General features: G+C 50.0%; 2 protein-coding genes and 1 pseudogene across 2 annotated transcripts; 2 read left to right on the forward strand and 1 right to left on the reverse strand.

The window, feature by feature from the left end:
- The first annotated feature begins 11,109 nt into the window (after positions 1 to 11,109).
- Positions 11,110 to 11,877, forward strand: LOC134154879 (olfactory receptor 14A16-like). The gene has a single exon (XM_062601510.1). It carries the CDS (start codon positions 11,110 to 11,112, stop codon positions 11,875 to 11,877), a length of 768 nt encoding a protein of 255 aa, XP_062457494.1.
- Positions 11,878 to 15,730: 3,853 nt separating this feature from the next.
- Positions 15,731 to 16,658, reverse strand: LOC134154880 (olfactory receptor 14A16-like; annotated as a pseudogene).
- A 10,296-nt stretch (positions 16,659 to 26,954) lies between these two features.
- LOC134154900 (olfactory receptor 10A2-like) lies at positions 26,955 to 27,761 on the forward strand. Its single transcript, XM_062601532.1, has one exon. The coding sequence runs from the start codon at positions 26,955 to 26,957 to the stop codon at positions 27,759 to 27,761; it is 807 nt and encodes a 268-aa protein (XP_062457516.1).
- The last annotated feature ends 43,009 nt before the right edge of the window (positions 27,762 to 70,770 follow it).

Consider the following 70,770-nt stretch of genomic DNA (forward strand, 5'->3'; position numbering starts at 1 on the left):
TTGTTCATTGCCAGCTGAGTGTTAGCATGCTGGAAGTTCTTTGAAGGAATGAACATTTTGTACATAAGTGGTCTTTGTACTGTGGTAGGTATGTTTTAGGCAGATGAATTGAAAGGGGCTGATGTCTTCCTGTGCCAAATCTCCTTAGCCAAGGAGTCCTTTTGAGTAGGCAAGCCTAGGGAAGAATGCCCTGCAAGGCCTGCACACCCCTGGTCTCTCTCCCTCCCAGTTGCAATCTCTGCAAGTTCATTGACTGTCCTGATGTAGTGTGACCTGTCTGTGCTGCAGCAGGAACATGAGAGAGCAGTCCACATTAAGGTATGAGTGTGCTAAGAGTGGTATTGTGAAGTGCTGCCACTGCCACTGCTGACAGGGACAAGGTGCTGGTTTTCCTCTGAGCCTTGGGTGGATGTGAGGAGCCCCACTTAGCTTTAGATGCATTGCTGTGAGTAGCTGGAGCCAAAGCAGTGGTGCTGAGCACAGCTGTCCTTTTGGGCAGGCATTGTGGATACTGTGTGCCTGAAGCATTTGACCCTTGAGGAGTCCAGTTTCTCCTCCATTTTGGAGAGGAGAATCCTACTACTTTTGAATTGTAGCACCTTTTCTTTTTCTTTTCTTTTCTTTTTTCTTTTTTTTTTTTTTTCCTGGACTCATTCATGCTGAGCCTCTGATAGGATATTCAGCATGCAGTTCCAGGAAGTCAAGGTGCCAATGAAAGGAGCCCTAGGGGTCAGTTGCTTGCTAAGAGAAGAAAGAGAAGCGGTCCTTCCTCCAGTGTCTTCCATGGTGCTGGTTTACAGGAGAGATCCTTGCACCACAAATGAGGACTAACAAGCTTTGAACTGCCATAGCTAAAGCTCCTTCTGTGGGTTACTTTGTTGGTGTTCTCAGACTCCCCCTGTACCCAGCCATGTAAGACCTTGGAAGCAGGACCTGAATTGGCTTCAGGCACCTGACAGTTCAGGTATCCAACTCAGCTGAGCATGTTTTGCAATATGTGACTGAGCTGGTTGAGGCCTGAGTCACTTGTGGGCTCTTCTTTGCAAGTGAACTCCCTGTGAGATGAAATCCCAAGTGTGGATATGAGGCTAACTTGGACAAAGGTACCCTCTTGGCAGTGCAGGATGGATAAAAGCAAGTGGGGGTCAGGTTCTTCCAGAGAGGTCCAGGACTGTCCCAGCAGACCTTGCACAGTTCAGCTCACCCATCCTTCATCCCACTGTACATTGGAGCCTGCAGAATGACTCCTTCTTGGTATCACACTATAAAACCCCTTTTATTTCTAATAATACATCCTGGAGTACTCTGGGAAGGTTGAGTTGCCAGAGGAAGCCTCCAGATAATGTCCATGGTGCCTCTGGGCCATAGAAGCAGCACAGTGGACTTGGAGGAGACCTAGGTGGGGAGCTGTGCATTGCTTGGTGGCAGGTGCTCTCCAGAGGGCTAGTCCTGAGCAGGGTGGCCATGAGCTGTGCCTACCTGCCTGACAGCCTCAGGGTGCTGGAGAGGCTGCAGCAGAGGTGCCCTCGCAGTCAGCACCCAGGTGGGTCCCTGTCTCCTGCATCATCCCCTCCTCTCCCCAAGGTAGTCACTGCTGCTGAGTGGCCTCTGTGAGGTGCTGGGTGACATCACAAAGCCTGCTGGCCAGTACCTCTGCTGAGGGCCAATCAGGCAGCTGCAGGGGAGGTGACCGCACAGTCAGCCTTGCAGCCAGGTCCCCTTTACCTGCCTCTCCCCATCCTCCCACCCATGTGTCATCTCTAGTGGGATGAACGGTGCTGTGATTCTCTTCTCGTCCTCAGAATGGCTCCTACCCGAACCCAGCCCATGAGGTTCCTGTACCAGAGGTGACCTCACCATCAACACTGCAGAGGTGTCATTCATTAGAACTGATAAAGCATGTTTGAAGTACTGAAAACAAAGAATTTTCTTCCATTCTTCCATAGAGCTATTCTTTGAATAGATTTCAAGCTATGACGAGAACTTTACATTCGGGCCTTTATAGACACATAGAGATGCCATCGCTGCCTGAGGTGTCCTGTGTAGCTGTCTTCCCATGTGGTGCTGAGAAATGTGAGACAGGAACTATGGGAACCTTCTGGAACATCAGCTGGTCACCAGGAGAAGCATCTCAAGACCTCTCTGTGGGACAACATTTCTCTTTCCACTGAGTAGAAGGGGAAGTCCAGACAGCTGGGTTAGTCAGAGACATCGGCACTGAAGGGGTCTGGCATTAAGTCAGATAATTTCCATCCCTGTCATCACCTCAAATGGAGCTGCACTTCACGACCATGCAAGGAATGGAAAGGGAGAGTGGCTAGATGTTTAGACATCACTATAACTGAGGAACATTGAGATTGGTGCAAATTAGGCCATTTATAAATACAGTATTTCAGTGAAGCTGATCAGCTTGCATCAGACTCTCTGGGCATACGCACTTCCCATAGTTTCCCAGTTTTACTCTTCTGGTTGCTCTTTATCCATTCTGATGCCTCCCAACTCTCCAGTTGCTGCTCTGAGCTTCTGGGAGTCTGTAGATTGTGTCATTTTTCAGGAGTCTCATTGTCTTTTTAGCCAGCTCCTGTGGTGTGTTTCAGTCCATCCTTTCCTACCCATCAGTTGAAAACATTTCAAGGATCGTTATGTCTTGTGGGCAGTGGACCTCACTGGAGGCAGCTTGGGCTTGCCATACAATTGAGGAGTGCCTTTCAGCTTTTATTAATCTGTTTCAAATTACAATTTTGTTTGGTTGGTTTTAAGAAAATCCCTTCTGTGTCTGCTTGAAACTAATTCTCTAAAGAAAGTGGTTGGGAACTGGTGCACATGAGCTGTAACATTCAGCTACAGAGTTATGTGGAGAAAGGTTAGGTTTTAACAAGAGTGATGAAAGTCCCCAGTGGCTGATGAGAGAAATGGCAGGTCTGGGGAGGTGGGGAGGAAGGTTGTCCATACCTGCCTCTTATCAAAAATACTGCTTTTTCTACATATCCGGACTTCATTAGGAGGCATTGTGGATCATTATGAATTGGAGAAGGTGGGTATCCCTTAATCTGAAAACTGGAGAAAGCTTAAGAATCAGACATCTTTCTTTTTTCAGATGCTCATGAAACCTCTCCAATTAGCCGCACAAGAATTGAGAAGTTGACAAAAATTATGGAAAGAGGCATGGCTCCTTAGGGGATTTTGCATTTTAATGACCTCCTCAGGTCATTAGCCCATGAACCTCAGGTGCTGATAGGAGGCTGAAGAAACCTCTCAAGAAGTAAAAGTCAGAAGCAAATCCCAAGTTTCTTGGAGCATTAGCAGGTCCCACTGAGGGTCGTTACCAACCAAGCCTCCCCAGGGGCTGATTAGAGCAGGGAGTTGGAGGCACTGATTGCAGGTAGGCAAAGGCAATGTGCAGGTGCCTCTGATGCCTAGTCAACCTTGATGTGTGCTGTCAAGCAGAGTGACCAGGCACTGACACCACTCCCCTGGGAAGGCTGATCCTTCCATCATGCTTTGCTTAGGGCTTTTCCTGTGGCGAGTTTCTGGGTGGGGATGCACAGTGCTGAGTGCAGGACCATGATACAGCAGCTCCTGGGCTTGCAGGGGATGAGGAGGTACCAAGGCCACAGTGCTTAATGGAAACAGTGTCTTCTGATGGGCCTTGGTGACAGAGACAACAGCCACATCCAAGGGGACAGAGACCTGAGTTCTGTTGGAGGCTTTCAGCCATGGCAGTGCCCTCAGCCACCTCCACCACAGGCTGTCCTATGCTTTCCCATGCCTGCACCTCTTTCCCTGCAGCCTGTACACACCCAGCCTGCTTCCCTTGCTCTCACCCTGGGATCTCCCTGCCTCTCCCAATGTCTTCCTCTCCTCACTTGTTTTTCCTTGAAACACAAAGCCATGCACTCACCTCAGACTCCCTCTGGTTGACCTGTAGCACCACAACACTAGCCTTCAAGAGATTTTTTTTCCAAAAGTGACATCTAAACCTCACAAGCTGCTGTTTGTGTCTTTTTCTGCTTCTCATGATGTTTCCCACTACCAAGAAAAGCTCCCTCATCTCTGAAACCACCCTTCAAGCAGTCACAGGCTACTATTCTACTGCCCTATGCCTCCACTTCACCAGGCTAAAGATGCCCAGGTCCCTCAGTCTCTCCTCATGGATGGAATTATTCCCACCTAGGCACAGGACCTGACACTTCATGAGGTATCTGTTCGAATCACCTGAGTTTCTCAAGTTCCTTTAGGACTGAAGCACTTCCATGTCAAAACATAAGACAACAAAACCACAACACCACCACCACCAACAACAAAACCATAGCCAATAGATGGAGGGTAAGCAGGGGTGGACTGTATGGGAAGGGACCAGAGTGGTAGAGGAGACAAACGTAAAAGAAGGGAAAGAAAAAAAGATGAGGAAATTAAAAGTGAAGCAAAGGATTGATCAGGGCTTTTGGGGGATTCCTGCCACGAAGCCCTGCATTTGAATAATTCTGACTGGAGGAGGACAGGAAGGTTGGCCTTCTTCCACTGTCACAGGGTACCTAGCTACTTTCCCTGGTATCAATAAGGGAAGATCGAGAGTGGGATGATTCATGGACTCCTTCAGGCTAGAAGGGACCTCAGCAGGTCCCTAGTCCAATCATTTTGCTCACAGCAGGATCAGTTCTGAGGTTAGACCATATTGCTCTGGTCTTCATCCAGTCTGGTCTTGGAAACCTCCAAGGGAGGAGACTGCACAGCCTCTTTGGGCAATCAGTTCCAATATTTCTTCACAGAGCAAGTGCCCCAGCTGCCAGACTATTTTGAAGGCCCTCAGCCAAATTTGCTCCCAGTTACCAGTCTTTTTCCTGGGAAACCAAACCTGGATGCAGTGTTCTAAATGTGGCCAAATGAATCCTAACTAGAAGGCAATCATCATTCCCCTCGACCTTCTGGCTGTGCTCTTGGTCGTACAGCCCACGATGCTTCTGGCCTTCTTTGCTGTCAAGGAAAACTACTAGCTCATGTTTTGCCTCTGTTCACTAGACCTTTCAGGTCCTTTCCCACAGAACTGCTCTCCAGGCACTTTGGCCCCAGTCTGTAACACTGCTGGATGTTGGTTTATCACCAGTGCAAGACCTGGCATTTGGCCTCGTTGAATTCCCTGAGGTGCCTGACAGTCCATTCCTCCTGCCTGTCCAGGTCCCTCTGAATGACAGCCCTCAAACATATGGTTGCCCCCAGCACCACATCCCAAGTCTGGGATCACCTACAAGTGTGATGAGTGTTGCCTGCCTTGTGTTATTAATCAACAGGACAAGTTCCTGGAGAGACCCTGTGGTGCTCCTCTTCTCCATGGCCTCCAGGAAGACTACTACCCATTCACCACTGTCATCTGAGCCTGACCATCCAAGCAGCTTCTTACCCATCTGGTTATCTGCTCTTCTAGACTGAAACATTCTGATCTGCATGCAAGAATACTGTGGGAGACAATGTCAAACACCTTGCTGAAGTTTTGGGAAAAGACATTTACTCTTCTCCATCCACAAATACAGCTCTTTATTCACAGCAGATAGTCAGACTGGTGAGGTAAAACTTCCTGTGGGTAAATGCATGCTAACTGTTCCCAGGCATCTTCTCCATCATATTCCAAAAAATGTGATCTGAGAGAATTCATTCCATGACTCGCTCCTCACCAAAGTGAGAATGAACTGCCTGCAGCTCCACAGGTTGTTCCTGAGGCCTTTATCAAAGATGGATGTAACGTTTCCCTTTCTCCAGACATTGGGACTTCTCCCCATCTCCACAATCTTCCAAAGATGATAGCCAGTGGCCTTGCAGTGACAGCAGTCAGCTCTCACAACACCCTTGTATGCAGCCCATCCAATCCCATTGACTTGTATAGTCTGAGTTCTCCCAAGTAAATCCCTCACAACCTCATCCACTGTTGCCTGTTTTTCTCCTCTGCAGTCTTGACTCAAGGCACAACAGCCCAGGAGACTTTGCTTGTGGAAATGGGAGCTAACAAGGGGCTGAGTTCTCAGATCTGTCTGCATCTGCTGCTACAAGATTCCCTGTCCCATTTAGCAGTGAGGCCACACTTTTCCTTTTTATTCTTTATTCTCACTGAAGCAGTAGTAGCTCATCCTTATGCCCTTGGTATCCCCTGCAAGTGTCAGTCCCACAGGGGTTTTTCTTCCCTAACCTCATTCCTATTGGGCAATATTTCTAAATTCCTTTGTTACAGCTTCTCCCTCCTTTTGCTAATGCTATGCTACCTTATTGCCCTGGGGAGCTGAAGAGCTGCATCCTGTGGTATCAGTCCTGCATCAGTCCCAGGTACTGGCCAGTGTCTGCTCCCCTGATGTCCAGGGTCTGTACTCTGCTACCAGCCTTCCTCACCTCCCTGAAGATCTAGGAATGCACATTTTCATGGTCACAGTAGACAAGGATGACACTTACTATCCCATTTCTGATCTGTTCTTCGCTGTTTCGAATTTCCAGGTATAAGAAAGCATCACCCTTATTGGCCCATCTGGCAGTTGTGTGAAAGAGTTGTCCTTGACGCCCTCCAGAAGCCTCCTGGACTGCTTGCACCCTGCTCTTTGTCCTTCCATTGAATGTCAGAAGGCTTAAAGTCCCCCCAGGAAGAACCAGGGTCTCTGATGGACAGACTTTATCACTTGGCTAACAGGAGATGTCATCCACCTCCTCACCCTGATTGGGTAATCTGCAGAACCCATCACGATGTCACCCTTATTGTTACACTCATCCACAGGCTCTCACCCAAACCCTTCTCCATCCCATGCAAAAACTCCACACATCTGAGATTCCCCTTCACGTAAAGGGAATCCCCCCTTCTCATCTTCCTTGACAGTCTCTCCTGAAGTGCTTGAACTCTGCAAGCATAGCCCTCCACTCCCGTGAGTGATCTCACCACATCTCAGTCATTCCAATGATGTTTCAGGCCTGTGACAGCTTGTGCATCTCCATATGCTCCTAACTGTGTGCAAATATGCATGCATTTGTGCATATTTGGGTTGTAGAGCCTCAGATGTGGCACTGAGAACAGATCAGTCATGGGAAAAACCTGTTTCCAAGAGCCAAGAGCACTGTGTGTGCAACAGTCCCACTTCAGAGCAGAGCCATGCTGGCATAGATAGCAGGTAGCAATGGAATGATTAAAGAAGGTTCCCACTAAAAGAAAAAAAAAACTGCAGTGCCCAAGGGCAGGAAGAAACAGAGCTGAGCTGTGTCTAAATGGCAGGAGAGGGGTTTGCTGCCTGAGCTGACTCTGCAGCAATATGAGGCCTGTGACAGGATGGAATCCATCTCCAGGCAGGACAAGGTGCCACTGAAGAAGTCCCTGGGCCTGGACAGCCTCTGATCCAGCCACCCTGAGGTCATCATTAGCCCAATCCTGGTTCAATCCTCCAGGGTGAGATGATGTTGAGGGGGAGGAGGGCAAGCAGGGTTTGAGAGTGCAGAGACTAGAGTAGAGCCCTTGTTGTGATGTGCCTCCCATTTATGCAGCACGCTTGGAGGCAGACGGGATGGACTTTCCCTAAAGGCAGTGGTGGGATTCATTGGTCTGGGCACAGGTAGAAAAACCTCAGATAACCGGGAGTGTTTGCCCAGAAACCACTCCAAAAGTGATAGCTGTCCCGTAGGTCTGAGATGGTTGTGCTACAAATCCCAGGCACCCGACATGGACCTGTCTGACTGTTTTATCCTATTAAATCAAGGGTCTGCACTGAATTACATTAGCAGTTTGCACTGTGGGCATCTCCATGTGTCTCAACATCCTGGTGAGTGGTGCTCTAACAGTAGTGGGAACTAGAATCATTTCAGATGTCCAAGGACATTCCCCACCTGGCCCCCATCTCATGCTCTAAAAGGATGCGATTCTTCACCTTGCTCCATCAGAGCAAGCAGACACTGGCACATGCCTTGGACCACCTTTGTCTCTGTAACTGTCACCAGGTGTTACCAGGTAACTGACTCCCACTCTCCATCTCCACTGATTGCAACAACAGCTTAGGCAAGGAGTTTGCACGCAGACACCTATGTTGTGCACACTTCAGCTTCAGCAAGCAGAATCCAACCTCCTGTGTGTTGTAGAGTTCATGGGAGGGAGCTGAATCCCATTCCAGCCTGGGGGCTTCTACACTGACATAAGATGCCTCAGTTGGCTCTTCTGAATCAACACCTGTACCATGGGTAAATGAACTCTCTTCCTGACCCCATCAAGGAGTCGTGCCTAGTTGAGAGAAAGGAATAGGTGCTTCCAGAGTGGGACATTTCCACCTCTTGCAGATTACCATCCTCTGATGAGACAATTTGCAGTGCCAGAATCAGTTTTCCCTCAGTGCTTAGAGAGGAACTACTGGTGATTATTTTGTCTCTTTCAGAGAACATTTCCCAGGAGGAGGGAGCCCAAGGGACAGAGAAATTCATGCCTACAGCTAGGCCCCTGCTCCTTAGCAGGGCCAGGCTCCTGAGATGGAGGGAGTTCATGGCAACCTGACAGCACTGCCCAGAGATAGCTCTGTCCAGGAGCAGCTGCTCTGCTGGGAGCAGCAAGGCTCTGGGCACTGCTTGCTGCTGCTGCTGCTACGAGATGAGACAAGGCAGAGAGAAGTGAAAGGCAGCGTGGAGTGGGAGGACAGAGGAGAGCTCCTTGTGGGAGAAATCTTCCCAGCCCTTGACACGGTAAGTATCTGGCTACAGGGCAATGCTACCGAGGTTCCTGGAGGGGTCTCCTGAACCCAGACCAAGTGGGTCTATCTTGGCTGACAGACTTTTTAAGGATCACCCTTGTGGTTCCTTCAGGGCATAAGAATTTGCATAAGATTCTTCAGAGCATGGATTCAGCTACACACAGTCAAAGGGACAGTGAATGCTGCTCCCTTCTGCCAAGGATGGATGCAGGGGTGTGAAGCTGGGGGTGTGCACACAGGTCTGCCCAGGTTTGTGATTCAGAGCAGTGTCCTTGAGCCCCAGGGTGCTGTGTGCCCAGGAATCTCCTGCCTGCAAGAGCTAGCACTCAGCCTGCCTGAAGAGCTCACTGTGCTACTTTGGGACAAAGCTCTGGATGAGAGGAGTGATCCACAGTGGGTCAGATTTGTTCTTCTGTTGAGAGGTGTTGCATGGGTCAAGGCTGCTCGCAGCTCTAGCTCAGGCACTGGACATGTCCAAGGGATCTTTTCAAGAGGCAGATCAGGAGAAGGTCTACTTGAAAGGGAAGGAGCTTTCCTTCTGGTCTCTGTGCTTCCAGTTTTCTCCCTAATTCTGTCAGGGAGAAAAAAAAAAAAGGAAAGAGTTTTCTGTTTTGGCAAGGAACTGGGAGTCCAAAGCCTTCACTCCGAGAGACTGATAGGTCTATGAGAAATCTCTCCAAGCTGCTTCATCCTCACCTTAGCCTCCAGACAGCATCAACATCACATTTTTGACCTCCCCGGGGTTTATGTGACCTGTTCCTTTCCTTAGGACATACACAGAGATGCCCCTGGGAAGTGTCCTGATCTGGCAGGTTTCTGTAGGGCAGAGCTGAGCACCCAGAGGGTGGGTTGAGGTCTGTCAGAATTGACTGGGAAAAGACCATAAGACAGAGAGGGAGCTCCCAGGCAGCACTTTCCTCTGAGCACCTTCCTCCCCTGTGTCTCCTCTCTCACCCTGAAAAGCCTCTGTCCTGACAGCCATGCGGTCCAGGCCATGAGCCTCCTCCCCTGCAGCCAGACCTCCAGCAGAGGAGAGGGACATCTCTCCTACCTCAGGCCCTTTCATGCTGCCCAACAAAGGGGCTGAGAAAAACTGCCCTGCAATGTCACTGTCTGCCGGGCTGCATGCCCAACTGGGTAAGGTTAAGGATTTCCCAAGCCTCGTCCCTCTATCTCTCTCTCCTTACCTCCCATAGCAGCAGGATCACACTGTTGCTCCTTGTTCCCCCTCCATGCTGCTCCTGTTCTTGTTCTGGGGCTTTCTGGGGTTGGATGTTTCCAGCTGCAGCTTACATTTTGATGCTGCAAATTCTGCAACAGAAAGGTCTGCATGGCAGTGAGGTTGTCCCAGCCCCCTTCTGACCTGCGGAGCTCCAGGAAATGCAGTCCGTGGGGTTGGGAAATGAACTGACTCTCCCTTAAGGAGAGTTTCCCTGTGGTGTCCTGCCAGGCTGTGAGCTGCCCTCTAGAAAGGCTCCGTTGTCTCAGAGCACCTCTGTGATATCTGAGAGACCCATGAAGAAGCTGCAGAGGTGCTTGGCTAGAAGGGGAGTGTGGAGACCTCCCTCTGGTGCCTGGACAAAGGGAGGGAAGTTTGGAGATCTGCACTTGGAAACTGGATTCGTCTGCTCTCAGCAGGGGCTGGTTTCTTTTTAGAGTAACATCATCCTCCAGCTCAAAGAGGTATTACCACAGGAGAGCTGGGAATGAGACTAACAGGCCGGTGAGATGTTCCCACTCCAAGTGACTGTGGATGTTTTCCACTCAGCACCCACAGTGGAAATGCTGAGGGTTTCTGATCCAATAGAGCAGGGGAACAGGGGCATCTCAATGAAAATAAACAATATGAAAAAGATCCCCAAAACACAATTCTGCAATTCTTATTGTTTAGAATTGGGAGTGAAGATGCTGCAAAACCCTGCCACAAGATGAATGGATTTCACCTAACAGAAATTGTTAATGTCAGAGTGAGTCACCAAAATTCTCACATACCCCCTGCAGGTACAGTAGGACAGATACTTGAGACCATGGTTAGAGGTCCTTGCTCTTTATGATAAACTCTTCCAGCACAAACTAGAGCTCAAGAAAGAGAATTGCACAAAGGGCCTCCCAATAAGGAGAGAAGCAATATGAGATTTTTAAGACTAAATGAAATATTTTATATATTTATTTATTGCTCTTTAAAAATCTCTCCTAACTTCTTAATATCTTTTCTTTTTTGGACAGCCCCCCTACCTAGTGAGAGCAAATGTCCAACCGCAGCTCCTTGAATGAGTTCCTCCTCCTGACTTTTGCAGACACACGGGAGCTGCAGCTCTTGCAATTCTCATTCTTCCTGGGCATCTACCTGGCTGCCATGCTGAGCAACCGCCTCATCATCATAGCTGTAGCCTGTGACCACCGCCTCAACACCCCCATGTACTTCTTCCTCCTCAACCTCACCTTCCTCGACCTTGGCAACATCTCTACCACTGTCCCTAAATCCATGGCCAATTCCCTGTGGAACACCAGGGCCATTTCCTACTCAGAATGTGCTGCACAAGTTTTCCTACTTGTCTTCTTGTTAGGAGGAGAGTTTTCTCTTCTCACTGTCATGGCCTATGACCGCTACATTGCCATCTGCAAACCCCTGTACTACGGAACCCTCATGGGCAGCAGAGCCTGTGTCAAAATGGCAGCAGCTGCTTTTGGCAGTTGTTTTCTCAATGCTCTCCTGCACACTGCTAACACATTTTCCATACCCCTCTGCCAAGGCAACACAGTGCAGCAGTTCTTCTGTGAGATTCCCCACATCCTCAAGCTCTCCTGCTCACACTCCTACCTCAGCGAAGTTGGGCTCATTGCGGTTAGTGGCTGTTTTTTCTTTGTTTGTTTCATTTTCATTGTGCTGTCCTACATGCAGATCTTCACTGCTGTGTTCAGGATCCCCTCTGTGCAGGGCCATCACAAAGCCTTTTCCATGTGCCTCCCGCACCTGGCTGTGGTCTCCCTATTTGTCAGCACAGCATTTTTTGCCTACATGAAGCCCCTCTCCCTTTCCTCCCCAGCTGTGGATCTTGTGCTGGCTGTTCTGTACTCAGTGATGCCTCCAGCAGTGAACCCGCTCATCTACAGCATGAGGAACAAGGAGCTCAAGGATGCCCTGAGGAAACTGGTTCAATGGCTCCAGTGGAAGCACCAATAACCATCCCATGTGCATCCACTCATCAGTCACTTGGCATTTGGCATCAAGGATCTGTGCGATTAATTTTTTTTCCTTACTTTTCTCTGATATTTTCCTATGAAAAGAAAGAAAAATATTTTGATTTATGCCACTTCTCGCTCATTGGAATATGAGTTACAGAGTACGTTGAAGTAGTGAGCTAGGCTTCCCCCTTCATCATCAGAGATGGGAGAACCTCAGAGCCTGCTAGTGCTCGGATGCCCCCCAGTGCAGTGAGGAGATTTTCCCTTTGCAGGGTCTCTTTCAGCACTGACACCAAGGGAGTTTGGGGGACAAAGTCAGGCTCAGGTGAATATAGAGAAGGTGAGATCCTGAGTCCCCTGCCCGTTTGGAGAGCTCAGCTCCCCTGGCCTCCGTCAGGGTGTGATCTCACACCCACCTCCTGTGAGGGAGGATCCAGCGGTCCCTTCCCTGTACAGAGCTCTAGCACTCACAGCAGAGCAGGAGTGGAGAGGAGGAGAGTTTAGATGCAGCCTGTGGGAACAGACCTTCTGCTCCTCAGGACGATCTCTACACTGCTGCCGCAGGCAGTTAGTTGCTGTGGTCTTCACTTGAGGCCTGCACATATCCTGGACCTGCATCCACCATCAGCAGCAGCACCTTCTCTTTTCAGGGCTGCTCTCCTCATTTCTAGACTGCCCTGCTATGCTCTCATGTATGTATATGGCCCAAGTGTTCTTTGTAACATGGTGCTTCCTTGTGCATTTCTGTGAGCTCAGGCGGGACCAGACATGTGACACCCTTATGCCAGACTTGGCCTCCACAATAACATTTCCATATTAAAACATTTCCATAATATAGGTGGATCTCCTCTGTGACACGCTTAAATTCTGCCTTTCGTCAGAAGTTACAGTCAAAAATAAGCCCAAGGGATTGCACAACAAAAGGGCCTACTCTTCTGCTTGTCAACTCTGTAGCCTCCAGGGGATGTGCTCAGATTCCCTGGCTGATCTGCTACAGATTGCAAGTCGGGTTCAGGGTTCACCTCTCAGTGACCATTGGAGATGGGGGATGATCTCCGAATTGCCTGCCCAGGGCTGTCTCACAGGTGGCAGTTCTGATGAGAGATGGTCATCCTTCTAGAGGGGAATCTGAGCCCCAGGAGAGCTCAGGGGATCTCCAGGGAGAGTGTCTGCTTGGGGGTGAACAGTGAGTGGAGCCTCACAAAACGAGGGATGGTCCATGGTGGAGTGACCAGAAAGTAAAGCACTAAATTCAGATATGCATGGGGTAATGAGGGCTCTGCAATCCCCGGAGAGGCAGTGGGGACCAAGGAGGCCCCGGGAACAGTCACTGGAGAGCAATTCCTGCACCCTCAGTGAAACACCACAGGCTGGAGCTAGTGCCCACCCAAACACAACTCCTGGCATTGCAAATGCCCTGGGGTCACTCTGAGCACCATCCATGAGCACAGACACACGCCAGTAATCGGCGGTGGTGATCCCTGTCTGGCCAAATCTGCTTCCTGACCTGACCAACATGACCAGAACTGAGGCAGGAGTCACTATGTGGCCCCAAGGCCCCACAGCCTGCTTGCACTGCAGAGCAGCACTGCCAGCTTGGGTCTTGTTGGGAGCACAGAGCAGGGGTGCGGGAATGGCAAGGCCAGCATAGATGCGCTGACCTGGGGAAAGACTCTCCGAGGAGCAGCGATGTCACAGGAGAAGATCAAGGTAACACTCAGAGATAAGAAGTGAGAACAAGAACCAGGTTTCTCTGTGCACCTGCTGTGTCCCCAGGGCAGCAGGAGCTGCCCGAGGGGCTGCAGGGCCAGGGCTCTCATGCTGTGCTTGGTGGCAAGGTGGAAGGGCTGCAGGCAGACAGGAAGGAGGATCTGCTGGGCACAAGAACAGGGGAGACAGAGAGAGGCCAGGCCTCACTGCAGGATCTCATCCTCCTTGGTGTGGAGCTACTGTGATATGCCTGAGATACGCTGTGGACATGGCTGTACATAGCTCTGCTCCTCTCATCTCTTGATCTGACACTGTCTTCCTCCTGCTGACTTAACTCCTCATCTGTACCTCGGAACTGTCCCCTGACTACAGTCAGGAAAGCCTTGGCCAGGAAAGCTGTGACCCAAGCTTTACCCAGCTCTGGCATGGCTGGCAGAGCAAGGAGAGCACCCAGGGCAGAGCAGAATGAGCTCGACTGGGAGAGTGTTGGGGGAAAATCCAAAGGTCCCTGGCTCAGCCCTGGGCTTTGGGAAACTCCCTCATGCACCCTGAGAGGCATCGGTTGCCTCTTTCACCCTCCCTGTGCTCCCCTCCCATCAGCCAAGGCTGAGTCCAGCATTTCTTGGGAACTCTCTTCCCTATGGGGAGGAGAAAGAGGGCCTTTGGCAGCCCCACGTTGCCCTTTCCACCCCTGGCCTTTGTATTTGCATGTGCCTGGGTCTGCCCACTTGCCTTCACCACAGTCACAGCTGCACTGTAGCCCAGGAAAATCCTGGCACTCCTGCCCTCCAGCTGGCACCCACCCCACACCTGGAGCCTGGCCAGCCACAAACACATTTCCTGTCCAGTGCCCCAGCTGTGCAGCCAAGGGCAGGAGTCTTTGCCCCAGTTTCCCTGCTCCTTCTCTGCTCTTGGCACTGCTGCTGCTGTGCCCATGTCAAACTTTTCTGCCACGAGAATATGCCACGGCCTGAGGCAGCTCAATAACCCTCCAGAACTGCACTGGAGACATTCAAGAGCAAGCTGAGGTGGAACTGGCACCACCAGGGTGGGTCAGGAGACAGCAGCTCCCCTCCCTCATACTGGAGCTGAGGCTGGGGCTGGGCACAGCATTTCCCTGGGGAGCTCCTGTAGAAACCACTGCAAGGGATGCTCCACCTCTGTCCTGGCAGCAGCACCAGCACTAGGGGTGCTGGCGTGGAAGGGAACAGAGAGTCAAGGGGGCCAGGCTGCCTGGGGGAACATCATGACCTTGTCTGTGCATTCAGGGAAGGGGTGCGGAAAGCCGGAACTCAGCTGGAGCTGACACCAGAGACCTTTGCTGGGCTGGGGCTCTCCAGGGCTGCCTGAGCAGACCTCAGGCTGTGCTGGGCAGGGGGCTCGTGCCAGGCTCCAGCTGCCATGGGTCTGGCAGAGTGCCTGGACATGGAAAGGGCTGAAAAGGCCCATGATTTTTGATTGAAGATGGTATGAAAAACTCCCCAGGCTCCCTCCTCTGTGCTTGCTGGGTGCCCACTGCCTCTTCTGGGATTGTAGAGCTCTCACTAGCCTGGACATTCATTGGTTTTGCCCTCTACCTTCGGGTGACTCCAGTTGGTGAAGCTCCCTTCACCTCGAGGCACATGGTGTCCTTGGAGGTGTCCTACGCTCTGTGGGGGCTCCATACTCCTTTTGAGAAGGACAGGCACCAGCCTCCAGCCTTGTCATATGGGAGATACTGCTTGACCATTCACCACCTCCAGGAGCATTGGGCATCCACAAGTGAGAACTGAATCCAGCCCTCATTCCCTAACACATCACTGATGAGCTCACTGGCTTGAGCCCAAGCAGCACCTGGAAAAACAAGAGTCTTTCAGCATGAAAATCCTTGAGCACATTCTTGGCTCCAGGGTTAAAAGAAGAGTACAACCTTCAAGCACTGAACTGAGGAAATCCCCTTTTATTGGAGAGAGGCCAGCTGTGACACAGGGACACACACATTCACAGGAGGCCTCTGGGTCAGACAGACTGAGGTCATGCCTTTGGAAAGTGGGATAAATTCAAACACTCCTATACAAACATGTCTATCACAGGGAGAATGCCCAGAGCACAACAGTTGTCTGAGACAAATCAGAAACCACTTGTGAGGAGGGATGGGGAGCTTATTGCTGCTGATCTAGGATGTGCTGAATTAGTTTCCTCAGGGCATCTTTGACCTCCTTGTTCCTCATGCTGTAGATCAGGGGGTTCACTGCTGGAGGCACCACCGAGTAGAGAACAGCCACCACCATATCCAGAGCTGGGGAAGAGATGGAGGGGGGCTTCAGGTAAGCAAAAAATGAGGTGCTGACAAATAGGGAGACCACGGCCAGGTGCGGGAGGCACATGGAAAAGGCTTTGTGCCAGCCCTGCACAGAGGGGATCCTGAACACAGCAGTGAAGATCTGCTCATAGGACACCACAGTGAAAATAAAGGACCCAAAGACTAAACAAAGACTAACTACAATAAGCCCAGCTTCCCTGAGGTAGGAGTCAGAGCTTGAGGATGTGGGGAATCTCACAGAAGAACTGCTGCATTGTGTTGCCTTGGCACAGTGGTATTGAAAATGTGTTGGCAGTGTGCAGGAGAGCATTGAGAAAACCACTGGCCCAGGCAGCTGCTGCCATTTTGACACAGACTCTGCTGCCCATGAGTGTGCTATAGTGCAGGGGTTTGCAGATGGCAACATAGCGGTCATAGGCCATGACAGTGAGAGGACAATACTCTCCTCGTTACAAGAAGATCAATAGAAAGACTTTAGCAGCACATTCTGAGTAGGAAATGGCCCTGGTGTTCCACAGGGAATTGGCCATGGATTTAGGGACAGTGGTAGAGATGGTGCCAAGGTCGAGGAAGGCGAGGTTGAGGAGGAAGAAGTACATGGGGGTGTTGAGGCGGTGGTCACAGGCTATGGCTGCGATGATGAGGCCATTGCCCAGGAGGGCAGCAACGTAGGTGCCCAGGAAGAGCGAGAAGTGGAAGAGCTGCAGCTCCCGAGTGTCTGCAAATGCCAGGAGGAGGAACACATTGAGGGAGCTGCGGTTGGACATTTGCTCTGTCTTGGTTCAGGGCACTGTCCAAGGAGGAAAAGGCATTGACAAGTTAGAACAGGCTCCTGTGACCAAAACCCATTCCAGTCCACATAACATCCCCCACACTGCCTCTTTCCTTTAACTTGTTCAGCTCCTTTCCTGACCCCTGCCTTGTACTGAAAGTGCCATGCAGCACAGGGGCCTCTGCTCATGAGCTCCAGAAGAATCAGCCACAGGGGTTTATAAAGGGAGGTGTCAGACTTCCCTGTGTATTTGGTGGGGATACCTGGGGATGGGTGCCCTGAGGTTCATAAAGAGGATTTTGTCTGGTGACCCAGGTGGAATATTCTCTTTTTGTCCTTATGAGGGACAAACGCAGCACTCATGGCAACTGTGTCTGAAAGAGACGGTCTTTCTGAGGAGTTAATCTGTCCAGGCTTTGCCCTCTTGAACTGGGGTGTCTGTATCTGGATTAATCACACCAGCTCCCAGTTTGTCAAGGGAATGAAACAGTGCAGTGAAGGCAGGGGCTGACCCGATCCTTCCTAAACATGTCTTTCCAACTGAGAAAGACCCTGCTGTCACATCAGTTTACTGCCTGCAATGTTTCTCCAGGCATTGTAGTGGGAGCGGGGTGTTATTGCCTTAACTGCAGCTGAACCCCCTCCTTAACCCCAGAGAGTGGAGAGCAAAACCAGACCAGCATGGAGAGGTGAGGAAACAAGGAGTACTTCCTCTATCACTCCTGGCACAGAAAAAGCACAGAATGAGAGACAGAGAGGCACTCAGGAAAGTCCTCCCCTCACCCAGCTGTGTACAAAACCTCCCAGATGGCAACATCGCAGGACAGTGGCTCTCAGCTCCCTTGCCACACAGTGGGAAATGGGCACATTGCAGATGAGGTGCTTCTCTCCTCTGCTGGAACTCAGGCTGCTGGGGAGGAGGCTCATGCCCTGGACCCCCAGGCCTTGAGCGCAGAGGATCTGGTGGGTAGGAGAGGAGACTCAGCAGTGCTTGCTTAGAGATTTAATTGAAGAAGATGACAGGGAAGTCTACAAATTCCGCCCTACTGTTCTAGTTTCCTGTCCTTCTCTGATCACGTCTTCACTGCTCAGAGCTTTTCCTCCTGGGATCTGTTTCTCTCTGTCATGTCTCTTCCCTATTAGCACTCTTCAAACAGCAGGAAAAGGAAAGCACAGACTCAAGAGAGCCTTCAGTCTTTAAGAAAACCTCTGTCCCTGCCCTGACGGTCCTCTAAGAAAGGCCCCTTGGAAATATCCTGGGGGTGAGTTGGAGCTGAGAGCAGCTCTTACCCACACAGCACCATCTAAACAGGAGAAGGAATTTGCCCTGCTGGAGATCACTCCTTCCAGCAAGAACTTCCCTCCACAGTGCTGTGGGGACCTTCCTGCGTGGGCTGAGTGCTGACCCTCACAGAGAGCATAGGCACTGCCCCAGGCACACAACACCACGGGACGCAGGGACACTGCTCTGAATTACAGCCCTGGGCAACCATGGGTGCACTCCCTGGCTTCACACCCCTGCAATGTCCTGTGATGCCCTGTCCCTCTGAACACATAGCAATGAATCCTTGCCCTAGAACACCACCCGCTCCAAACAGGAGAAGCTGGGAGAGCCACACTGAGAGACACTTTCAGCTGTGGAAGATGCCAGCTGCAGGAAAACCGGTCAGGAACCACAGCAGCATTGCCCTGAAGCAAGAGACTTACTGTGTTGGGGGCTGTGAAGGTTTATCCCTGCAGGGAGCTCTCAGCCATCCTCCCACTCCAAATTGTCTTTAACTTCTCAGTTAAAGAGAGAGAGAAAGAACCTGGTTCTGAGTCTTGCTGCTCTTTTAAGAGGAGCTGCTCCTGGACAGAGCCGTCTCTCTGCAGCACCTGACAGGTTGCCATGGACAACCATGGTTGCAGGAGCCAGGTGCAGCTCAGAAGCAGAGTCCCAGCTGAAAGCATGACTGTTTCTGTCCCCTGTGCTCACTCAGCATGTTCCCAGGGTTCCAGGATTGACATCTCCTGAAAGGCAGCAGGGTCACATTAAAGGTCCATTGAAGCAGATTAAAATAATCAGCAAAGGTCCTTCCTGAAAGAGTGGAGAGAGACTGAGTCCAGCCTTGCAGTTGGTCTCATCAGAGGATGGTAATCTAAGAGAGGTGGAAATGTCCCACTCTAGAAGGCCCTGCTCCCATCTCATAGGAAGACAGGACACCTAGACACAGGGAGAAGAAGGGAGTTCTTTACCTCTGCTTCAGGGACCTGTTTAGAGGAGTTCATCAATACATCCAATGCCCACTGAGAAGCCCCTGGGTGGAGTGGGATTCTGTTCCCTCCCATCCGTGCCACAAACTCATAGGATGTGAGATTCCCCTTGCCCACATTTGGGGGTAAACAAAACGAGTGTCTACAAAGGAGCTCCTTGTCAAAGCTCCCACTGGAATCAAAGGTGAGGGAGGGTGGGAAAAAGTTGTTCACGCACAAACACCTGGCAGCACTGGAAGAGACAGAGGTCATCCAAGACATGTGTCAGTGTCTGCCTGCCTGCTCTGACTGAGTAACTATGAGACACAAATCCTTCCAGAGCACGAGCTGTGTCAAGGGGAGAATCTCCTTGGCCATCTGAAAAGATACTTGCTACCGACAACTGCAAGAGCTCCACTCACTCCAAAGCCAAGATACATACAGATCCCAACACTGCAAACAGCTCCTGTAATTCAGTGCTCACACTTGATTTAATGCAATGACAAGAGGCCTTCAGGGCCATGCCAGAGGCATGGGGTGTGCAGCACAACCACCACGTTTCCAGCAGGTCCAGCACAGGACCTCCAGGAACTCCATGCCCTTCTGGAGTGGTTGCTGGGCAAACACTCCAGGGCATCTTGGATTTTCTATCTATCCCCAGATAATGGGTTCCCATCACTGTCTTCAGGCAGAGTCGATGCCATCTACAGCCAAGCATGCTGCAAAGATGGAAGGCCCATCAAACCAAGGTCTCCACAATTACACCTACACTCCCAAAGCCCAGTTGTTCTCCTGTCTCCAAACTTTTTCTGACTCCCAATGATAAGAACAGGGACTGTGCTAACGATGCAGCCACAGTATGACTGCATTGCAGGCTGTTCTGGCCCAGCGACTTTCTCAGTGCCACCTTCTCCTTCCTGGAGATCCAGGTCACTTCTCTCACAGGCCCCAAGATACTGCAGAGTCACCTTGGCTACAAAACAACTCTTCTGCCATGACGGTGCAGCTCTGCTTCTCTCTGGCCTTGGGTACAGTAGCGTTTACTGTCTTAGTGCGAGCCTCATGTCAGCATTACATCCTCAGCTGTCATCTACACCAGTATGCTTCTGCTCTGAAGCGGGGACTTTGCATACACAGTGTCCTTGCCTCTGGGACCACATTTCGCAGTGACAAATCTGCACTCAGCCCTGGTGCCACAGCTGAGGTTCCACATCCCAAATATACACAAAAGCACAAAGCCTGGAACACAAACTGCAGGAAGTAGAGATGCACAACCTGTGACAGAACTGCCACATTTTGAAGCACCCTGAGGAAGCCTATGGATCACAGAGCCTGATTCTCATGGGGGGACATTAATCTCCCTGACTCTCACTGGGACAACAGTGCAGCAGGGTTCAATCCAGGGCAATTCGGGGGGTGTGAAGGAACACTTCCTACCACAGCTAAGCCAGCTATATCAACAGGGGTGCCATTTTCCTGGCTTTGGAACTTGCCAGCAGGGAAGAACTGATCAGGGATGTGATAATCAGTGTCAGGCTTGTAAAGAGGAGATGCAGACTCCAGACTCTGGTGGTCAGAAGAGCAGACTTGGGTCTACTGGGAGGACTGGTAGAGGAGTCCCGATGGAGGCACCTCTGAATGGCCCGGAGTGCTTGATAGTTGAGTCAGGAATTTTTTGGAAGAACACAAGTCTATGGCATTGGACGGGCTGCAGCAGAAAATGCTGAGAGAGCTGGCTGCTATCTTGCAAGGCCACTTTCTGTCATCTTTGAAAGCTATGGAGACTCGAGGAGGACCCAATGACTGCAGAAAGGCAAAGTGGCATCTATCTTCCAAAAAGGCCACAGGGACAACCTGGGGAAGTATAAGCTGTTCAGACTCCCTCTGATCAGGTGAGTGTCATGGAGTGAGTCCTCTCTGATCACAGTTCTGGGTCTATGAAGGAAAAGAAGGTGACTGGGAAGAGTCCATATAGGTTTGCCAAGGGTAAATCATGCCTAACCAACTGCATGGCCTTCTAGGTTAAAAGAACTGTTAGAGAAATACTGTGAGAAAAACCATGCAAATAGTTAACAAGACTCAAGGACAAGGGGGAGAGAAAAACAGTACTGCAAAGGATAACCAGCTCTAGCTAAATAACCTTGATGAAACCACAGCGCTTTGAAGATTGCGAGGGGTAGGTAAGACAAAAACAGCAGAATAACCCACAAGTGACCTTAGGTTCATTAAGGCTTATTAACATCATCCCTTGGTGAAGAGCCACAGAAGCACTGGGAGCAAGGAACTATGGTCCGGGCTGATGGTCTTGGTCCAGCAGCCCTTCATCTCTCTTGCCCCTTGCCCTCAGCTCACCTTTTCATCCAGGGAAAAAGTAAGCTCTTCCAGTCTTGTTGCCCAGAACTCCTCTCCAAGAGGTCCCTGCACCTCTGCCTCTGAGTGAACATCCCCAACCTGCCCCACTGTCTCCCATCTCCACTCTTTGCTGTGGAGCAGCTCCTAAGGGCAATGGTGGGAAACATGTTTGGAGTGCCAAGCAGTGCCCAGGTCTTGCAAGGAAGTGAGAGCTCTGCCATGGCACCAGGGAGACCTCCCTGTGATGCAGCACATCCTACTGTGACCTCAGCTTGTGTCAACTGGCGCTCACTAGGTCAGCACCATGGAGATGGTATAGCCAGGGCAAGAACAGAGATCCTTCCAGTCACACTCTGGAAATCAGTCACTTCCCCTCACTCCAGTTATTTGGGGTGAACTTGTTCACAAATCCTTCAGGAAGATCCCCAGACAGTGACAAAACTGAAAATATTTCAAGTGGGGCACTGGAGAGGTCACTTCTGTACCCCCTGCACCAACAGGTCTTTGCACTGGGCAGAGCTATGTGGGTAGCTGGGGTTGAGGGTTGGATTGGGGGTTGGGATTTTTCAAAGACAGAATCAATGTGGGATGAAACAGCACAGAGCCTGCCCACAGGCTGAGATGCTTTGGTGAACCTCAAAACTGGTAACTACGGTGAGCCACTCTTTTTGTTGAAATAGGATGTAGGGTAATATGGGAGAGGATGCAGCCTTCCTCCTTGAGGCACCAAAGCAGGCACTTTTTGTTTTTAAAAGTCCTCAGCAAGGTTTCTTGGTGGGCAGTGCTTAAGTTAGAGGTGCTATGCCCCGAAAGAGCAAACGGGCCCTTAAGACACATCATGCAGAGGGCTTTATCTGGGACCCTGGTCTTTGACAGTCTCCAAAGCCCTGGATGAGACCAGGTAGCAAATCTGGGGAAATATTCCCATTTCCCATGAATTTTGCTGGTGTTTCCTTCTGGCTGATTGCAGGGCTCAGCTGATCCTTGGTCTTCTCATCATGACTTCGAGGCAGCACTTCTCCTCTGGGTACAGTCCCTGACACCATGAAGCAACCCCGAGAGCGTAGCTTTCTTGGGGACTGTATAGTCCTGGCACCCTGCATCCCACAATGGACTCCCAGGCCCTCCCAAGGGGGCTGTACAATCCTGGCTCCCTGGGTCTCCCACAGTTCTGACCCTGGGCTTTTCAGGACATACCACACACTGCAGTGCTGCCGTCCTGGCTCTGCTGCAGAGCCTGTAAGGCAGTGCTGTGCCTCAGGACCTGCATTTTATCTCACTCTAGAACTTGTGAGGGGAGCAGCTCCCAGCTCTGCAGCTGCTGGATACTGAGGATGTCTCCACAACCAGCCTTCCTGCTCCTCCTCATCTCTGTACAATCCCAGGGCGACTTTTGCAGAAGAGAGATTCCATGTTCCTTGAATACTGTCAGAGATGGGTCTTTCCAAGTCACTGCAAAAGGAAGGATTTTTTTTTTTTCACTTCTTTGGGTTGCTCATTCAGCCTGTGACACCCCTTCTGTGATGCTGGGAGCCCCAGCCTTGCATCCTGGGATCTCTGCCCTTTCTCCAGGAGCACAGCTTTGAATGAGAGAAGTACTCTGTGGGTGGAAAAGGAGGGGAGAAGTTGAACAAAGAGTGGTTCAGATTGCACAGAAGGAAAATACTTTTCACCATCAGGGCAGTCAAGCATCAGAACAGGTTGTCTAAATGTGCAGGATGTGCAATCTCCATCCTTGGAGGTTTTCAAAACCCAGTGGATAAACCTCTGAGCAATATGGTCTGATGTCAACATGTCCCTGCTTTGATCAGGAGGTGGAAGTAGAAACTTCCACGTGTTCTTCCCAACATGAACTGTCCTTTTGATCTTATAACATTTGTGTCTGTGACCCTTTCTGATGATCCTGGGCATTTGAGAAAGACTGAGCAAGTGTGGAGTTTCGAGGTGACTTTCAGCTTTTCCAAAAGGCAAAGGGAGGCCAGAGACAAAATACAAGAGCTGAGCTGCACTGCCTTCCTGTGCACAGGGAAAGGCCTCCCTCACACCAGCACTCCTGAGGGGCTGAGGAGCACTTGCATCAAGCTCCAGCATGCACACCTCTGTGTTGGCACTTGCACTGAAATGGCAGTGACATAAAAAATCAGCCCTCTCCCACAGATTCAGGTCTCTTGCTCTTAGAAGCTACAGTAGCCATGTCTGTGTACACTGGACTGCCCTCTCCTGCATTTCCAGATAACGAGGAGGTAGAGGAGACTCCATCCCATGACATGCAAGTCCAGCTGTGCCAAGAGGAATCATGCCCGGTGGCAGCTACTTGTAGCACAACAGGAGCAAAGGAGGCCCGTGGGCACCTACAAGGTAAGAAGAGATGAACAGACACCAGGAGGACATACCAGTAACTCTACTCCCTTCAGCTCCCAATGCGCCAGGCCCCTGGGCTTCAGGGATAGGTTTAGGGAACCTCTCCCCTCATGGGACAAAGCTTGGCACTCAAGGGAAACATACCATTCCCAGGACAGGTCTCCATGGCTGGGAGAAATGCCAGGGTCTCAGCCTCTTCCTCCCCATGGATCATTGTAGGAGGCTGGAGGGACCAGCCCAAACCATCAGGGCTCTCTGAACTTGAGCAAGTTAGTGGACAGACAGTTGTCTGGAGGGAAGTGAGGAGAACCCCATTCATGGGACCTCTAATGACTTTGCTTCGTGAATTTGGCATAGTCCTGGTGAGTGCTCAGCCTCAGTTTCCTTTTCAAAGCAGCATGAATGAGAATTGAGATGATCAGGAGTTATGGGTAAGGACAGGCCTTGCTAGAGTTCTTTATAAAAAGTTTCCAAAGTCTGGAATTTCATTCTCCTTTGAGAGCCACTTACGCATTGCTCACACTCTGCTCCCTGGGTAAAACCTCTGAGGATCAGTCTTCAGAGACTCATTAGTGCTGTTAACACCAGGACACATCAGAGAGCAGAGGCATTTAGGTCCTGCTGGGGACTCACTGCACGAGCAGCTAGGAGAAGATAGAAAAATCAGGGCAAAGCCTGAGCCCTGGGTGGTAGTTTGCAGGGAGTCCAGGGAAGGCAAGGACTTGGTGGAGGAGATGCAGACACTGAGATCTCAACCTCAATCTTCATTCCCAGGCACTACCAGCTAAGAGATAGCCATTCATGCTGAGGACTGCAGGCCAGCACTGGATGTCCTGAGGCAAGTCAGGGAGCTGTTTATTTTACTGCTGGGTTTTTACACAGTTACAGTTTGTGAGTGAGACCAGAGTCTCACTCTTGTCCTTTCCTTCGTGTCTTCCCTGCAGCTCTCTCCTTCCTCCAAACCCTGAGGAGTCCCTGGCACATTGGAGCAGAGATCCTGGGAGGGACTGAGGGTGCTGACTTACATCTGGGCTGCTGGTGTGCTGGAGCCAATCCCAGGGGCACTCATCCACCTCGGATGAGATGGAGGAAGCATGTGGGCAGACTGTTCAGGGCTAGAAGTGTTTTGTCCTTCCCTTTACCAACTGTTAAGGGCTTTTCCTCTCTCCTCTTTCTCCTAGTCTTATAGGATTTGGTCTCCGTCCCTCAGCTTTCCCACATTTGACTCTCGCTCATGCAGTGGGGAGGGCTGAGGACCTCAGTCATTCTATGCTGATTCTGAAAACCTCTCTTACTGGTATCCATCATTACAGCCTCCAGGGAAAGTCTAGGAGATGAGTGAGAGTGTGGGAAGCTCATCCATCCCAAGAGCTCTCTGGACAGTCCAGGCATCTGCTTACCCATTTCCAAACTCACTGAAAGGTCTAAAGAGAGAGGAAGGGAATGGCAGAGACATGATTTTCTCCGTAGTTATTTCTGTGAGAACCCCCAGAAGGGCACCAGGCACAGGGCTGTGTGTCTCAGGCATGGACTTTCCCCAGCTCTGCACTCAGGCATGTCCTGATATTACTCCTACCCCTGACCCTGCTCCTTTCTCCCCTCGTCCCAGCACCCTGGGGACCCCCTTCCTGGTGCCTAGCAGCACTGAGCAGGGAGCCCCATGAGCACAGCTGGCCATGAGCTCCATTTGCTCTTTTGGGGCATAGCACCTCTATCTTAAGCACTGCACACCAAGAAACCTTGCTGAGGACTTTTAAAACAAAGCACCTGCTTTGGTGTCTCTAGAAAGAAGGCTGCATCCTCTCCCATATGTAGGATGGGATGGGATGAGATACTACATCCTATTTCAACAAAAAGAGTGACTCACCATAGTTACTAGTTTTGAGGCTCACCAAAGCATCTCAGCCCATGGTCAGGCTCTGTGCTGTTTCATCCCACATTGATTCTGTCTTTGAAACTCCCAGCCTCCAATCCAACCCCCAAACCTCAGCTACCCACATAGCTCTGCCCTGTGCAAAGACCTGTCGGTGCAGGGGCACAGCTTTTGGGCTGAGGCATGCCAGGCGGCAGCCCCACGGCCCTCAGGAACCACACTGTGGAGGCAAAGATGTCAAGCTCATGATCCTCCCTGCCCTTCTCCCTTCATCCATGCACAAATACTCTCTCATGTTTCCTGCTTCACTCAAGATTTTTCACAATGTCTTTGGGGTCATTTTTTCCACATCTTTGTCACTTTTTCCTTTAAAGTGAGAAAATACAGTGTAGTTTAAAGCAGCCTCCTGGACAATGTCCATTGGTCATACAAGGCAGCAATTCCTGACCCAGATTTGTCAGTAGAAGTAACCAGCCAGTTGGGGAGTTGGGACAAGGATGAGGAAAATCCTTTCCTCCTACAGTGACTGTTTCAGAAAGATGAGATTGCTCACCCTGTGCAGTGCCCACTCTTCCCCTTGGAGGGAGCAGAGTCTCTGCTGTGGCATGCCTCACACAACAAGGCTTTTCAAAGGGCTTTTTTTCAGTGAGTGCAATGTGTGTTTTCTCTTTCCCAAGAACAGAAGGATCTATGTTCTTCATGACTAAACTGGTACTTCCTCAGAATATGGTTGAGCATATGGAACAAGGCTGTTTCCATGTGAGCAAATGCACAATGTGGTCTTACTGCATAGAGAGAAAGAGGCACCTCCATGGGGCGGTTTGCCTCTGTGGTCAGAAAGGGCTCTCTGGGATAAGTGGAGGGGCCATCTGGAAGGAACCATTTCTCTGTTCACCCACAGATCCAATGTGAAGAGAAGAGTGACATTCACAGATACTTTCAACAGTGTAGACAGAAGACAGAAACATACGTTCTTTTTTTTTTTTTTTTTTTTTTTGGGAAGGGGAAATGGCAGTCAAACAATACTGCCTGGAACAAAGGGAATGGGACAATCAGATGTCAGTGATAGAGTTCATCCTGCAGGGAACAGGGAATGTCCCCACACGCCAGACACCTTTCGTCTTTCTCTCACTCATCTGTTTGGTGACTGTGGTTGGGAATATCCTCATCACTGTGAAAGGACTCCTTACTCTCCTTTCACAGTGCACGGGAACCATGAAGGGAATGTGAAGGGAGCAAAAGAATGGGAGTTTAATTTTTTGATGTCAGCAGTGTTCTTCCCAACTCTTCCTAAAAAAATAAATGCAGAATACCTCTGCTTTCTCACAGATCCCCTTGCTGGAAAGTGCAGAAGACAAACAGTACCATATGGAAAAAATGGAAAGGGGCAATGGAACATTATCATGGGAGTTCCTCCTGCTGGGAATGGGGAATGTCCCCTCACTCCAGACACCACTCTTCCTCCTCTTGCTCATGATCTACTTGTTGACTGTAGTTGGGAATATCCTCATCATTGTGCTGGTGGTGACAGACCAACACCTGCACACCCCCATGTACTTCTTTCTGGGCAATCTCTCCTGCCTGGAGACCTGCTACAGCTCCACCATCCTGCCCTGGCTACTGGCCAGCTTCCTGACTGGGGACAGAACCATCTCTGCTCGGGGCTGCATTGCACAACTACATTTCTTTTGCTCTTTTGCAGTTAGTGAGTGCTACCTGCTGGCAGTCATGTCCTATGATCAGTACTTGGCCATATGCCAGCCCCTGCTCTATGCAAGCTTCATGACCTGGAAGGTCTCACTACAGCTGGCAACAGCATCTTGGCTAGTGGAATTCCTTATCTCTACAGTAGTCACTTTTTTCTTATCCCATTTAAAGTTCTGTGGCCCCAAAGAAATTGACCATTTCTTTTGTGATTTTACCCCATTGCTGGAGCTCACCTGCAGTGACACCAGTGTGGTCAGACTGTTAGCTTTCACACTCTCTCTCCTGGATATAGTCTTCCCATTCCTGTTAACTCTGCCCTCCTATTTGTGCATCATAGCTGCCATCCTGAAGATCCCGTCCAGCATAGGCAGGCAGAAGGCCTTCCTCACCTGCTCCTCCCACCTCAGTGTTGTCACTGTTTTCTATGGCACCCTCATCATTGTCTATATGCTACCCAAAACGGCCCAACTGAGGCAGCTGAACAAAGTGTTCTCTTTTTCTTATACTGTCCTCACACTCCTGGTCAATCCCCTCCTCTACAGCCTGCGAACAGGGAGGTCAAGGAGGCCCTGAGGAAAGCTCTCAGGAAACCTCTGGCTTGCATCCAGAGCTCATAGCAGTTATTCCTCCTGGGGATTAACATTTCCAGAGAAAGGATTGCTTTCCTCTTCCTGGGAGGACTCTGTGGATTGAGATGGACTGTGATCCCAGAGCATCTCTCTGCATCCACTGGCCATAACAGGAGAGCACGGGGCCCCCTGAGATGGAGGCATCAACATGGGAGACACACATGCTTGGGGGTGTGTTGCAGGATTCATTTTACGCAAGGGCAGAGGAATTCTAGTGAGACACTTGAGTCTGCAGTGACTGTCGGCTCCTCCTTGCCTACAAGGTACAACACTCCTGGGGGTGATTTGCCCTCCGTCTAGTTGCACCCATCCCATGAGGGAAGAAAAATTGCTCTAAAGGTGCTATTTCTGTGGCAACTTTCCTAAATTGAAGTACACGATTCACAGTTACATCTGAACACCTTCATAAAGAGATTGATGAGTGAGCAAAGAATTGAGCCTCTCCTGTGTACATGTCTGCACCACAGAACAGGAATCTCAGCCCCCCTGTTCTCTGTGGATTCTTGTAGAGGAGAGCTGTGAAAGTCAGTCTCATAAGGTCAGTTCCTCTGAAACACAGCTGATGGTCTTCAAGAAAAATTCCTTTTTGTTCTTAGATGTTTGTTTCTTCATTTTACACCCACAAACTGGGGACTGGGATGGAAATGAATGATTTTCCCCTTTCCTGTATTGATTTCTTCCATCAGAACCAGTTTTAGGCAGGACTCCATGGGAGGGAACCAGAATTTAAGGCCTGGGTTGATGGGCCTGTTGAGAGAATGGGTGATGTGGTGGCCTAAGGGCTTTGGGTTTGTTCTGGGGATGGTTGCTAAGAATCCATGGAGGAGCCAATTTTTTATTATAGGGAGATTGTGCCATGCTCAGCATGTTTGGGAATGGTTCCTGGTCTGGGTCAGAGGGCCTTGCAGCATCACGCACAAAGGGGAACCCAGTGTCAGCTGAGGAGAGGGTTCTGTTCTACCTGGCTATGCTGTTACCCCAAAGATGCTTTTGAATGTTCACTAAATTAAGAGGGACTGTAAAAAGAACAGGGAATCCTGATGCAGCACAGCTGCAAACAGTAAGTATTTATTACTCACTCCTAGATCAGTCTCTCAGCCTAATTTGCTATAAGCAGGTACTAAATATTACTCTATGCACACTCGGGGTTCACAGCTAAGTTGATGTCTTACAGATCACGATCCCTCGATGCACACTCATTCATGGGATAATCGCAGTGTGGGCATCCCCTTCTCACTGAGTGTGGTCTGTCCAGCTCTCCGGAGCATAGTCTACGCCGCATGAGATGGTATTATCTGTCTATAGTTCCCCTGATGTTCTCCTTGAAAACAGCAGTTTAAACCAATAACGAGGCAAATTTTCTTTTTATCCAATCATGTTCCATTGTTCCCTTATGATTTTTGTTTCTATTTTTATCACTATGTTCCCACATAGTTCCATCAGCATTGAGAATTTCTGCAATGTCATCTCATTTCTTATGACCCCATTCCCACACAGCTCTGCAGTGTGATGCCTCGGGCCGCAGACACCCCAGGGGGTTGCTGACTGGTGGGACACACCAGTGCATCCTGCTGTGTTAGAGACCATGCTATCCATGAGGCCCACTCTTGCCTGTATCTTTGTGACTGTCATAGGTTGGGATGCAGAGTTACTAACTTCTGGCTCATCTGGTTTCACCATATTTGCTGGAGTCCCATGTAGAGGATTTCCTGGGTCTGTTCTGCACTGGGGAAAGAACTGGACTTCCAAGCTGAGGGAAGGCTTCTCACTCTGACTCAGGCAGGAGGCCCTGGCTGTTGAGAGGAAGTGCCTGGTGCAAGGCCTTGGAGGACTGGAAACAAATGAAAGGGTTAAGGAGATGGTCTTTGTGTGTTTTGGGGCCCTTGTGGGTTCCCTAGCTGCTGCCACATCTAGTCCTTTCCAGGTGTGTCTCTGCTGCAGAGGTGTGTGTTGGCTGCTCTGTGAGGCAAGGGGGGGGGGCCAAGGTGTGTGGTGTCACAGTGCAGGGGTGCCTCTGCTGGGGGTGGGTGGTGGCCCCAGTGGCTTGGTGCTGCTGTGCGCACAAGAGGAGGTATCTAGAGAGAGTTGTGCTATGCGTAGGGAATGCCAGCAGGATGGGGGGTTGAGGAGTGTGTCCAATTCTGGGCACCCCAGTACAAGAGAGACATGGAACTACTGGAGAGAGTCCAGCGCAGGGCTACAAAGATAATGAGAGGGCTGCAGCATCTGCCCTATGAGGAACAGTTGCGAGAGCTGGGCCTGTTTAGCCTGGGGAAGCGAAGACTGAGCGGGGATCTTATCAGTGTCTATAAATACCTTACAGGAGTGTGTCCAGATAATGAGGCCAGACTCTTATCAGTGGTGCAAAGTGATAGGACAAGAGGCAGCAAGCACAAACTAAAACATAGGAAGTTCCACCTGAATATAAGGAAAAACCTCTTTATTGTGAGAGTGACAGAGCACTGGAACAGGTTGCCCAGAGAGGTTGTGGAGTCTCCTTCTTCAGAGAACTGCCTAGAGGCGATCCTCTGCAATATGCTCTAGGTGACCCTGGTTGAGCAGAGGAGTTGGACTAGATGATCTCCAGAGGCCTCTTCAAACCTCAGCCATTCTGTGATTCTGTGAAGTGAGGAGGTGACAGCTCACAGGACTCAGGCTGTCCTGGTGGTGAGAGCCAGGGCTGCTGAGAGCATGCTAGCTTCTGCCCGCTGAGATTCAGGCCATAAGTTTCCTCAGTTCTTGCCAAGATCTGCAGCCAGATATCCTACACAGACTGTGAAATGCATAGAAATATGTTGCTTAGAATATCTAGAGTAGAAGAGATCATCTTTCAGAAAGGGTTCCTTATTGGAGATTCTTGAATTTAACACGTTTGGGGATCTGTCCAACCACAAGTTTATTAGGCTAGAGGCACAGTCGTTACCTCCTTCTCCTATTACAAAAGGCTATGTGGGGATATTACCCATATACATAATTGGTGCAGACACTCTTCTTCTCATGCAGCAGGACAAAATATTACTTCAGAAAATAATTGGCCTTTAAAAACACTTCTCCCAGATGTGCAGTGACTATAGTGAGTAGTGATGCTCAAGCACTTCCTGCAAGTCAGCAGGAAATACTTCACAGGTCATAGCTGAGAATCAGCTTGCAAAGCTGAACCTGTTTTGTGCAGATAACTTGCAGGACCCCTCAGAATTATGTCCCTCACCTTTCCACATGCCCCTCTGTTCTCTAAGGCAGTTATTCCTGACCTGACAGTTCAGGTGTCCAACTCAGCTGAGCACGTTTTGCAATGTGTCAGTAAGGTGATTGAGGCTTGTAGGTTCTGAAGCTCTTGCCTGATCAGCCCCCACACAGCCTGGGTATTAGCTCACTCATAGACTCTTTGCAAGCAAATCTCCTGTGAGATGAAATCGCAGGTGTGGATCTGAGGCTAATTTGGACAAAGGTCCCCTCTTGGCAGTGTGGTGTGGATAAAAGCAAAGGAGGGTCAGGTGCTTCTAGAGTGGTTCAGGGCTGTCCCAGCAGGCTTTGCATAGTTCAGCTCACCCCAAAATCATCCAACTGTATATTGGAGCCAGCAGAATTGCTCCTTCTTGATATCATGCCATAAAAAACCCTTTGACTGCTAATAATACATCCTGGGCTACTTTGGGAAGGTTGAGCTGCCAAAGGAAACCTCCAGATAATGTGCATGGTGTCTCTGGGCCACAGGGGCAGCATAGTGGGCTCTGAGGATACATAGATGAGGAATTGTGAGTAGCTTGATGGCAGATGCACTTCAGAGGGTTAGTCCTGAGCAAGGTGGCCATGAGCCGTGCCTGCCTGCCTGCCTGCTGGCCACAGGCTAGTGGAGTGGCTGCAGCAGAGATGCCCTTAGATATGTCACCTCCTCTCCTCCCCAGAGTGGTCATTTCTGCTGGGTGAACTCTCTCAGGCACTGGGTGACATCGCAAAGCCTGCTGGCCAGCTCATCTGCTGAGGGCCAATCAGCCTGCTGCAGAGGAGGTGACCTCACCATCAACACTGCAGGTATGTCCCCTTTGCTTGTCTCTCCCTGTCCTGCCCATATACCATCTCTGGTGGGATAAGGAGTGGTGTGATTCTCTTCTTGTCCTCAAAATGGCTCCTACCAGAGCCCTGCGCATGAGGTTCCAGCACAAGAAGTGATCTCAACACCAGTGTTGCAGATGTGTCACTTCTATCTTGTCAGTCAGCTATCAGGTCCGAACAGGTTACTCAGGGCTTTATTCATTGAGACCTTGAAAACCTCCAAGGATGGAGATGCTTTTTGGACCAAGGATACAGCCTTACTAGATAAACTGCTCCACTGCTTCACCATCTCAATAGGTTAAAAATATTTCCTCTACCTTTCTTGTCACAACTAATGCTTGTTGAACCTAATCTGCCCATCATTCACAATGGTGAAGAGCATCATGTTGCAATGCACAGATATTGTATGCTGTGCAGAGGGCCCACTCCAGACAAGTAGTTGTTGATAACTAATCTTAAAATCTTTTAGACCCAAGAGGAAACCTCACACCACTTGGAAGGGCTGGCTTGGCAGAGTCCGTACCTGGTGCTAACCACATGCAAGAAAGCTATTTCTACCTTCAAGAATTGCAATGGTTATTGCCAGAGATGACAGAATCACTGAATCATTCAGGTTGGAAGGGACCTTCAGAGGTCTCTAGTCCAACATCCTGCTCAAATCAAGATCAACACCAAATTCACACCAAGTTCCTCAGGGCCTTGTCCAGTTACATTCTGCAAGCCTCCAAAACCAGTGTCTATAACCTATCTGGACTCTTCTTCAAATGCTTCTTACCCTCTTTGATTTTTCCCCCTTCTATCTAAGTTTAACTGTGCTTGTGTCAGCCTGTATTTATGTCCTTAAATCCAGTGTCTGCACTGAATTACAGGAGCTGGTTGAAACATTGGAATCTTCGTGTGTCTCATATGTCTTTATAGTGAGTGGAGCTCTAGCTGTAGTAGGCATCTAGTGTCACTTCTACTTGATGCTCTGGAAGGATGAGGGTATCATAGTTGCTCCATCGGAGCAAGAAGACTCTGGCACGTGTCTTGGTCTACCTCTGTCTCTTTTACAGTCACCAGGTGTTTGTATGTGAGCAGGTGACTCCCACCCTCCATCTCCAGTGATTACAGTGGGAGTTTAGATGAGGAGCTCCCATGCTCACATCTCTGTTGTGCTCACTTTAGCTTAGGCAAAGGGAATCCCACCTCCTGTGTGTCTGTGGAGTTTACAGAAGGAATCTGAATCCTACTCCAGTCCTGGGACTTCTAACTTGGCATGTGATGCCCAGACTGAATAATTGGAATGAAAAGCTGAATCAGGGGTAAATGAACTCCCTTCTTGTCCACTTCTATGTGTCCTGCCTAGTTAAGACACAGGAATATGGATTTCCGGGTGGGGGATGTCTTTACCTCTCATATCCATGAGATAACCATCCTCTGATGAAACAAGTGACAATGCTGCAAGTGGTCTCTCTGTATTGTTTAGAGAGGCACCAAGGGTGATTATTTTGGTTTATCTCAGTGAGCATTTCCCTGGAGCAGGGAGCACAATGGACAGAGAAAATCATACCTTCAGCTGGGCCCCTGCTCCTGAGCGGGGACAGGCTCCAGAGACAGGGGGAGCTGATGACAACCTGACAGCACTGTCGAGGCACAGCTGTGTGCAGCAGCAGCTTCTCTGGATAAGAGGAGCAGAGCTCCAGGCACTGTCTGCTGCTGCTGACAAGAGATGAGAGAAGACAGGGAGAAGTGAAAGGCAGTGTGGAGTGACAGAACAAAGGAGAGCTCCTTATGGGGGAAATCTTCCCAGCTCTTGATACAGTAAGTCTCTGGCAGCAAGGCAATGCTACAGAGGTTCCTGAAGGGAACCAATCTTCTAAAGCTGTTGCACCCCATAACTGATAGGTTTTTGAAGTATCACTCTCCTTTGCAGAGGAGGAGGAGATGCTTCAGAGCAAGGATTCCCTGCCACATTGTCACAGGCACAGGGCATCCTGCTACATTCTCCCAAGGATGGCTGCAGGGCTGTGAAGTTGGGATATGCACCCAGGTGTGCCCAGGGCTGTGATTCAGAGCAATGTCCCTGCACTGCAGAGGAAGGTGAAAAAAGGCTACTAAAAAGAAAGGAGGTTTCCTTCCAGGGCTTTCAGTTTCCTCGTTTTGGCAGGGGGGAAAAAAAGAAAGAGTTTTCTGTTTTGGCAAGGAGCTAAGACACACTAACCTGCACTCTCAGAGATCAGCAGGTCTGTGAGAAAGATCAGCAAACTCCTTCAACCTCACCTCCCCCTACAGCAGAACCAGAAGCACCTTTTTGAGCCTTTATCAGGGCTTATGTGACCTGCTTCTTAGGACCTGCATGCACAGAGATGCCCCTGGACATTGCCCAGTGCTGGTAGGTTTCCATAGGGCAGAACTGAGCACACATAGGGTGGGAGGATTCTTGGGAGCACCGATAGGGGAAGATGCTGGGACAGAGAAAGCTCTAGGCAGCAGGAACAGCTGCAGGCAGCAGAGATGGGCAGGGAATGAGAGGGAACTGCTGACAGAATTGTCATGGCAGGATGGATTTGGGCAAGTCATGATCAGTCCCTCTGATGCAGACACCTTTTTCTGAGCTTCTTGTTTCCTTTCCTGTCCTGGGAGATTTTAGCTGCAGTTCAGATATTGATGTTGTAAATTGTGCAGCAGAGGGGTCTGCATGGGAATGAGGTTGCCCCAGCCACCTTCTGGCCTGTGGAGTTCCAGGAAGTACTCTGTGGCATTGGGAAATGAGCTGACTCTCCCTTAAGGAGAGCCCATTTTCAGTCCTAACAGTCCTTTGACTGCTTCCCTGTGGTGTCCTGCCAGGCTGCGATCTGCCCTCTGGAAAGGCAATGCTGTGTTGTAGCATCACTGTGATATCTGGGAGACAAATAAAAAGGTGCAGAGTTGCTGGGCATATGGAGATGGTGGTGGGAGGCTGTATATGGGCAGCATCCTTGGCTAGAAGGGAAGTGTGGAGAGCTCCCTCAAGTGCCTGGAGAAAGGGGAGAAGTTTGGAGACCTGCATTTTGAAACAAGACACCTCTGTTCTCAGCAGGGGCTGGTTGCTTTTTAGAGTAACATCATCCTCCAGCTAAAAGAGGTGTGAGCACAGGACGGCTTGGAATGAGACTATCAGACAACCAAGATGTCCCCACTCTGCACCAAGTGCCAGTGGATGCTTTCCTCTGAGGACTCACAGCAGAAATGCTGAGGATTTCTGCTCTTATAGAGCACTCTCCATGGGTGACAGAGGCATCTCAAACAAAATAAACAGTATTTAAAAAAACCTTGAAATTCATTTCTGCAACTATTGTTTTTTACAGTTGGGATTGAACATGCTGAAAGCCCTTCCGCAAGACAAGTGGATTTCTTTTGACAGAAATTGTGTCAGAGCTAGTCACTGAAATTCTCACGTAACCCGTTACACAGCAGGACAAACTCTTCTGGAACCTGTGCGCAGAGGTCTCAGCCACTCATGACACATTCACCCTACACAAAGCAGAGCTTAAACAAGGGAACTGCACAAAGAGTCTTGCAATAAAGAGAGAAATAATGTGGAATTTGTAATAAGATTTTAAACATTTTGTGTTTTTATTTATTTTACTTTAGAAATCTTTCCTAACTTGCCCTTCTCTTTTTCTCCTTGGACAGTCCACAAAGCCCAGGGTGATCAAATGTCCAATGGCAGCTCTCTCAGTGAGTTCCTCCTCCTGGCATTTGCCAATGCACGAGAGCTGCATCTCTTGCACTTTTCACTCTTTCTGGGCATCTACCTGGCTGCCCCCCTGGGCATCATCACAACAGTATCCTGCGACCATCGCCTCCACATACCCATGTACTTCTTCCTCCTCAACCTCTCTGTTCTGGACCTTTGCTCCATCTAACCTCTCCCTCCTTGACCTTGGCACCATCTCCACCACTGTCCCAAATCCATGGCCAATTCCCTGTGGAATACCAGGGTCATTTCCTACTCAAGGTGTGTTGCCCAAGTCTTCTTCCTCTTTTTCTTATGTTCAGCAGAGTCTTCTCTCCTCACAGTCATGGCTTATGACTGCTACATTGCTATCTGCAGATCGCTGCGCTACAGCACACTTATGGACAGCAGAGCTTGTGTCAGAATGGCAGCAGCTGCCTGGGCCAGAGGTTGTCTCCATGCTGTCATGTACATTGGGAACATATTTTCCATACCACTCTGCCAAGGCAACACAGTGGACCAGTTCTTCTGTGAAATCCCCCAGATCCTCAAGTTCTCCTGCTCTGACTCCTACCTTAGAGAAATTGGGCTTATTGTTTTTAGTGCCTGTTTAGTCTTTGGATTTTTCATTTTCATTGTGCTGTCCTACGTGCAGATCTTCAGTGCTGTGCTGAGGATCCCCTCGGAGCAGGACCGACACAAAGCCTTTTCCATGTACCTCCCACATCTGGCTGTAGTCTCCCTGTACATCAGCACCTTATTTTTGCCCATCTGAAGCCCTGTACTGTCTCTTCCCCAGCTTTTAATCTGGTGGTGGCTGTTTTGTACTACGTGGTGCCTCCAGCAGTGAACCCCCTCACCTACAGCATGAGGAACAAGGAGCTCAAAAGTGCTCTGAGCAAAGCGATTGAAGTGGTACAAGGTCAGCACCAATAACTGTCCCACGTGCTTTCACTCATCATGATATCTGATATCAAGGCTGTGTGTTGTGCATTCATTTCTTTCTTTCTTTCTCTTTTATGTCTATGGTAGAAAAATATATTTATCCAGTTCATGCTATGTTTCTTCAGGAATCTCTCATTTGAATCTGATCCAGAAATGATGCTGAAGCAGGAAACCAGGCTCCCTACTTCATCAGTAGAGATGAGGGAATCTCAAAGCCCACTAGTCTGAGCTCCCTTGGATGTCCCCAGTGCAATGAGGAGAGTTTCCCTATGCAGGGCCTCTTCCTTTTTTTTTTTTTTTTTTTTTTTTTTTGACACTAAGGGTTCTCAGGGGCACAGAATCAGGCTCAGATGCGTACCAATGGGATGAAACTATGGGTCCCAGATCCATTAGGGGTGCTCAGCTCCTGTGGCCACAATCATGGTGTGATCTCACACCCCTCTCCTGCAAAGGAGGCAGGCAGCTGTCACCATCGGCTGGTCCCTTCACTCTACAGAGCTCCAGCACTCACAGAAGAGCTGGAGCAGAGGGGAGGGGAGCCTGGACACAGCCTGTGGGGACAGACCCTCTGCTCCTCAGGACTGCTCCCCCACTGCCACAGCAGGGATTTCCTTGCTACAGCCTTTGTGTGGGGGTTGCTGCTTACCTGGAGACACATCCACCAACAGTAGCCAAGTTTTCTCTTTTGGGGGCTTTTCTCCTCATTGCCACACTGTGCTGCTGGGCTCTGATGTGTGTATATGGCCTCAGTGCTCTGGTAACGTGGTGGTAGCTTTGTGCTTCCCTGTGCACTCCTGGGAACTCAGGCAGGACCAGGCACTGGAAAGCCTTATGCCAGACCTGGCATCCACAATAACATTTATATCCACAGAGGATCTCCCCTGTGATATGCCTGAATCTGGCCTTTCTTCGAAGCTAGAGTCAAAAATACGCCAAAGGGATTGCACCACAAAAAGGCCTGCTGCTCTGCTTGTGAACTCCATGTGATCCAGGGGACAAGCTCAGCGTCTCTTTTTTGACTTGTTAGGGACTGAGGGACGGATCCAGGATTCACCTGTCAGTGACCAGTGGAGCTAGTGAATGGTCTCTGAGTTGCCTGCTGAAGGGATTGATTGCACGGACTCCTGACAGGTTCTAATCAGAAGGTGTTTTTCCATATTACAAGGCAAAATATATACCGATACAGTAAGCATGAGTCGTCCACGCAACATACACAGTGCAGTGATTGGGTATACAGCGATAAGCACACGCTCCAGCTATTAAAGCGATTGGTTATGTCCCTTCATGCAATTTTCTCACAAGCAGACACCACGGTTATCTGCTTGGCTCATATTCTGCATCCTTGTTCTGTTTCTCACAGCACACCTGCCTCTAGTCTCAGTTGAAGGACGGGTCGCCTAGTTCAGTGTCTAACAAACCCCACAATTCCCCCTCTTTTATTTTCAACCAGCCACGCGCCCTTCAGCATGCCCTCGATCATGCATTGCAAGCATTGCAATAAGCAGGGAATAAGCAGCATTAGAGTGCAAATAACAAGCAATATTAAAATACTGAGTTTAACAAGTTTTTTCACCTATCCTACGATTCCTAGGCCAGAGAGCCAACTATCAATACCAAACGAGCTGTGTTGTAGCTCACTCGTTAATTGTTGGAGATGCTGTACCTGCTTAAAGAATGGGAATTATCAGACAGGTTCATACAACACATGCCCTCAAACTCATCACACCCATGTCCTTGGACTAGCAGTAAAAAGTTGGTTTTATCAGTATCCCAAAAGTCTAAGTTATCAGCACAGCTGGCTGCATAAGCCTGAGTGCTGCGCTTTTCCTGGCGATGGGCTCGGGTACTATTTAAGATCATAGTATCAGGAGTGAGACCGGTTTTTGGTCGTGTAATTGCACCAAAATGTGGCATTGTGAAAGGGTGCAGGGTAGCATTTACAACTTGTTTGGTTGTCTGGTTCTGGCCTGTGTAATTAAAACAGAGACAGGCATCCACTCGCACAGTTCCTGGAATGTCCAGTTCCTGTGGCTCCCAGGGGGCGGGCGGGAGATGGGGCACCCAACCATCCCAGTTGTCAACCGCCATCTGATAGGTTTTGAGGAGGTCACTCATTGGCGACAAGAGATGGATCACTGTGCCCCAACTTCTGAGACGTACACCCACAAGACACGTTGTGAAGGGGTTGGTCGGTGTTGCCAGTGATAGGCATAAAAAGATTGTTGTCCTGTCATGTTGGCGAGGGTGACCCAGACATCTGGGCGTGGGGAGACAGAGAGCCATGCTGAACTGCAGGCGATGATGGCAACGAGGAGGACGAGGCCAGGAAGGGTCAAACTGCCCCTGCCGGGACCCATCGTGGCCCGTGACCTGTGGAAACACAAGCATACCCTCAGCCCCATGTGATTATTCGGTGAGGTCCCTCCCAGTCACTTGTGCGTAAGTCTTTCACCAACACTAACGCGGGCTCCAACCTAGGTACTGGCATGAGTGTGGAATGCATATTATGATAGTGTTTCTCTATAGGGGGCACATCGTCATGTGCAATGGGCATTGATAAATGGTTTAATACAAATAAGGCCTTCCATAACCTGGCATGTGGTGTTTCACAGCTGTCTCCCCCTTTTTGTTTGGTCAACATGGCTTTCAATGTGCGACGCGTGCATTCAACACTGGCCTGCCCTGTAGGAGAGTAGGGAATACCAGCGTGATGGTGAATGCCCCAGGTGTGTAAAAACTGTCGCGTAGACTGGCTGACATAGGCCGGGCCGTTATCGGTTTTTATCTGTCTAGGAATGCCAAGGGCGGCAAAGGCGGTGCAGAAGTGGCTCTGAACATGTTTACTTGTTTCGCCTGCCACGGCGGTGGCCCAAAGAGCTTGAGAAAAGGTATCCACCAATACATGGACGTATCGCAGCTTGCCAAATTCTGGGATGTGTGTAACATCCGTCTGCGACAGCTGCAGGGACTGCAGACTGCGTGGGTTCACTGTGGGGGAGGCCCCCGAAGCGAACGGCTGGCAGTCCAGAGAGGTTTGAACAGTCAGTTTAGCATTGGCCTGTGTGAGGCCGAACTGCTTCGCTAAAACCTTGGCTGACTGATGGAAAAATGAGTGTGATAACTGTGTTTATGCTAAGGTTATCACATCCGAGCCATCCAGGCTGGACTCGTCAAATGATCCGCACGAGCATTACCCTCAGTAAAAATACCAGGAAACGCGGTATGACTGCAGATCTGTATGACACAGTATGGATGAGAGCGTTGCTCACTCAGAAACAGCAACACCTTAAATTTCAAGAACAAAATGTCTTTCGCTGCTTGCTGTAAATACGCCCTTTCAATTCGTAGGGCTACATCTACGGCACATTAGGAATCCGACACAATATTGAGTGGTTGGTCCACAAATAATCAGAAAGCCATGATCAAAGCATGTAGCTCTACTATTTGTGGAGACCCTTGTATTTGTTCTACCTGGCACTGCCACTGACCCCCAGCTTGCCATGTAAGCGCTGCCTTGCCCGTTTTTCCTGACCCATCGGTAAAAACAGTGACGCCACCCACCGGCTGACGGCGGCATAACGGCACTTCCTCTATCTTAACATTGGAATAGAATGAGAACATTTTGTGTGGTGGTAAATGGACACCTAGTTGTCCTTCAAATCCTGCCAGAGCTACCTGCAATTCTAGACTATTTTGTAAAGACCAGTCTAAGTAATCTTTAGTCATAGGTATAACAATCTTGACTGGCTCCTGGCCAGTTAAGGCTACTATTCGGTCTCAGCCCTTCTGAATCAGGGCCGTGAACATCTTGACTCGGGTGACAATGGTTTTCTGGAATTGTTGCGGAAGGAAAACCCACTCCAGCAAAATCAGGGGATCGGGGCGCTGTGTGTCCCATTGACTAATAATTGCCATCAGCTGTTGTTCTTGATTGCACAAAACCAGCTGTACTGGGCAATTCTCACTTCTCCTATAGCATTGCTGCATTGCGATTCGCTCATTAACGCATTGTGGTGCCGCTCGAGCCTCTGAGGTCCATCGCCTAGGGGCTTTGATATCTGAGTCACCCTTTAATAATGCAAGTAGAGGGGCCAAGGTGGCGTTATCAATGCCACATTGAGTCCAAATCCAAATGATGTTTCCTAAGAGTTTTTGAACGTCATTCAGAGTGTGTATGTCCTCAGTTATTGATATTAGTTGTGGCCAAATTGTTTGTTGTAGGATCTTCCAGCCAAGATACTTCCAAGGTGGCTCCATTTGCACTTTCTCAGGTGCTGTTTGAAGACCTGCAGTTTGTAAGCTGGTGGTCAGTACTTCCAATGCCTTTATGACATTTGCTTTAGATGCTCCAGCTATAAAAAGATCATCCATATAATGATACAGGTAAAGCCGCGGAAACTGCTGTCGTACTGGTTGAATAGCGCGGGCCACATAAGACTGACACATGGTTGGTGAGTTCTTCATCCCTTGAGGCAACACTGCCCAGTGGTATCTATCCATAGGCTCCTGCCTGTTGACCTTTGGCACCGAAAAGGCAAAGTGAGGTGCGTCGTCAGGGTGTAGGGGTATATTAAAGAAACAGTCCTTTAGGTCGATAATTACTATGTCCCAAATTGCTGGAATCATTGTGGGTGAGGGCAGACCAGGCTGCAATGGTTCCATATCTTCGATTACTGCATTTATCTGTCATAAGTCATGTAATAAATGCCATTTTCCACTTTTCCTTTTAATAACGAATACGAGGGAATTCCAAGGACTGTTCATAGGGACAATATGTCCCTCCTGTAGCTGTTCCTGAACCAGGACTTGCAGAGCGGTGACCTTCTCTCCCGTGAGCGGCCATTGATCGACTCAAACTGTGTCATTGGTTTTCGAGGTTAATTGAAACATTGGTTGCCCTTCAATGACCACTAGTGAAAATTTTCTGGGGAGGAAATAGTAAATCGACACTGCCCTAGCACACCACGTCCCAGGAGGCTAATAGGGATATTGGTGATGTAGGGGCGCACGGTGCATAATGTACCCTCTCTTGTCTGAATGGTGAGAATCGAGGCGCTTTGCAAGGTGTTAGACAATCCACCAACGCCCACCAGGCCCCCGGACGGTGTAACTGTGGGCCAAGTAGCTGGCCAATCCGACGAGGAAATGACAGTCACATCTGCTCCTGTATCTCTAAGCATGGTACATTTGATGTGTAATGGGTGATGCTGTGTATTATGCACTGTGATAGAAAGCGTTGGTCACTGCTGCACAATATCAGTGGCCCAGAAAATGGCTGGGGCTCCTGTGGAGCCAAACCCAGCAGATCCTCTTTTCCTGTTAGTTGTTCTGGGTACTATAGCTTTAAACAATATTAACTGGGCAATCCGAGTGTCCTTGGGCACAAACAGTGGAGGCAATGGAGTCCATGCCATTGCGTGAATCTGCTCTTCATAATCAGTATCAGTCACACCAGGTAGTATAAACAGCCCTGCCAGGGTTGTACTCGAGCGTTGGAGCCGACTCTGTTACAGGCCTCTATCATTTCGACTAGGAAGGCATTTGGAGACATAGCTGGCAGGACCTTTTTGCAATCCGTGTTAGCGTTTCCTACTGCTAGCTTTAACAGCAGCGCCTCTTTTGCTTCTCGGATATCAACTTGTTTATCTAATGCATCCCAGAGACAGTCAATAAAGAGCATATATGGCTCCGTAACTCCTTGGAGTACTTTCGTAAAAGAATGATCTGGCTTCCCAGTCTCTGGGATTTTTAACATAGCTTGTAAGGCTAGAGATGCAGACTGCCTTAAAACCTACAGATCTAAACGGGCTTGAAACTGCGGGTCCTCTAGAGGCACTTGTCCCAAGAGCTGCGGCAACCCAGCAGTTTTACATGGATCGCTGACAGGTCTATCTAAGTTTTCTAGAGAAGCAGCATAACATAAATCTCGCCACTTTTGTTCCCATAAAAGCTTCTGTGTCGGGGTTAGAATCATTGCTGCCAGCTGATGGAGATCATACGGTGTTAAGAGCTGTCCCGTCAGAACATTTTCTAGCAGTGATTGAGAAAAAGGGGTGGATAAGCCCCAGATGGTCACTGTTTTCTGTAATTCTTTAATCAAATCCCACTGAAAGGGAACCCACTCATTAGGGCCCTGTTGCCAGACCTGGACTGGGAATGCCAGACACAGGTCATCCCCAGCGGCTGCTGCATCATGGCGCAATTGCGCCCAACGTGTCCGGGGGTCAAACACCCCCTAAATCCATCTTTGTTGGCTCCGGTGGCAGCGCAGTGGTCTCTGATTGACAAGGTGCCTCATACCCCCCTTTCTCCTGTGTGAAAGATGGCAGCGGCGGGGAACCACAACGCGCCCGTGGTGGCAGTTCCGTATCTAAATCTATGAGCTTAGTGTTTAATAGCAGGGCTGGATGGTTTCCCAATAGTTCAAGAGCTTTCACAGCTTCCTTTTTTCTTTTTCTTTTTCTTTTTCTTTTTCTTTTTCTTTTTCTTTTTCTTTTTCTTTTTCTTTTTCTTTTTCTTTTTCTTTTTCTTTTTCTTTTTCTTTTTTTCCCTTTTCTTTTTCTTTTTCTTTTTTTCCTTTTTCTTTTCCTTTTCCTTTTTCTTTTTTTCCTTTTTCTTTTCCTTTTCCTTTTCCTTTTCTTTTTCTTTTTCCTTTTCTTTCTCTTTTTCTTTTTCTTTCTCTTTTTCTTTTTCTTTCTGTTTTTCTTTTTCTTTTTCTTTTTCTTTTTCTTTTCTTTTTTTTTTTTTTTTTTTTTTTTTGCCATGTTCGCAAAGTTTCTGTTATCAAACACCAAGTCGTCATTACGTCCTGGGCGGTCAAATCCCCCCGAGACGCGGCTTCCCAAATCATCTGACCTGCATTTTCCCATGTTTCAAGATCAAACACTGCTGATACCATGGATGGGGATCCTTTTGCTTTTAAACATTTAAGTAATAGTTTCACTACTTTCTCATCATAAGTAACACCTTTCTTAGCCAGTATTTGCAGTAACAACGATAGCTTCCTCTTCTGTCGACAGATTAGATCCCATAGTTACGCTCCAGCTGCTCACCTGTAAACAGTGGTTGCCCGGGCTTCTTGCTGCAGTCCTGCTGCAAGCAGTTCGTTCAGCTGGAGTCCCTTCCGGACACTCCTGCCAGCACTTGTTTGACCATATCACGTCGGGGTCACCATTTTGAAGGGATTGATTGCACGGACTCCTGACAGGTTCTGATCAGAAGATGTTTTTCCATATTAGAAGGCAAAATATATATATCGATACAGTAAGCACAAGTCATGCACGTGACATACACAGTGCGGTGATTGGGTATACAGCAATAAGCACGCGCTCCAGCTACTAAAGTGATTGATTATGCCCCTTGATACAATTTTCTCACAAGCAGACACCACAGTTATCTGCTTGGCTCATATTCTGCATTCTTGTTGTGTGTTTCTCACACCACACCTCCGTCTAGTCTTAGTTGAAGGATGGGTCGCCTAGTTCAGTGTCTAACAAGCCCCACAGTAGGCCTCTCTTTGACTTTTTGGACACTCAGATTTTCTGTTACAGGATGTGGAGGCTGTTGCAGAGGGTGGGATCCTGGGGCAGAGGCCCCTTCCTACCAAGCTCCTCTCTAGTAAAATAATCTGACTCTGCCCCATCATCCCACAGTCTTAAAAACCAATCTAACAGCCTTTCATGGGGCTGCTGTCTGCAGAACCCCTGCATATTCTCCAGCTCTCCCTTTCTCCACACACCTGAGGGAGCTCTCCACACTTCCCTTCTAGCTAAGGACACAAAGGGCTCTTTTTAGATGCCTATATACAGCCTCCCACCACCATCTCCAAACTGCCAGCATCTCTGCACCTTCTGCATGGGGCTCTCAGATACTACAACAATGCTCTGAGACAGCACTGCCTTTCTAGAGGACAGCTCACAGCCTGGCAGAACATCACAGAGAAACAGTCAAAGGACTCCTAGGACTGGGGATGGGCTCCCCTTAAGGGAGAGTCAGCTCATTTCCCAACTCCACAAACTCATTTTTCTGGAATTCTGCAGATTAGCAGGGGGCAGGGGAAACCTCACTCCCAAGCAGACCCCTCTGTTCCTGACTTGCAGCACCAATGTCTGAACCGCAGCTGCAAACTCCCAACCCCAGAAAGCACAAAAGCAAGAACAGGAGCAACAGGGAAGGGAAGCTAGGAGCAACAGCATGATTCTGCTGCCAAGGGAGGCAAGGAGAGAGAGGCAGATGGGAAGTCAGGCAAGGATTCACCTTGCCCAGCTGGGGAAGCCACCTCACTGATGGTGACATTTCAGGGCAGTAGATCTCAGCCCCTTTGTGGGGCAGCATGAAATGAGCTTGTGGCAAGAGAGATACCCCTCTCCTCTGCCAGAGATCTGGCTGCAGAGGAGGGGGCTTATATCCTGGATCCCGTGACTGTCAGGGCAGGGGCTCTTCTGAGTGGGAGGGGAGACACTGGAAGCTTGCTCACAGGAAGATGTCTGCATCAGAGGGACTGACCTTCACTTGCCCAAATCCATCCTCCCATGATGATTCTGTTCACAGTTCCCTCTCATTCCCTGCCCATCTCTGCTGCCTGAGGCTGTTCCTGCTGCCTGGAGCTTCGTCTGTCCCAACATCTTTTCCCTGTCAGTGCTCACAGACCCCGTCCCACCCTGTGTGTGCTCAGTTCTGCCCTACAGAAACCTCCCAGGACTGGGCACTGTCCAAGGGCATCTCTCTGCAAGCTGGTCCTAAGGAGTAGGTCACAAAAGCTCTAAGTCCATGCAGCTACAGCTGCTCCTGTAGGAGTAGTTGCTCTATCGCTCCTGCCACAGGGAAAAGCAAAGAGCAAGAGAGTGACGAGCATTCAGGAAAGCCTTCCCCTCACCCAGCTGTGCACACCACCTCCCAGATGACAACATCGCAGGACAGTGGCTCTCAGCCCCTTTGCCACACAGTGGGAAATGGGCATGTTGCAATTATAGATGCCTCTCTCCTCCGCTGGAGTTCAGGCTGCCGAGGAGGAGGCTCATGCCCTAGACCCCCTGGCTGTGAGGGCGGAGGGTCTGCTGGATGGGAGAGGAGACCCAGCAGCACTTGCTTATAGATTGAATTGAAGGGGATAACAGGGAAGTCTCCAAATTCCCCCTCCCACAGCATTTATCATTCTAGTTTCCTCTCTTTCACTGATCAGATCTTCACTGCTCGGAGCTTTTCCTCATGAGAGCTGTTTCTCTCCACCCTATCTCTTCCCTATTAGCAATCTGCAAACAGCAGGAAAATGAAAACACAGACTCAGGAGAGCCCCCAGTCTTTAAGGTAACCTCTGTCCCTGCCCTGACTGTCCTCTAGGAAAGGTCCCTTGGAAACATCCTGGGGGTGAGCTAGAGCTGAAAGCAGCCCCTCAACAAGAGAACCTATTTTGCCAGGGATCACTCCTTCTAGCAAGAACTTCACCGCACAGTGCTGTGGGGAGCTTCCTGCACAGGCTGAGTGCTGACCCTCACAGGCAGCACAGTCACTGCCCCAGGCACACAGCACCCTGGGGTGCAGGGACACTGCTATGAATTACAGCCCTGGGCAACCATGGGTGCACTCCCTGGCTTCACACCCCTGCAGCGTCCGGTGATGCCCTGTCCCTCTGACCACATGGCAATGAATCCTTGCCCTGAAGCACCACCTGCTCCAAACAGGAGGAGCTGGGAGAGCCACCCTGACAGACCTTTTCAGCTGTGGAAGGTGCCAGCTGCAGAAGAACCTGCTAGGAAGTACAGTGGCATTCTGTTCCCTCCTGTGCACTCATAGGATATGCGATTCCTCTTGCCCACATTTTTGGGTAAACCGAATGAGTGTCTGCATGGAAGCTCGTCTAAGCTCCCATTGGAATCAAAGGTAAGTAGGAAGTTGTTCATGGGAGAAAGTTGTTCATGCACAAACACCTGGTGGAAGTGGAAGAAACAGAGGTCGTCAGAGATATGTGCCAGTGTCTGTCTGCCTGCTCTGATGGAGGAACTATGAGACAAAAATCCTTCCAGAGCACCAGCTGGGGGCCAAGTGGAGAATCTCCTTGGCTATCTGCAATGATGCTTGTTACCGACAACTACAAGAGCTCCACTCACTCCAAAGCCAAGACATATACAGATCCCAACACTCCAAACAGCTCCTGTAATTCAGTGCTCCCACTTGATTTAATGCAATGACAAGAGGCCTGCAGGGCCATGCCAGATGCATGGAGTGTGCAGCACAACCACCATGTTTCCAGCAGGTACAGCACAGGACCACCAGGAACATCATGCCCTTCTGGAGTGGTTGCTGGCAAACACTCCTGGGCATCTTGGATTTCCTACCTATCCTCAGATAATGGTTTCCATCACTGTCTTCAGCCAAAGTCGATCCCATCTACACTAAGCATGTTGCAAAGATATCACACCAATTTCTCCACACATATGCCCAAACTCTCAAAGCCCAGTTGTTCTCCTGTCTCCAAACTTTTTCTGATTCCCACTGACATGAACAGGGACTGTGCTAATGATGCAGCCACAGTGTGACGGCATTGCAGGCTGTTCAGGCCCAGTGACTTTCTCAGTGTCACCTTCTCCTTTCTGGGGATCCAGGTCACTTCTGTCACAGACCCCAAGATACTGCAGAATCACCTTGGGTACAAAACACCTTGGGTACTGTAGCATTTACTCTCTTAGTGGGAGCCTCATGTCAATTGCATCCTCAGCTACCATCTACACCAGCATGTCTCTGCCCTGAAGCGGGGCCTTTGCATACACAGTGTCCTTGGCTCTGGGACCAAGTCTGCGCTCTGCCCTGGTGCCACAGCTGAGGTTCCACACCCCAAATATACAGAAATATGTAAAAAATGGCACATAAAGAGCTGGAAGTAGAGATGCACAACCTGTGACAGAACTGCCACATTTTGAAGCACCCTGAGGAAGCCTATGGATCACAGAGCCTGATTCTCATGGTGAGACTTTATTCTCCCCAGTTTCCACTGGGACAACAATGCAGGAGGGTTTAAACTATCTAGGGGGATTCTGGAGGGTGTGGAAGACCACTTCCTAGCACAACTAAGCCACATATACCAACAAAGGTGTCATTTTCCTGGCCTTATAACCTGCCAACAGGGAAGAACTGATCAGGGATGTGATATTCAGTGTCAGGCTTGTAAAGAGGAGAAGCAGAATCCAGACTCTGGTTGTCAGAAGAGCAGACTTAGGCCTACTGGGGGGACTAGTAGAGGGCTCCCATGGGAGGCACCTCTGAAGCACCAGGAGTGCTTGATAGTTGAGTCAGGAATTCTTTGCAAGAACACAAGTCTATGGCATTGGATGGGCTGCAGTCAAAGATGCTGAGAGAGCTGGCTAATATCTTGCAAGGCCAATCCCTATCATCTTGTAAAGGTGTGGAGACTCGAGGAGGCCCCAATGACTGGAGAAAGGCAAAGTTATATCCATTTCCAAAAAGGCCACAGGGATAACCTGGGGAAGTATAGGCTGTTCAGCCTCACTTTGATGAGGCGAGTGTCATGCAATGAGTCCTCTCTGATCACAATTCTGGGTCCATGAAGGAGAAGAGGGTGACTGGGAAAAGTCAGTGTAGGTTTACCAAGGGTAAATCATGCCTCACCAACTGCATGGCCTTCTATGTTAAAAGAACTGTATTGGTGAACCATCAGAGAGCAGTGAACATGACTTAACTGGAGCTTAGGAAGGCTTCTGACACTTTCTCCCACAGCAGACTTGCCCACCAATTAGGTCTTCATGGTCTGAATGACCAGACAGCAAAATGGCCACATAATTGGATGATGAGGTTCAGAAGATACTGGTGAAAGGACAGTACTCTTCCTGAAGAGTTTTAGACTAATGGAGTACCACAGGCTCCTTCCTGGGACCTGTCCTGCTTTAAACCTTCATGAATAGTCTGGAAAGGGTAACTTTCACTACATTTGTTGATGACCCCAACCTGAGTGGGGAGCAGTTTTATGCTTGAGGGCTGCCACTGAGAGGGCCCCAGACATGCAGGAGGAAAGGGCTGTCATGAACCTCCTGAAATTCATCAAGGGCAAAGGCCATGTCCCTGCACCTAGGACAGACCAAAATCCTGCAGAGATACAGGCTGGGGACTGAGTGTCCATGCAGCAGCTCTGCAGAAAAGGACCCAAGGATTTTGGCAGACAGAAGGCAAAGTATGAGACAGCTGTGTGCCCAGGCAGCAGAGAAGGCCAACAGCAGCCTGGGCTGTATGAACAGGAGCATGGCCTTCTCCTAGGAACTTTTTAGACAGAATGTGCAATATTACATCCAGTTTCGCACACCCTCCCCCCTCCCCGAACAAGGACCTCCCTGTACAAGGAGGTCATCAAGAAGACAAAGATAGGTTCTTCATGATGGTGTGTGGCAGGATAAATAGAGACAACGGCTAGAGGCTGAAGCCAGAGAGAAACAGGCTGAAGAGAAGCAGAAAACCTTTCTGCTGAGAGGATGTTTAAGCACTGGAATGCATTGCCCATCTTGTTGTCTTGCTGAAGGCACCACAGGTCAGGGGGAGCCATCAACATACACATATTAACACTGCCACAGGATAGCTTCAGTCTAGGGGGAGCTTGAGAAACTGAAGGATTCAGCCAGCAGAAACCTCATCAAGTCTTACAAAGAGAAGTGGCAAGTCCTGCACCTAGGAAAGAAAAACCATATGCATCAGGATAGTTTGGGACCTGACCAACTGAGGAGTGATTTCATCCAAGAGAAGGCCTGAGTATTATGAGAGGTGCCCTAGGAGCCATTGGTGCATGCTCCCTCCCTCAGAATAAGGCCAAAAGCCTACATGGCTGCATTAGGATGAGCATGGCCACCCAGACAAGGGGAGTTATTATCCTCCTCAACTCAGCATGAATGTGCCTCATTTGGGGGCTCTCAGGAGCTGTTCTGGGTAGTGGGAAGAAGCATAGAAGGGGAAAGAGCTACAAATTACAGCTTAGAAAGTCCAGACTGGACAGTAGGCTAAAGAAATATCACTCCAAGGGCAGTGCTGTGGTGTAAAAGGTCACCAGAGGAAGTCTTGTGATCAGCCCATGGTTCTGTGTTTCAAGGAACAGTCAGCAAGGACAGGAAAACATCAGTAAGGGAGGGGAGATCCCAGAGTGAGAGCAAGGTGGGGAAGCAGGCTGGGAGTCTACAGTCTCCAGGAACACAGGCACAGGTGTGGGTCAGCACAGAATGGCCTGAGTTGGAAATGGCCAAGGGCACTGGCAAGGCTGAAGGGCCCTGACAGGACTGAGGTGTGTCTCCTTGGCTATGGCTGTTCCATCTGCCACTGAGCTCCACCAGAAGACACCAGGGTCTCACTGCCTCCTGGCATCCAGGGAGCCTGGGAGGAGTCATGTGGTTGTCCTGCACTTGGTATTGCACACCCCCACCTGCACACTGAAAATGTCCTGGGCATTGTGAGAGGGAAAGGATCTCCCTCCCCAGGGTTTCGGGGTCTGCTGTCCATGCTTGGGCATTTTGCTTGATAAAACATATCAAGGATTGGCAATCAGAGCTGTCTGCACATTTCCTTTGCCTGCATGTAACCCATGAGAAAAATTTTCTGCTCTAATCAGCCCCCAAGGAGTCTTTGTGGATAATGATCCTCAGGGGGACCCATTAACACTTGACAAAATTTGGGCTTTGTTTCTGAATTTTACTGCTGGAACATTTCTTCAGTCTCCTCTCAGGAGCTGAGCTGCGTCAACTCAGTAGCAAATGTACTGGGGGCTCATTAAAATGGAAAAAGCCCTGACGAACCACGTCTCTCACTATAATTTTCTTCAGATCCTGTAGTCTAATTGGAGAGGTGTCAACAGTGCAGCTGAAAGATGGAGACTTCAATAATATACAAGTATTCCTACTTTTAAGGGTTTCTTTTAGGATTTTTATATTAAAGCTTTCAGAAGAAGTGACAGCAACAGTCTCCTGTTGAGATCCATCCAGAGTGTCTCCTAGGGAAGTCAGTACATGTAGGAAAAGCAGTGTCCTGGAGGTCAGACCCTGGGAGGACAACCTTCCTCCCCATGTCCCCAACACGGTCAGTGCTCTCCTCAGCCACCTAGGACTGACATCACTCTTGGTAAAAGCTAACCTTATTCCACTCAAGTCTGCAACTGAGTGTTTCAGCTCATAGGTCCCAATTTCCTCCTGCTTTCCTAGACAACTAGCTGCAAATCTTCCAGGATTTTTTTTTTTATTGCAAAAATATAAAAAAGAAGATAAAAATATAAAAACAAAATATGACATAATTGCATTAAAAAATAATTGCACTCCTCAACTCTATACTAAGTTACCTTCAGTGAGGGTCACTCTCCACAAGAGGTAGCCTCACTAGAAATCTTTTGGACAGATAGGAAACGGTAGACACAACCAGAATTACTGACTTGGCTAAAGGGACAGATTACCGAAAGATGGAATAAGCCTTAAACTCCCTGAAGGGCGAATCAGCAGCTTAGTATCTTTATGAACCAAGAGTAAGAGAAGGAGGAAAACCGGAAAAAAGGGAAAATTAAAATGTCCAGTTAGGGCACTGTAAAGGTGATGCTAGAAGATGCCAATTTAATTGGAGCATGTGGAAAAAGAAGAGAGAGTAACTCTGCTCCTATGGGTCCTGGGCCGTGCTTTAGGCTGTGCTGTTCTTGGGCATCCCTTCCGCAGGAGTCACACCAGGACAGTGCAAAACTAGGACAATCAGGAAGGCTGGGAGTAGGGACATTTTCAAACTCCAGCAGCTGCAGAGCTGGGAGCTGGTCACCTCACAAACACCTGAATGAGCCAAAATGCAGGTCTGGAGGCACTGCCTTTCCAGCTCTGCACCAGCATTTGGACAGCAGCACTGCACTGTGTGGGCATGTCGTCAGAAGCCCAGGGTCAAAAATGTGGGGGATTCAGGGAGACAGGACTGTACAGTCTCCCAGGAGAGGCAGTTTGCTGGGGATATGCACAGTGCCAGGCACTGTAGCCAGGGGAGAAGCACTGCCCTAAGCTGACGTGGAAAAGCCCAAGGACCAAGAGAGCTTCAGAGATGAGAACTGCTTTCCCCAGGCTCAGCCAGAAGGAAAACTGGACAAAATTAATGGAAAGGGGGAACACTTCCTCCTATTTACTACCTGTTCTGCCCCATGGCTTTGGAGACTGGCAAGGACCAGCATCCCAGGTAAAGCCCTCTGGATGATGTGTATTAAGGTTAGCTCTTTTCTGGCATCTCATCTCCAGCTCAAGCACTGCAGACCAGTGCATCCTGACCTATACTGTTCTACATCCTACTTCTACAAAGAGAGTGACCCACAGTAGTTATCAGTTTTCAAACTCACCAAAGTGACCCACAGCGGGAAAACAGTTTGCAAGCTCACTAAAAGCATCTTAGTGCCTGGTCACACTTTGTGCTGTCATGTGGATGCCATATGACTTTGATCCTGTCTTTGAAAGATGCCAGCCTCCAATCCAACCCCCAAGCCCCAGCTTCCTGTAGAGGTCTGCCCAGTGCAGAGACCTGTTGCTGCGCAGGCACAGACATGACCTCTCTAGTACCTCATTTTAAATGTTTCACAGCCTTTGGCACCATGTGGAGATGTTTCTGAAGGGTTTATTAGAAATATTTGGAACTTAACTGGGGTGAGGAGAGCTGACTGCTTCCCAGGATGTGATGGGAAATCTCTGTGCTCTCTCCCTGGCTGTGCCATCTTTATGGCGATGACCTACTGAGTCCCCAAGTGACACGAGCTGAGGTCACAGTGGGAAGTGACACATCACAGGAAGGTCTCCCTGGTGCCACAGTGATGTCCTCACTTCCCTGCAAGGCCCAAGTGCTGCTGGGCACTGCTCTCATGCTCCCCGATGCTGCCCTTCAGAGCTGCTTCATGGCAAGCAGCAGGGACAGGAAGCAGTGGGAACATGTTGGGACTGCTCACTAACAGGCAGAGGAGCAGGGACGTGTTGGAGAGGAGTTTTGGGTGACTGGACAGGAAGAGCATCCTTCCTCCCTGCATAGAGAGGTGAGCTGAGGGCAAGGGAGCAAGCCAGATGGAGGCTCCTGCACTGACTCTATCAGCTTAGACTCCAGCTTTTTATTCCCAAGTCTCCAATGGCTCTGCACCAAGGGTAAGGGCTGCAGGGGCTGCTTCCTGACATGTCGCACAGAGACAAACTGCAAAAAATGGCTGTGGGCCCTGATCTGTGGGGTGAGTGGACAGTGTGGGGGCTGCCACGAGAGCCCTGCCTGAGGGTGCTGCCTGATTCAGGGGAGAATGTGGCAGCCAGGACTGCTGGGTCCTGGGAATGGGGCTGCCCTGAGCCCCAAGGCTCCTGTGCTCCTGGCGCTCTTCAGCCCTTTGGATTTATTCCCTGGGGCCCAGCCCAGACCCACAGAGAGCAGCTGCTAAGCCCTGGGGCTGCCACGGGGAGGGGGCCAGGGCAGAAGGGGTGAGAGGACATGGCCCTGCCCAGCCCTGCCCTGCCCTGGGGGCAGCAGCATGCTGCCCGTAGGCTCCAATGCCCTGGCCATGCCCAGGGCCCCCACGCCGGCACCAGGGCTGGCACCAACACATGCCCCAGGGCTGCCCCCCGCACCCAGCACAACCCCAGGACGCAGGGCAGCAAGGAGCCCCGTGGGGCCCCTGCAGTAGAGCCTAGCCCTGTGGGGCAGTGGCTGGGCCCTGGGGCCCCGCACTGCCCAGACACCATGGGGCCGGCCTGAGACAATGACTCTGGAGCAGCCTCCCCAGTGTGTCTGTGAAACAGAGGGAACACTCTGGGCTCCTCTCTTCTGCACACACCATGTTCTGGTGCTTTTCCCAGGAGACCTCAATTTCCCCACAAGCACACAGCTTTGTGCTCCCACACTGCCCGTTCACACACACATGCTGCAAAATGGCAGCAGTTTTCCTCTCCCATGACTTTTTGTGCCTGTGCCAGGCTCAGGTATTTGATGTGTGTCTCCCAGGAAAGGTAGCAGGCTGGGGAGGCTGCTAGAGATGGTGAGGATCCAAAGCAATGGATTCTGGCTTTGGAGGGATTATCTGCACCTGAGGAGTGCCTCAGTGAGGACAGGATTTATAAATACCATCCAAGGCCACCTCCTCCACCAGCTTAGAGAGGCTGTTGGGCAGGAGACAAAGTTTTTGTCACATGTAAGGGTGGAGCTGGCCATTTCTGCTCCATTTCATGACATCTGGACACCTGAAGCACTGCTCATGGACCACCAGGGTCTGGATCTGGCTTGTCTCTTGAGGAGATGAAGCTCACACCTGTGACCTTTATGGCCAGCAGAGCTCCTTTCCTCGTCAGCTCCTCCATCACCTGTGTCAGGATATTGTTGTTAATGCACTCCAGAAACCTCCTGGATGTCTTGTGCCCTGCAGTGTTGTCCCTCCAGCCAGTATCAGGCTCAGTGAGCACCATGGTCTGCACACAAGAAGCTGCTTCCAGTTGTGTGAAGAAGGCCTCATCTGCTGCCTCTTCCTGATCAGGTTTCTGTAGCTGAAACCCAGCTGCCATGGGGCAGAGAGCTCTACTGGACCTGACTGTGATAAAGAAGCTACAACTGGTTATGGATGTGATGGTCAGGAGCAGCCTTGCCTGCAGTGATCATGAGATAGCAGCAGAAGACTCTGGAGGTAGCAGCCCTGAAATGCCAGCAGAAAGGAGGCCCTTTTTCATACCAAGGTGAAAACCAGCAGTTACAGCCTTCTACCCCTGACTGTGGGACATTCATTCACTGGAAGCTGTCCCTCAGCCCTTTGGATTGATCCCCTGCAGCCCAGCCCAGCCCCGCAGATAGCAGCCCCTGCCTGGCCACAGCACAGCCCTTCCAGGTTCAGCACAAGGGCTTCCGAGCCCTGGGGCTGCTGTGGGGAGGGGGCCAGGGCAGAAGGGGTGAGAGGACATGGCCCTGCCCTGCCCTGGGGGCAGCAGCACGCTGCCCGTAGGCTCCAACACCCCGGCCATGCCCAGGGCCCCCATGCCGGCACCAGGGCTGGCACAAGCACAGGCCCCAGGGCTGCCCCCCGCACCCAGCATGGACCCAGGGAGCAGGGCAGCGAGGAGCCCCGCAGGGCCCCTGCGGCAGAGCCCAGCCCTGCGGTGCAGCGGCTGGGTCCCAGGGCCCCACACTGCCCGGCCACCCAGCGCCGGGTTGCCCCAAGGCCCCACCGTGCCCCACGCTGCCGCCCATGAGGGGACACTTCACACTTTTCACAGTATGAAAAAGCCAAGAGAAGAGAGAGGTGCGAGAAGCAGAGGGAACAAAGCAGGCGAGAAGGGAGCGGGAGTGAGAGCAGGTGCGAGTGGAGTTGGTAGGGGCCCTGGGTGCGTTCAGACCCTGATGGGTGCCCTCACGCTGGGGCAGAGGTAGCAGTGCTGGTGAGGGGCTGCTTTCCTGCAGAAGCTCCCAAAGGGACTGGTGGGGCTGTGACCAGGGGACCCAGCGCCCTGTCACCGAGGGGAACTGACCTGCGAGCCAGGTGTGCCGGCCTGCCCCGAGCAGCAGGGCCAGGGCAGCTCGGTGGGGTTTGGGTGCAGGAAGCTTTGTCCCTGTTGTGGGTCTGAGATGTGTTTTCAGGCATTTCCTTGAGCTGCTGCTGCCTCCGCAGCCCCCGGGTGCTGCTCAGAGCTCCGTTTGGGAGCTGCCAGGCAAAGTGTGAGCAGGTTGCTGGTGTCCTCATGAGGTGCCCTTCCCAATGGCCTCTTTTGTTGTGAAAACTGCATTTCAGTGTGTCTCTGAGAGAGGCTGTCCTGCATGTTTTGCTATGTCCTAGCTGTTGTTTTTGCTCCGTGCCTCTTGGTTTGCCCCAGGACCTGTGACCCCAGCAGCAGCTTGAAGGGTGTTTGCAGAGGACCTCTGTAAGTGTGAGCTGTTTTGCTTCTGTTGTTACTTCCATAGTCTAAGGTGAGGATGAAGAGTTGCTGAAATCTGACTCTGCTGGTGTCATCATTAGAAATGGCCTGGTCTGCGTCCCTCCCCGTGTCTAAAAATTGTTGGTGTGTAAAACTGGAGAGTGCTTGTTGTGCTTGGTGTGTAGAGTATTTACTGGGTTTGTTCAGCACTGGAGAAGGAACTAGGCTTTTGAGTTGCAGGAAAGCTTCTGTGTCTGGCTGGGACATGAGGCCCTGCTGTCTTCAGCATCGTGATCGCTGCTCCCATGCAATGCTCCTGTTAGGAAATGTTGCTAATAATTATTTGCAGGCCTTTTTCCAACTCCTAATTGTATGGACTAAGTGTAGAGACTACCCAGACAAAAAGTAATCATTTTGGGGTGTAGTAACCGGTACGTAATGAGTGTTTTGCTGAACTATGGCCCTTGTAAGGCCAAGAGGTGAATCAGGGAGGCCATTCAGGAGCTCACTCAGCCATGGGGGAAGGCAGAGGGAGGTACAGGGAGCAACAAGCACATGGTCAGGTGGTGGGTAGTGAGGTCGCTGCTGTCTGTGAGAGCTAAGAAGATCACTAGTTTCATATCAATTCTTTGTCAGCAGCTGCAGGGCCTAGAGGAAGGATATGGCTTGGCTATTGATGACGAGGTCATTACTGCATGCAGTTACTAGAGAGAGTCCAGCATAGGGCTACAAAGATGATCAGAGGACTGGAGCATCTGCCCTATGAGGAATGGCTGTGAGAGCTGGGCCTCTTTAGCCTGGAGAAGAGAAGCCTGAGAGGGGATCTTATCACTGTGTATAAGTATCTGAAGGGAGGGTGTCAAGGGGATGGGGACAAACTCTTTTCAGTGGTGCCCAACAACAGAACAACAGGCAATGGGCAGAAACTGAAACACAGAATGTTCTGCCTGAATATAAGGAAGAGCTTCTTTCTTGTGAGGGTGACAGAGCACTGGAAGAGGTTGCCCAGAAAGTTGTGGAGTCTCCTTCCTTAGAGATATCAGAATACATCTGGATGTGATCCTGTCTAACACGCTCTAGGTGACCCTGCTTGAGCAGGGGTGTTGGATTAGATGATCTCCAGAGGTCCTTTCCAACCTCAACCGTTCTTTGACTCGGTGTGATATTGCCAGAGTCCCTGATAGGCCAGCTGCAGGAACAAGGCCAGGCTGTTGATTGTGAGATCACTTCTGGCTGCTGAACCGATTGGCTAGGAGCAGAGACGTGACTGGAAAGGTGATTGTGAGGTCACTCCTACCTGAGCAGTTGATAAGCCAGCAGCAGGTCTGTGGCTGGTGTCTGTGTTTTGGAGCTCATTTCTGCCTGAGCACCTGATCAGCCAGGATGTGGATCATGGCTGAGGAAGTTCCAGTGAAGTAATTTCTGTCTTAGAGGCTTCCAGGCCAGTGAGAGACCTGACTGTACAGGTGACAGTGAGATTCTGTCTGTCTGAGTCCCTGATGGGCCAGCAGCAGGCAGTTAGGCATGGGCATTGAGTGTGAGTTCTCTTTTGTCAGAGTCCCTGCTAGGGCAGTAGTAGTTCATGGCTGGGGAAGTTATTTTGAGGAAGCTTCTGTCTCTGAAGGCCATAGGCCAGCAGCAGGCATGTGGTGGGGGATATGCACTTGTGAGGTCCCCTCTCTCTGAGCAGCTGAGAGGTCAGGAGAAGAGACATGGCTTGGATGCAGGTGGTGAGCTGACTCCTGGGTTTGTTGCTTGTGCCCAAAGGAGGGATTGACCACTGCAGAGCTCTGCAGCAATACAGAAAGGCAGCTAATTAATTAAGCAGAAGTCGATGTTCCACATGATCTGACACATATTCTTCTCCACTCCGTGATCCTGAGGTAGTCCTGCTATATTTAAAATGTGGTTGAACATGGACGTGGATTTTGACATTCTACTTGTTTGTAAGTAGAAGCTTGCAGTCTTTTTCTGGTCAGTGGAGGAGTCCAGCTAGACTTTTTAGGCTGCTAAATTAATCTAGTGCCGGTGTAGGCAGTGATGTTAGTAATCTCTTATTCCCAGGATATGTGTGCTCTAGGAATTCTCCCTGTCAAAAGAGCAGGGAGCTTGTGAGATGTTCCTGCAAGGTCTGAATGCGGTGTCTGTCTTTCAGGTGTCCAGCTGCTTTTATGACACATTTGGAAGTGTAACATGTTAGAGGTTGGTGATTTTCTGTCCGAGTACGCAGTCACTGGAGAATGGATGCAAAGGCTGTTGGAGGAGACAAAAGGAATGTACCCCATCAAACAGGTACGGACCACATTTTCAAAGAGATTTTATTTTCAGGGAAGTTGAGGCACAAGCGAGTGGCAAGAGATGGCTGATCAGTCCTTGTGAGAGGACTCCTCTGCTTCTGGAGGTGGGGAGTGACCAGGCCCTGGGCTATTAGGGGATGTTGAGAGGCAGTGCCTGTTGCAAGGTCTTGGCAGTCTAGAAGGGAACTGAAGGCTGGAGATTTGGGCTTTCTGTGTTGTGGGGTGCTTGCAGGTGCCCCGTCTGCTGCCATGTGTAGTACTGTGCCCTGTGTGTCACTGATTTGGAGGTGTGTATTTGCTGGCAAGTCTCTGTGAGGCGAATGGTGGTGGGTGCGGGGTGTCACAGTGCAGGGCTGCCCTGTGGTAGGGCTAAGTGGTGTTCCCAGTGTTTTGGTGCTCAGCACGGGAGGAGGCAGCTGGAGAGGGCAGAGCTATGGGTGGGGAGTGCATGCCTGGGGAGATGGGGAGCACTGCAAGGTGAAGGTGTGAATTTGCTCACTGGGCCTAAGATGCCCTGGTGTCATGGGCCAGAGCTGCTGGCAGCCTGCTGCCTTTGATGCACTGAGGTTCAGGCCTTTAGCTTGCTAAGAGCTTGCCAGGATCTGCAGCATGGATGTTGTCTAAAGTCGGGGAGGCTCATCAGCATATTTTGGCCTCTGGCATCCCTCCTTGACTTCTCTGAGGATGAACAATAGCAAATGGCAGGTCAACAAGACCAAGCCCTGGTTTGTGTGCTCCCTGACTGAGATTCAGTGCAGAGTGTCCTGGAGTCACTTGTGAACTTGACAGTTGAGTCCTTCTGCTTCTATCAAGCATGATGGGTCATGCTTCCTGGTGTACCTGAGACATGGAGCAATATCTTTGACACTTTCTGGCCAAAAGCATCCTTCTGGCAGTAGGCGATTCCCAGGCAGCCTTGCATTTATTTCAGAGATTCGTGAAGCTGCCATGAGCTCCAGCAGTCTGTGATGCTACTGCATTTGCCTTGGTTCTGAAGCCTGCCTCCAGCCTGTCAGCTCTGGGTACCCTGTGGGCTGCAAGGGGCAGCTGCCATCACCTTGTAGAGAGCAAGCCTGTGGTTCTGTCCTCCTTTTTGTTCAAATGAAGGTGCCTTTTGCCATTTCAAAAGGAAACGTTTCTCCTGCCTCAGAGCTATAGGGAAGAGAAGGCCTGAGGATGGGTCTCCCTTAGAAAGCTCAAAGGGCCTGACAGTAGGGAAGCCCCTTTAAGTGATTGCTTTGAGGACATATGAGGCAAAAGTGAGAGGCAAGAGCTGGTCTGATAAGCCCCTGTGAGAGCACTTGCTCTCTGCTTCCTGGAGGTGGGAAGTGACCAAGCCTGGGTTGTGAGTGGTATACTGAGGAAGCACTGTTGCAAGGCCTTAGAGAGCTAGAAGGGAACTGAAGGGCTGGAGAGTTGGGCTTTCTGTGTTGTGCAGCACTTGGGGGTGTCCTTTCTGCTGCCATGTGTGGTGCTGCACCCTGTGCATCGCTGATGCACAGGCACATGTTGGCTGCCAACCCTCTGAGAGGTGTGGGGGTAGCAAAGTGTGGAGTGCCCTCTGGTGGAGCTGGGTGCTGGCCTCAGTGTTTTGGTGCTCAGCTTGGGAGGAGGTGGCTGGAGAGAGCAGTGCTCTACTCCCAGAGCCCAGCCTGCCATCACAGTGTCCTTCTGGGAGACCTGGGTGAGGAGAGTTGCTGACCATGTTCCCTCCTTGGAGCATCCTGGTGTGAGCCAGGAATGCTCGCAGTTTGTTGGTTTCTGTCAGCTGAGGTTCTGACTTGCAGTTTCTGAAAGCCTTGATGCTTCCTGAGTCTTTGGAGTTTTACTGACTCTGCTGGAGAAAGTGGTCTTCTCACTCCTTCAAGGCTTTCTGGTGAATCTGGACCCTCCTTGCATCTCCCAACTCAGACCCTTATCCATTTCGATCCAGCTGAGAGATAGGTAGTTAAGTAAATCAGCCAGAGCCATTTCTCCACTTTTGCCTACGCAGATGCTTGCAGACAGGGGAGATGTCACCTCACAAGAAGTCAGGCCTCCCAGAGTGATGAGTGACTCTCCTTATAAGCCCCATGCTCCAACCTCTGAGCATCTTGGTATGCCTGTGCTGGACTCTCTCCTGTGTGCTTGTGCCTTTGCAAAATTGGAGAGCCCAGATGGGACCCAGTATACAGACATGGTCTCACCTGTACCAAAAGGAGGAGTAGAAGGTCTTGGTGGCCCTGTTGGCTGTGCTCTCACAGAAACAGCTCACCCTACAGGAGAGACATTTGCCCTTGATTGTTGAGACTCTGTAAAGCCAGCAGAACTGACAGTAACACCCCAATTTTGTCTTTCTTTCTAGGTTGCTCAAGTCATGTAGGTTCCCAGTGCAGTCCTAGAGCTGATGAGGATGGAGGCAGGATGCCAGGGTGTGTCCCTGTACCTGTCAACATCTTTGCCAACATCGTGAGCCTCCTGTGAAAGCAGCTGCAAGTGAATGAGATGAGGCTACACATGGATGCGAAGGCGTCCCTAAATGTGCCTGGCTTCCATGGGTGACCTGGGGTGTGGGTTCACCTCCTGGTACCTCTGCTGTGCTGCGCATTCTGCCTCCCAGAAATGTTGTCACTGGCAGCCTTCTCAGCAAATGTTATTGTGCCCCTTCCTTTTCCTAGAAGGTTGTGGTGCCCTATAGGACGAGTGAAAGAGCCTTATAATAAATGACAGCATCTGTTGAGTGCCTCTGTGTGAGTGCCCCAAAGCCTCTGTAGCTTGAACTGAGGAAGTCTCAGAGCTCTTGGGTTCCTGGCTGATGCTACAGAGCCTGCACAGCCAGGAGAGCTGGCATTTCAGCAGACCTCCAGCCTGGGGCTGTCTCTTTGCTTGGGCCTCATTTCAAAGTCTCTGCACCCTTTTTCCCTTCACAGGGGCTCCATGTCCTAGTAAGAAAACAAAAGGAACCAATGTTATTTTGGGCCCTCAGAACTCTCAGATGTTTCTACATTGTATCTAAATTTTCTATTACTAAACATAATCCCCTGCCCCTCCTTCCTAACTGGAGGTTCATGAGGGGATGGAGGTGGAAAGCAGCAGCCTGCTCTGCCTGAAGACAGCAGGATGCTGCCCCCTGAGAAGAGCTGCACTGTGGAACGACTCATCTCTGCGCCTGATCTTGTGTTGATCACTTGCACGTGCTTGTGAGCCTAGAGTGCCTTGGCCACCTTTGGTGTTAGCACAAGAGCTTCTGTGTGTGTCTGGGTTTTGGAGCCAAGGGAAGGCAGTGAGCAGAGTAGTGCCTGGGCAGTGTGCAAGTGGCAAGTGTCCTGCATGCCTGTCTTCTTGCTGGCACTTGGTTGTAACTAGCAGGCCAGCCAGCTGTGTGAGGCACAGCCATTGTGTTTGTAGCCTAGCTGGCACAGCAGGGGTCTGGTGTGAGGTTGATGGCTCTTCTAGTGCTGAATTGATCTGACAGTATCAGACACTGTTTCCAGTGAAGTTGCTCCCTGGGCTGATCTCTCTACCTAGGCCCTAGAAAAGGAAGTGTCATCCTGCTGTCCTTGTGTAGGTGCTCCGTGGCAAAGGCTCACAGCTCAGACCTGATGGTAATAAAGGAAATGGAAGACCTATTTTTCCTGTTTATGCTTTGTCCTCAGGGTGACAGACTGGAGATGTTATGAGGTGAGTTGTGCCTCTGAACATGGTAGGCCAACAGCATGCCTCCTACCTTTGGTGAAGATGGTGAGGTCCCTTGTGTCTCAGTGCCTCATAAACGGGGAGCAGGCCCATTGCTGCTGTTTGTGCTTTTGTGGTCAGTTGTGCATCAGTATGTGATTGGTGATCAGCATGGACATGCTTCACATGGCTTCTGGGTTTGCTTGCGAGGTCACACTTGCCTTGCTATCTGATAGGCCAGCAGACGGCACATGGCTTTGATGAAGACTGTGGAGTCCCTACTTCCTGAGAATGGGATAGGCAGGCAGCAAGCAAATTCCTTTGATAAATGTTGTTAGACCATTTGTGCATCTATAAACGCCAAGCAACAGGGAGACACATTATTGCTGTTTGCAGATGTGATGTCACGTGTGCCTCAGTGCCTGATAAGCCAGTGCTAGGCCTGTGGCTGGTGTTAGTAGTTGTGAGGTCACTTGTGCCTCATTGCCTTATAGGCCTGTGTTAGGCCCATTGCTGCTGTTAGTGGTTGTGAGGTGACTTGTACCCCAGTGCCTTATAGGCCAGTGCTGGTGATGTGATGGTAGATTGGTGGTAAGCCCATGGCTGCTGTTCACAGTTGTGAGGTCACTTCTGCCTCAGTCCCTGATACGCCAACACTAGAAGTCTAGCTGCTATTTGTGGTTGTGGGGGTCACTTGTGCACCAGGGCCTGATGTGCCAATGCTGGTCATTTGGTTGATGTTTGTGGTTGTGAGGTCACTTCTGCCTCAGTGCCTCATAGGCCAGTGCTGGTGATATGGTTGAGGTTTTGCTGTGAGGTCACTTCTGCCTGAGGACCTGATAGGCCACTGCTAGGCCCATGGTTGCTGTTTGTGGTTGTTCCTCAGTGCCTGATAGACCAGTGCTAGGTGCAGAGCTGTGGTTTTGGTTGTGACATCCCTTATGCCTCAATATCTAATAGGCTAGTGCTGGGTACGTGGCTGCCGTGTGTGACTGGAAGGTCACCTCTGCCTCAGTGTCTGAGAGGCTTGTGCTAGGCCCATGGCTGATGTTTTTGGTTGTGAGGTCATTTGTGCAGCAGTAACTTCTATGAATGTGCAAGGCCTGTGGCTGCTGCTTCTGGTTATGTGTTCTCTTGTGCATCAGGGCCTGACAGGGCTGCACTGGTCATCGAGTTTTTACTGCAGTGGGATCACTTGTGCCTCAGTTCCTGGTAGGCCAGTGCTAGGTACTTGGCTGCTGTTTGTGGCTGGGAGGTCACTTGTGCTGCTTTGTCTGAGAGGACAGAGCTGATCACATAGTTGATATTTTTGTTTGTGAGGTCACTTCTACCTGAGGCCCATTGCCAGTGCTATGGTCTTTGCTGCTGGGTTTGACTGTGAGGTCACTTATGCCTCTGTGCCTGATAGGCCAGTGCTGGTCATGTGGCTGGCGTTCGTGGCGGTGAGGTCAGTTGTGTGCCAGTGCCTCATAGGCCAGTGCCTGGCTCATGGCTGCTGTTAGTGGTTGTGAGATCATTTCTGCCTGAGGCCATGGTAAGGCAGTGCTGGTCATGTGGCTGTTGCTTGTGGCGGTGACATCACGTCTGGCAGAGGCCCATGGATGTGCTTGTGTATGTGAGGTCTCTTCTTCCTCAGTGCCTGGTAGGCCAGTGCTGCTCATGTGGCTGGTGTTTGTGGTTCTGAGGTCATTTCAGTGCATGATAGGCCAAGAGCAAGCACATGGTTTCTATGCAAATATGAGGTTCCTTCTGCCCCAGCACCTGGTAGGCCATAGCAGGCACATGGCTTTTAAGCTGACTTGGAGATACCTTTTTCTCAGAGCCTGATAGTCCAGGCACAGGAACACTGTGCATGTTGTCTTTCTGAGCTCAGTTCTGTCTCAGTACATGGATAATATTTTCTGTTCTCTTTTGTCCCTTCACAGGCACTGGTGATGAGCAGCAGGAATCACATTTCTAAGTGTTTTACGTTTCGTTACTAGCAAGAAAGTGTCTCTTGGCTGACAGCAGCAGAAGGACCTTATTGCTAGCAATAATACTTAAAAACTTAGAAATATGACCCCTGCTGCTCATTAGCAGTATCCGAGAACAAAGAAAACAGAACAGGTGATTTCATCATTTGGCATTCAGATGGGACACGGCAGACTTTCCATCTGGAGAAGGCCAACACCATAGTCGACACAGGAGGCATAGAGTAAGCTGAACTGACTGTCATGGTGGTTGTGATGCTCATCAAGGAGGTACTAAAACCCAGTCAGCATGAGTCAGGGGAGACTGGGTAAGAAAGGTTAAATGGGTTCACCACTAGCAGAAATTCTGGAAAACTGGAAGAAAATCCGAAGTACCTCAGGTCTCAGTAAGGGTAGAGCAATTGCCCTCTGTCAGGAAGAATGACCACTACAGACTTGAGAAGGGGATGCCCTCCGAGCTGTGGCCAGGTACAAAGAATGAATTGTGCACTAGAAAGTTAGCTAAAATTTGTAGGAAGACTCAGGGAATGTGGACGGAAGCATTGCCATTAGCATTGTAGGAATGAAGACAATGCCTGAGCCCAAGGTATGGGTTGACTCCTTTTGACATTTTGTTTGGCAGACCAGAGAGGATCCCAGGGGCATTTGTCCTGGCACATACAAGGCTTTTGACAGGAAACGAAGCTGTTACCCAATATGTTATGCATCTGCAGAAAATTTTCAAGAAAAGAGATATGGAGCTGTGATGACCCAACGTCTGCCTTGAGGAGATTACCTCCAACCTGGAGATTATGTTAGGGTAAAAACTCACAAAGTCAAGAATATGTTACAATCAGAATGTGAGGGCCCTCTACAATTCTTCTTATGGCCTTATTGTGCTCTTAAGGTTGCAGGTAAAGAAACTTGGATTCATTACTCCCAAGGTGGTCCCCAGCACTATGGCAGCCTCAGAGGACACTCCAGTTCCTTGAGCATCTACTGAAGACAGGAGAATACCTTTGCAACTGCAGGAAAAACTATTAAAGGAAAACAGTGTTCATCTCTTACACTCTGTAATTATTTTGTCCTATGTGTTTAAAAGTGATTTTGGGTTTGTTTCTGTCCTTTATAGCTATTTCAAGTTCAACCCGAGGCTGGGAAAATAATTGCATTGTCCAGTCTTTGACTAGGGTCTCTCACATGGGGAATGTGTCAGAATGTTGGTCCTGCCAACACCACCCTCCATCCCCAGACACTCATTTTGGTTGGCTAGCAGAGCCAGCTTCTGGTTTGGCCTGCTATCAGCCAAATGTGACATGTTTACACCCTTGGGTGCCAGATTTTCAGCAACAATCCTTTAAGGCACGTCCATATGATACAGCTCCATGGTGTGTCAACATGCCTCATGGAAACCTCACAGTTTGGGTAGGAGAAACAACGAACTGTAACTACACACTGTGGTATAGGCAAGCAAGGTTTCAGCTGGGGTGTTCAAGGGCCAGCAGTAAGAATAACTCAGTAATTTGAAATACCACTGAGCTAGAGAGATTGCCTGCTTGGAACCTTCTTGGACCATAAATTGTACGCACTGTCAAGGATCTTATAATAGTTCTTCTTCAGTTGGCACACATACATTGGGGAGTAATGGTCAACGTAGCCCTGGCAATGACCATTACACCATGTGCATTTGGAAGAATAGTAACTGGTGTATAGGCGCAAAACCTTTTTAAATGATCTGTCTAGGCAAATGGGAACTATCAAAGTGTAAAAATACTGTTGTGATTGATGTTACGTCCTGTCCTACTGGCCACAGGAACAAGACCAGCCTAGTAGATAAACCTACTATTCTGCCATGCGGGTGGTTCTGCTTATGTCAAACCATCACCTACAAGAGTTTACCACCACGATAGGCTGGCACCTGTACCATGGGATGCCTCAACCCTTGTGCCTATCAAACAACGGCATTAACACTGGGCTTTTTGCACAATCACTCTCCAGGGCTCCGAAAAAGGGACACCTCTAACCCCATAGGGAAAAGACTCCCAAAAATGCCATCAATTTGTGTGTGCACTGTTTCCAGCTCTAGGCATGCCCGAGTTGAAAAAGCTCTTGCCAATATCTCCACTGCCCTTGCAATCATTCAAAACACTACTGCAGATGTCTTTAAAAATGTACAAAGTGAGCTCTCTCTCTCTGAATTAACCCTCCAAAATCGATGAGCCCCAGACTACCTGTTGGTCACACAGGGAGGGGTGTGCGTACTGGTATATAACCACCACCTGATGTTTGTATGCAAACAAATCAAAGCAAATTGAATATGATGCAAACGTCATTCAACAACATGTTTGTACTTTCCATCAAAGAGCCAAAGAGCAGTCTCTGGCTAATACCCTAGCAAGAGATTGGTCATAGTTTTGGTCATGGCTCACAGATCTGGGAGTGTGGACCAGGCCTTTTTAAATCATTTTAATGTTAATTCTGGCAGGAGAAACTGCTTTTCTGTTGTGTCTCATTAATGGGTCAAATATGCACAACTTGCCTCTCAGGGGGACGTAAGTATAGACCAGTATAAAATGGAAAACAGGTATGCATGAAATAAAAGGCAGGAATGTTAAGGAAATTTCCTTTATACTCTAGTTTGTCAGAAAAAGAACATGCAAGGTTGCACGCGCTGCAAGCAGAACGTCTAACCTGACCTTGCCTTAGTGCTGTTTTATGTACAAAGCTGATGATAGGTAAAGAAGTCAGTTGACTCCAGCTAGCAGACACAAATACAAAACCAGAAAAGATGCAAAATCAGGCAGTGAGTAAGTCCAAGATGAACGATATAAGGCTGGCACAGAACTATCTCGTACTGTAACATGGCAAGGGGATTGGTAAACCTAAGAACCATGGATAGATCTACTTGGTTATATAACTAAAATATTGAATATGTAACAACTTACTGTTGTTTAGAGCTAAAACAAAATGTTCATTGGGGTGTCTTCTTTTGCTGCAAGCCAAGAGGAATGTTATTCGTAGCAAAAGCAAATTAAAAGAAAAATGTGATTCCTGCTGCTGATTATCAGTGCTCAAGAGTGAATAAAAGAAAAAAGATCATTTTAACAGTGGGCTCAGCTTGAGGACCTCCTCCAGCTGCTGCAAGTCCAGGCCTGGCATGCAAGCAGCTGCTCCCTTCTCTTCTAAGCCTCTTCCTACTCATGCAGCTCTTTTCCCAGCGCAAATCACTCCTGCTCACCACAAAACTCCAAGGACTCTCAGGGGCTAACAGCAGCACTGCACACCATGCATCAGGCACTGTTGCAGCACCCTTTGACACCTCCCTCAGCTCCAGCTGTCAACAGCCCCCAACCTGCCACAGTGACAAGAGGAAAGAAAGCTGAGCTCCAGTGCAGAGTTTCAGGAGCTCGGCTAGCTTTCCCCCACACTCATTGCCTCTCCCCGAGCCCCCAGCCCTGGGGCTGCACTCCAGAGGCAGGCCCTAGCACTTTGACTGCCTTTTGCCATGGTGGCCCTTGCACAGCCAGAATGAAATGAAGCCCTTGAGATAGAAGTACGGTGGAATGAGTTCATACCATTAATTCCTTGCAGTGAAGAGGCAACCTATTGTCTTTTACTGGAGAAAATATCTCTTCTTGCTCTCCAATTTCTGCTTTTTCACAGAATGAGACAGCAGAAAATCTCTCTTTTGCTGCTAAAGAGCAGTGAGAAGGCAAAAGAAGGTGGTATATGAAAATGCTTGCAAGCTATGTCAGACACCGAGAAGAACTTGTGTCCTTCTGACCTACCAAGTGAAGCAATTCTGAATGCTTGTGAAATTTGGTACCCCTGGTTGTGCATGTTGCCAGGGACACCTGGCTGCAAGAAGCTCTTGGGAGAGGGCCAAGCCTTGCAAGAGGCAGCCTCGGCTGGAGCTGAGCCCTGGCAGGAGCAGGAGAGAGCAAGGCAGGGCTCTTGAGGGTGCTCTGCTTCTTCTGCTAGCCACGCTGGCTGGGCAGAGGCTTTGTCAGTGTGGGGCAAGAGATGGGCAAAGGCAGCTTCCTTGCACACCCCCAGGCATGTCCTTGCAGGCTGTCAGGCTGAGTGTTTAGCCAGCCTGCCGGCAGGAAGAAACCTCTTGGTTTCTCCCAGGACTTTCCACCTGCTTCTCGGCAGCTCCAGGGAGTCAGGCAAAGGCTTTCAAGGCCAGCGTTATTGCTCAGCTCTGCACCTTTGTGAGCACATGTGCAGAAGCCCGTGAGCCTTGTGCATCAGGCAGCCTGTGCCTCAGGTGGGAGCAAGCTGAGCTCTGGCTGCACTGCACTGCTGTGTGCAGCTGCTGCTGGCCCACTTGTGGGCGGAAGGACACACAGGGTGGGGGCTGTTGCCTTGGTGCAAGTGGCTGCTGAAGAGCAGGAAACCTGAGGCTTGTGTGCAAGGGAAGCCCTGGCTGCACGCCGCCTGGCTGAGCTGGGCCCAGAGCTGCTCTCTGCCCCTCAGCGCAGAGTTCACGGGCTCCGTGGGGGCCTTGGAGCATGCAGGTCGGTGCACTTTGTCCCAGGGAAATTCCTCAGGGCCAGCAAGAAATTCCCACCTGGCCACAGCAGCTCCTACCTGCCTCTTTCACCCCAGCTCCCTGCCAAACCAGCCTGGGGCTCTCCAGGCGCCTCCCGTGCCTGCTGCCTGTCCCTGCCTCCAGCCCCATGGCTCACCTCACCCTTGCGCTCCAGCATGCCTGGCAGTGCGTGCGCAGCCTGGCAACAGGTGCTTGCTTGTCACTCCTTGTCCCTCTGCAGGAGCCTCTCCTGGTGACGTGCTACTCTGGCCCCAAGGGCAGCTGCTGCCTCCTCATGGAGTGGATCTCCTCTGAGTGAGGACCCCAGGGGCTCTGCTCACAGCAGGCACACAGTCCCCATGGAGAACACCCCATCACCATGGCCTTGTAGGCATCGTGCCACCACCATCACAAAGCCCTGCTGCTCACCGTGGCAACACCCCACACCAAGCCCTGGGGATTGCTCTGGGCACCCCCATCACAAAGCCTTGGCAGTCTCCATGGGCACAGCCATCCCCATGGCCTTGCCTCCAAGCCTCTGCTTTCAGCTTCACAGCCTGCTTGGCACGTGAGAGCTGGGCAGCACCACCAAGCTGCACCCACAGCACAGCTCCCTATGTTTCAGCGATGGTGTGAGAAACCCTACAGATAGGTAATGATACTGAAGAACAAGGGAGAGGGGCTATCATAAAACAACATTGCAAAGGACAGCCAGCTGCAGCTGAGTAACTTTGATACCACAGTACTTTGCAGCGTTCGTGGAGGAGACAAATCAAATGAGCAGAATAACACAGAGTAACATTAGGTTCATAAAGTCTTATTAACATATTATACTACACACCCCTAAATGAATAATGAGATGGTTATGATATGCTAATTACGTTACCGCCTTCTCCTCCACTTACTATGCTAATTAACATGAATGTTAAAGTGTAAGCACAGAACAAATACATCATGTAATGAAATTTAACCAATAGAAGTATTTTTAGAAAGTACTCTCTGAAAACCGCGTATAAATAAAGAATAAGGGAAGAAGGTGTGCTAGCTTTGTGGATCTACCACCTAGTACCCATCTCTGCGCAGAAATTAAATAACCAAATATCTGGACCCTGTATGTTTATAGGGTGCTTGCACACCGGGTAACAAAATGCAATGTGGGACAACACAGGGATAACTACAAGCAGGCTGGGGAAGCTCTAGGATGAAGGAGCAGCCCCTACAGGGCAGGGTCATTCCCCCATGGAGACGGGGCTGCATGGGGCAGGGCTGCTCACAGCTCCCGCTTGCCCCAGGACACTTCCCAGGGGTTCTCAGGAGGTAGCTCCAGGCAGGGATGACACCAAAGGCAAGGAGCTTCCCCAGGTCCCTGCTTTCAGGTCCCTGCTGCTGGAGTGCGGGGAAGGGAAAGGAGCTGCCAAGCCTGGACAAGAGCTCAAGACTCCAAAGTGGACGGAGAGACCAGCAAGTCTGCAAGAAAGCTCAGAAAGTTCCTTCCACCACTCTCTGCCCATCACAGCACCAGCAGCACCTTTGCTGGCCCCAGCAGGATTTTTCCCTGATGCCCCTGAGCACCTGCCAACAGGCAGATGCCCCTTGACACTGCCCCACTGCCAGGAGTCATCTGTGCAGCTGAGCTGAGCACACAGGGCTGTGATGGAGGCAGTGAGTCAATGCTCCCCTGAGGAGATGTCACCTTCAGACCCTTGACTGTCTCTGCGGAGGTGCCCTGAGGGGCTGTGAGTGTCCTCCAGAAGGGCACATCTCTTCTGCCGCCACTTTGCCACGCTACACGATTAGGTGTGCATTGCTGTTGGAGATGGAGGTATCTAAGCATAGATACACCTTTTCTTGCTTCTGCCTTGTCACCATCCATGTTTCCTGGCTGTGGCTGCTTTAGCAAATCCAAGCTCTCTCCATTCATTCCTGAATCTGAAGAGAAAATGGCTCTTCCTCTATGGTCAGACTATTTCTGACCCCCACAGTGCTTGATGAAGACAGAACAAGGTCTCCCGCATGGTGAGTGCTCTCCTAAAACTGGAGAAAGATGTGCTTCTGTTCAAGAGCAGGTATTACTACTACAGCTAGATATTTAAACTGTCATCATCCCCGAATGTCACCTTGAGAAGGTTGTGGTGCTCTTTCTCACTGCTGGCTAGCAGATGCTGGCCAGTTGTGACTGAAGAGAGCTCAGCAGAAACTTGTGTCTTGCTAAAAGTTGACCTAGGGGACACCGTAATGTTTTGCCTGCTTGAGTTTTCCTTTCTGAAGTAGCAGACCCTGCTGAATGAGAATGTATTTTTATAGGAATAGATTTATGTTTGCCCTCTAGCCCACAATGATTTCTGTTTGGCTTCAGTAGTCTACTGACAGCAGCTATGTGAAAGGTGCATGTAAGGATCTCATTTCTGTTGTAGGAAGTTTCTGTGCACCTGACACAAAGGGGAGGTCATCCTATACTGATGGTACCAGCTGCATTTGGGAGCAAAAGTGTCAAAAGGAAGTGCTGTTGGTGAAGATTTGGAGAATCCACAGTGTTGCCTGGTCTTTTGGAAAGCAAGCAGAAGACCTGCCAACAGCTTTCAGTCTCTATTCCTGAAGCAGAACTACTTGAAAACCTCCATCTTTGTATCTGCTGACCAAATACTTCACCTGAGTGTTGCCTTCCTCGCTGCCAGGTGAGGAAGTGTGCAGCTGAGACTTATTGCAAGACCTAGCTCCTGAGGCCTCCTTTGGGAGTATGTTACTTAAGTGGGTGCCTGTGAGTTTCTTCTTTTCTGGAGCTTGCAGAAGGTAGTGCTTGACATGTTTCCTTCTGATCTGGACTGGCTTAGTAACCTTTAGTTTGTTGCTTTCCTTGAGGAAGGAGGCAAGCTTTATGCCTAGGCTGTGGTGGTCTGATGTTGTTAGTAACACTGGAAACCTTAGGTGCTTGATGGGGGTGTTCCTGGGAGGCCTGTGAGGAAG

Source organism: Rhea pennata, unplaced genomic scaffold (assembly GCF_028389875.1).
Source record: "Rhea pennata isolate bPtePen1 unplaced genomic scaffold, bPtePen1.pri scaffold_51, whole genome shotgun sequence".
Lineage (NCBI taxonomy): Eukaryota > Metazoa > Chordata > Aves > Rheiformes > Rheidae > Rhea > Rhea pennata.

Bases quoted from the DNA above. Each gene is read 5' to 3' on its own strand.
- LOC134154879 (XM_062601510.1), top strand. From the start codon at position 11,110: ATGTACTTCTTCCTCCTCAACCTCACCTTCCTCGACCTTGGCAACATC.
- LOC134154900 (XM_062601532.1), top strand. From the start codon at position 26,955: ATGATCTACTTGTTGACTGTAGTTGGGAATATCCTCATCATTGTGCTG.